The 51,392-nt window shown below is 54.2% G+C and overlaps 2 protein-coding genes across 3 annotated transcripts; both read left to right on the top strand.

The window, feature by feature from the left end:
* The first annotated feature begins 5,261 nt into the window (after positions 1-5,261).
* Palm (paralemmin) lies at positions 5,262-32,926 on the top strand. 2 transcript variants are annotated; one of them, XM_048341834.1, is made up of 9 exons: positions 5,262-5,452; positions 19,235-19,286; positions 19,647-19,727; positions 20,725-20,855; positions 22,114-22,267; positions 23,165-23,186; positions 24,718-24,777; positions 27,118-27,249; positions 30,903-32,926. In XM_048341834.1, exons 1-9 carry the CDS (start codon positions 5,448-5,450, stop codon positions 31,436-31,438), a joined length of 1,173 nt encoding a protein of 390 aa, XP_048197791.1. In that variant the 5' UTR covers positions 5,262-5,447; the 3' UTR covers positions 31,439-32,926. The 2 variants fall into 2 exon arrangements, with proteins under 2 accessions (XP_048197791.1, XP_048197792.1); XM_048341835.1 differs by lacking the exon at positions 27,118-27,249.
* Positions 32,927-32,995: 69 nt separating this feature from the next.
* On the top strand, positions 32,996-47,222 carry LOC125348536 (mitotic spindle positioning). Its single transcript, XM_048341833.1, has 5 exons — positions 32,996-33,145; positions 42,219-43,962; positions 44,846-44,976; positions 45,767-45,805; positions 46,927-47,222. Exons 2-5 carry the CDS (start codon positions 42,264-42,266, stop codon positions 47,014-47,016), a joined length of 1,959 nt encoding a protein of 652 aa, XP_048197790.1. The 5' UTR covers positions 32,996-33,145; positions 42,219-42,263; the 3' UTR covers positions 47,017-47,222.
* Positions 47,223-51,392: the final 4,170 nt, after the last annotated feature.

Here is a 51,392-nt window from a genome sequence, read left to right as displayed (position 1 = left end):
GCCTTCTCTCTTTACAAACCGGTTTATCACCCCAAATTCTCTCTACAGGTCTTGAAGATTGACACCCACCTAGGAAGAGACAAAGGCCCCGTGGTGGAATTTCCTGTGACCTCCACTCTCCCTCCAAGCTTTGCCAAAATTGTTTTAAAGGTTTTCTGTTCTTGGGCTGGGGATATGGCCTAGTGGCAAGAGTGCTTGCCTCGTATACATGAGGCCCTGGTTTCAATTCCCCAGCACCACATATACAGAGCGCTGTGGCTCAAGTGGCAGAGTGCTAGCCTTGAGTAAAAAGAAGCCAGGGACAGTGCTCAGGCCCTGAGTCCAAGGCCCAGGACTGGCCAAAAAAAAAAAAAAAAGGTTTTCTGTTCTTGTTATCAATGTTTGTGTACGCAGGGTGAGTCTAGTCTGTTCAATTCCATTTGTTGTTGGCTACATCTAAGTCTTGTATTTTGTTTGGTATTGCCTGTTTGTCTAGCATTGATCATGTGGTTCTATCATACAGTGGGCAAAAAATGTCTTTAGATATTTGCCATTGGAATTTAAAAAATATGGCCAATTTTCATTTTTTTTTTAACCCAAGTGCACCTTAAAATTTTTCTTTTCTTTTCTTTTTTTTTTTTTTTTTTTGGCCAGTCCTGGGCCTTGGACTCAGGGCCTGAGCACCATCCCTGGCTTCTTCCCGCTCAAGGCTAGCACTCTGACACCTGAGCCACAGCGCCCCTTCTGGCCGTTTTCCATATACGTGGTGCTGGGGAATCAAACTGAGAGCTTCATGTGTAGGAGGAGGCAAGCACTCTTGCCACTAGGCCATATTCCCAGCCCGACCTTAAAACTTTTCTGCATGTGAGTGTGAGTGTGTGTGTGTGAATGTGTTCAAAGTTATCTCATTGTAACACTGTCATCATGGTGTAAAAATGTAATCTTTTTCTATTATTTGGTACTGATATTTCCTGAAAGTATTTGTTCCTTGACTGCAATTGTAAATCTTTTATCAAAGGAGTTAATCCTCAAGTGTGCTGCTTGTTAAAAGGGAACATCTTTATCAAGGAAAGTAGTAAAAGGAATGAGACCCAGCTCTAGTCTTAAAGAAAACAAGTAAGGAGAAATGTAAACAAAGAGGACCGTTAGTAAAGAAAGCCTTGGAAAGGGAAACTGAGGAAACAAGAAATGGATTCCTTTGGATAAAAGAGAACTGGGAAGAATTGTCTTTTATTTATTTATTTATTTATTTATTTATTTATTTATTTATTTATTTATTTTTGCCAGTCCTGGGCCTTGGACTCAGGGCCTGAGCACTGTCCCTGCCTTCTTTTTGCTCAAGGCTAGCACTCTGCCACTTGAGTCACAGCGCCACTTCTGGCCATTTTCTGTATATGTGGTGCTGGGGAATCGAACCCAGGGCTTCAAGTATACAAGGCAAGTGCTCTTGCCACTAGGCCATATGGGAAGAATTGTCTTAAATATTTGTTACAGGGGCTGGGGATATGGCCTAGTGGCAAGAGCGCTTGCCTCTTATACATGAAGCCCTGGGTTCGATTCCCCAGTACCACATATACAGAAAATGGCCAGAAGTGGCGCTGTGACTCAAGTGGCAGAGTGCTAGCCTTGAGCAAAAAGAAGCCAGGGACAGTGCTCAGGCCCTGAGTCCAAGGCCCAGGACTGGCAAGAAAAAGAAAAAAAAAAGTTTGTTACAAAGCCCAGAAAGTTCCAGTATGTAGCAGATAGCATGGGTATGTATTAAAAGGTAGAGCTTGAGTAAAGTTGGTATGTAATTAAGTGGAGTATGATTCACACTGAAAACTAGCATCTCATTCTTTATGTCCCATCTATGAAAGTAATTGCTTGTATAAACCAAAGTTCACTTAAGTGTTTGTTTATGTCAAGGTCCTTCAAATGAACACCTTTTAGCTCAAATGCTGTTTTTCCCTGTTTAATATGTAAGCTGCCTTGGATACAGAGCTAAAAGAACACATCTTCCTTGTAATCACAAAGGCTTAGTGACACCTACAATGTCTTAACTTCAATTAAGTATCCTAAAGCATTGTAAGCAATTCAGAATAAACTATATTTCTATTTGATCTCCTTGTTGCGATAATTGGAAACTTAAAAGGGGAGGGGCAGGTTGTAGCAAAGATTGCAGTTCAAAGCCAGCCAGAGCAGAAAAATCCCTCTGAGACTCCATCTCCCAACTAACCAGCAAAAAGCCAGGCTGGACGCACGGCTCAAGAGACTCTTATATCCAATTCACCAGCCAAATGCTTCAAGTGGCACTGTGACGCAATGTGGTAGAGCACTAGCCTTGAGCAGAAGTGCTCAGGGACAGCGCCCAGGCTTTGAGTTCAAACCCCATGACTGACCAAAGAGATGCAAACTGGGACAAGTCATCCCAGCAACAAACACCTAGACCCCCGCAACCCAGCCAGTGGAGGGAACGAGGGGCCTTGAAGAGAGGAGTATGAGAAGATGGTGTTGCATCCTAAATGGAGCCACTCTACATTCGCCCTTTCAAAATCAGAGCTTGGGGCTGGGGATATGGCCTAGTGGCATGAGAGCTTGCCTCGTATACATGAGGCCCTGGGTTCGATTCCCCAGCACCACATATACAGAAAACGACCAGAAGTGGCGCTGTGGCTCAAGTGGCAGAGTGCTAGCCTTGAGCAAAAAGAAGCCAGGGACAGTGCTCAGGCCATGAGTCCAAGGCCCAGGACTGGCCAAAAAAAAAAAAAAAAAAAAAAATCAAAATCAGAGCTTGGAGAGCAAGAAAAATATTTAATAAGTGAAGGACTTACCTCTCCCTTCTAGGCCCATTCTTTCTATGTATTTAAAGATGGATATGAAGGATTGGCCCCCACCAGTTTTCCCAGGCCCATACAGGCATCAGGCAAAACCCCAGGTATGAGCTGACCTGCTTTGATATGCCGGCAGGGCAAGTCACCTCAGCCCAGCTGTAAACACTCCATTGTGGGCACAAGGAAAAGCCACCAACTTTCTAGACCTAGTGGCTTTTCAATAACCTCTACCTCTTGCTCAGACCCCATGTAATCCTGGTCCCAAATTCACCCCCGGGCACAACCTCCAAACCCATGGGAAGGTCTGTGCCCCTTGCTGTTGCTCAATACACAGTCCTCAAGGGGCTGGGAATATGGCCTAGTGGCAAGAGCACTTGCCTCCTACACATGAAGCTCTTGGTTCAATTCCTCAGCACCACATATATGGAAAACGGCCAGAAGGGGCGCTGTGGCTCAGGTGGCAGAGTGCTAGCCTTGAGCGGGAAGAAGCCAGGGACAGTGCTCAGGCCCTGAGCCCAAGGCCCAGGACTGGCAAAAAAAAAAAAAAAAAAAAACAAAAAAAAAACAGTCCTCAAACAGTCTTTGCCTGTTGATGACAGAGTCCAGCCTATTCCTTTTCCATTCTGCTCCATTTTCCTAACAAGGCAAAAAACAAAACAAAAAATAGTCCTCAAACAGTCCTTGCCTGTTGATGACGGAGTCCAGCCTATTCCTTTTCCATTCTTCTCCATTTTCCTAATAATAAGCTTGCCCATCTAATGTCCATACCTGTCTACCTTCTAACTGGACAGGAACTTTCTTTCCTTTGTTACGTGCTATTTCTGTTTCCCATCCATACTACATAGTCCCGACATCTATTGTCCAGTTCTATGGAAATTCCTCCTTCCATGTAATAGGCCATAACTGGGATTATGCTCCAAATGGAACTTTCCTGGCATGTGCCCAGGGTGTGTTTTCCTGTGTCATTCATATCAACTAGTCCTGCCACCTTGTCAGTTTTTTGCCTGATCTCACCTTTTTTAAGTTTCTTTTTAGCAGATAACAGCCCTCACTCGGGACACTACCGGAGCTGTCAAGGCACTGCCTGCACAACTGGAGGCTTCGCTTACACTGCCCTGCTCTGTCCAGCGCAGACCTGCACCCTGAAGTCCCCAGCCCCAGAGACTCCTCAACGCCCCCATGTCAGCAGGAAGTAGCCAGAAAAGACCATGATGTCCTCTGACTTTGTATACTCCTTCAGGGTTTCAAATGATGGGAATCTGCTTTGTTCTCATAACTCCATGTTGCTCCCCTCTCAGCACATTTTTTTTAATGTATCCAAAGATCCTATAGGAAGGACTGGCCTCTCCCCTTTAGGCCCATTCTTTCTATGTATCCAAAGATGAACTATGAAGGGTTGACCCCCACACTATTGCCCCAGGCGGATACAGACACCAGGCAAAACCCCAGGTATGTCCTGACCTGCTCTGGGGTGCAAGCAGGGCAAGTCCCCTAAGCCCAGCTGTAAACAGCCCATTGTGGGACCAACCAAAAAAAAGGCCCCCAACTTCCTAGACCTAAGGGCTTTTACATCAACCTCTGCCTCTTTGCTCAGACTCCATATGAGCCTGATCCCCAATTCACCCCCTTGTCACAGTCTCCAAGCCCTAGGGAAAGCTGTGTCCCTCGCAGCTCTATCTCGATAAACGGTCCTAGCCTGTGGAAGATCGAGTCCAGCCCGTTTCCTATCTTTCTCCTACATTTTCCTCGCAGCATCAATGTGGCTCTGAGTATACCCGTCCTGCGGATCTTTCTCCAAAGCAACCTCAACAGACCGACTGGGGAGTTGGGAGAGTCTCCCTCCCTGCCCCACTCCAGCCAGGCCTGGGAGTGGGGTGGCTGAGTACTTGTAAGATCCCTAGATAAGTCACAGCTGTGTCCTCCATGTCCCGGGACACAGGCCCTTGCTTCTTTCCTGCGGTGGCTCCCCAGTACTCCAAGGCAAAGCCTGAGTTCTCTCTGCTGTCTCTTTGCGCCCTCCCTCGTGGGATTGGGGGTTAGATGAAACTCCTAGGCCCAAGCCCAGCCTGCAGCAAGCGCTGCTCAGCCCCCTCCTCACCCCAGGGCCTCCGCACTTGCCAGGCCCACCAATCCATCCCTCGTCTCCCCCACTGGCTGGCCAGGGATCTCCAGGGTGGTGGCTGGGTTCCCTTTGGCGCCGGCTCCTGGGAATGGAGTCCTGTACCTCCTCGGGGCTCCCACTCCTTTCCCGGGATTTATTTATCCCTAGATGCGCCTTAGCACCTTAGCAAGGGTGACTTGGTGACAGCGGCGCGGGGCGGGGCGTCGGCCTCCGGGGGTGGGGTGGGATGGGCGCGGGGCGCGGCGCGGCGCGGCGCGGGGCGTGCGCTCCGCGGCCGGCAGGAGGCGCGCGCGGGGCGCACGGGGCGCACGGGGTGCGCGGAGCGGCGGCGGCGGCGGCGCGCGCACGAGCCCACCCGGCCGCGCCCGGACAATACAGCGGCGGGCGCGCGGGGCGATGCCCGCGCCGGTGCCGCCCCCGCGCCGTGCAGCCCGGGCCTCCAGGCCTTAGCCATCGCCTCCCCCCACCGCGCACACACCCCGCGCCCGCGTCCGAGTCCCTGCGCCCCACGCCGCCGTCGCCGGACCTCGGCGGAGATGGAGTGAGTAGGCGCGCGCGAGCCGCCGGCCGAGGCCCCGCGCGGGCCGGTGTGCGCGGGACGTTGCGACCCCCGCGGGCCCGCCGCGGGGGGGGGCGGGGAGGGGCCGCCTGGGGCGTCTGGACGCGGCCAGCTGGGACCGGGGTGGGGACCGGGCAGGGCCACGCGCCCTGCGGCCTCCCCTGGGCGGGGGCGGCCCGGGCCCCAGCTTCGGGGGCTCCTAGCACGCAGGGGAGTGGGGGCCATTGCCCGGCCGGCCGCGGCCACCTGTAGGTGGGCAGGCCCGGGGAGCCCCAGCGCCCCCTGCCCAGCTCGCAGCGGTCAGGCACGGGCCCGCCGCGCCCTCCCTGGTGCCCGGGGTACCCCCCCACCCCGGCCCCCGGGAAGCTGGCGGCCGGCCCCCGCTGCTGTCTTCAGCTCCAGCCGCTGGCGGGCTGAGGGGGGCTCCGTCTACGGCGTGGACAAGGAACCCCCAAGCCGTCCCCCAGGCCACCCCCGCCCAGAAGGAGCCCCCTCCCATGGAAGTGCCCCAAAGGTGCGCGTCTGGGGGCCCGCAGTGGGGCGCCTGGTGCGTGGGGAGCCGCGGGCGGAGCCGCCGGGGCGCTGGAGGGCTCTGGCATACAGCAGGTGCCCCGTGAGTGCGTGCGGTCACCCGGGCGCCTGTCGTCCCCTCTGCCCATGACCAGGGCGTCCTCTCCCCCGGGACCCTCACTCCCACAGGTGGCCGGAGAGGTCACGGGTTGTCTTCGGGGGGCTGGCATCTGGGGAGGGGGCACTTCCTGGAGTCACACAGTCCCCCCGCGGCTGTGACAAGCGACCAGTGCCCCGTGCTGGGCGCCCTGTCCCCTCCCCAGGACGTGGAGGGACGCGGGGTGCAGCCGGGCCAGCGCGGCTGGTGGCCGCTCCGCCCTCCCCTGCGCTTCCCGCTGGGTGTGTTTCCCCAGGGGGATTCACCAGGGTCCCCGCCACACCCTCGGCAGGGTGGGAGACACTCAGACAATGGCCTGGCGCTCCCCCACCGCGTCCCGGGAGCCCAGCCAGAGGCTCCGGGGAGCCAGGGCCCCGACTTGCCTGTTTCTCTCCCCTAGCTTGTTTATCTGCTCTGCTTGGCTGGGCCCGAGGGACTCCATCTCTGGGCCTCCAGGCAGCTGGGCCTGGGCAGGGTGTGGTCGTGAGGAGGGGGCTGCCTGGAGGGGGCAGCTCCGACCCAGGGTGTAGGCAGCTGACGGGAGGCATCTTCTCACTGGGCCCTATTATTTCTTTCCCCCACCGGGTGACCATCCTGAGGCCCAGAGAGGGAGAGCAGAGACCTTTGAGTCACACAGCACTCAGAGTTCCTCCATCCTGCTGCACAGCCCCTGTTGGTTTCTTGATCTGCACTTGGTGTGACTTGTAGGTCCTTCCGTGGATTTGTTGCTCAGACTCTGTTTTCTGGGTGCAGCTGGGGTTTGGACTCAGCTGGCTACAGAGGGAAACACCTCAGTTGCTGGTCCTCCATTGTCAGCAATACTGCTCTGTCTGAACAACAGTTGTTTTGGAGGTGGGCAGGGCAGGCTTCAGGCATGGAGGAGGCAGGGGCTTACCTGTGCAGGCCTACCTGGTTCCCTTTCTGTGGATTTCAAAGCTGGGGACTGGGAGGTGCCTGTGGCCATGGACTGGCATGAGGGTGCAACGTTTAAGAAATGTGTTAAGAGTCGGCTGCCAGTGGCTCATGCCCGTCATCCTCAGGCTGAGATCTGAGGATCACAGTTCAAAGCTAGCCCAGGCAGATAAGTCCTGAGACTTTTATCTCCAATTTAAAAAAAAAAAAAAAAAGCCACAAGTAGAGCTATGGCTCAAGTGGTAGAGTGCTAGCCTTGAGCAAAAGAAGCCAGGGACAGCTCTCAAGCCTTGAGTTCACCTCAGTACCCATGCAGCCACACACACAACTAATAATAATATTAATTTAACAAAATTTAAATTCTGTGAACTTAAGGATGAAATACATCCATTTGTGTTCATTTAAGCATATAAAGATTTTGGGCTGGGAATGTGGCTTAGTGGTCATGTGCTTGCCTTGTGTGCATGAAGCCCTGGGTTCAATTCCTCAGAGGCACCACATACACAGAAAAAGCCAGAAGTGGTGCTGTGGCTCAAGAGGGAGAGTGCTAGCCTTGAGCAAAAAGAAACCAAGGACAGTGCTCAGGCCCTGAGTTCAAGCCCCGGGGACTATAATAAAGATTAGCTAGGTGCTGGTGGCTCACACCTAAAATCTTAACTACTCAAGAGACTGAGATCTGAGAATCGTGGTTTGAAGCCAGTCCCGGCAGAAAAGTTCCTGAGACTTTTGTCTCCAATAAGCCATTCAGAAGAAGCTGGAAGTGGTGCTGTGGCTCAAGTGGTAGAGTGCTAGCCTGGAACACAAAGAGGCTCAGGGACTGTGCCCAGACCCTGAATTCAAACCCCAGATCAGGCTAAAATAAAATAATAAAGATTTAACAATTAAGGAAAAGAAAGAAATGGCTTTGCCGGCTGGGCGGAGGAGGGGACTCCACTGTGGGAGCGTTGTGTGTCTCTGCCCCTCAGGGGGACCTCGGGGTCTGCACAGCCCTTGGCCCAATGTGCTGGAACTTCCAGATTCTTCCTCCTCCCCTCCCCCTCCCTGGGGAATTTCAGAGGGACTGTCTCCATTGGGTGCAAACTGGGTCTCTGACAGCTCTTTCACACGTGCTAATCTCTCTTTTTAATGATAGGCAGAGCAGGTTGAAAGGCAGCAGTGGATCTGCTGATAATTGAATTTAATACCCCTCTTTCTCTTTGTGTCTCTTTTGCCCAGGGTATCTGCTTGGGCTGCAGCTTCTGGGTTTTCCTCCCTGTTGATTATAACAATGTAACCTTTCTCTCCCACTTGAGCATAGTTACTTTGGATTAGGAATTTGGGTGGTTTTGTTCCTGGTGGTACTGGAGTTTGAACCTGGGGCCTTACACTTGACAGACAGGCCCTCTACCACTTGAGCAGTACTCCAAGCTGGTTTGTTGTTGTTGTTGTTGTTTGGTACCCTTACTGAGGTTTGAACTCAGAGCCTCATGCTATCAACTTGGCTTTTTCCACTTAAGGTTGGTGCTCTACCACTTGAGCCACAGTTCCTCTTCTGACTTTTTGCTGGTTAACAGCAAACAGTCTCGCGGACTTTTCCAGGCTAGCTCCAAATCCTGCTCCTCAGCTCACAGCATCTGTGTACCTAGGATTACAGGTGTGAGCTGCCTTTTTCTTTTAATTATTTTTCAGGAAGGGTCTCTGGTTTTGTTTTGTGTTTCCTCCAGCGTCTTTCCACTTACAACCTCCTGTGTAGGTGGGAATGACAGGCACAAAGCACTGTACCCAACTTGTCCACTGAGATGGGGTCTGGGTAACTCCCTTCCTCTTCTCCCCTGAGCTGTGCTCAAACCTTGATCCTCCAGATTTCTGTGTAACTGGGATGAGAGGCATGAATCTTGAATCTTCACAGGCTACCAGTTGCACAGGCCAGCAGGAGGATTTGTCCCTTTTAAGTTGCGGTAGGATCTGGGTAGGATGTTTGACACCTTCCTGTGCCAGAGGGACTGTGAGGTGGGTTTTTTTTTGGGGGGGGGAGTGGAAGGGGTGTCAGTGTATCAGATAGTTCTTTCTGCTTATGGCCAGCACTCTACCACTGAGCCAGAGTTCCACTTTAGACTTTTTCTGAGTAGGTTATTAGAGATACGTGGCATGGACTTTCCTGCCCAGGCTGGCTTGGAATAACGATTCGATTTTCAGATCTCAGTCTCCTGGGTGGGATTACAGGCATTAGCCTCCCCGCCCACCCCCCCCCCCCCACCCAGCATGGTTGTTTTTTAATTTATTTATTAATTAGACAAAAAATTTTGACAAGGTGTTGTGCACAAGGGGTACAGTTACATAGTAGGGCAGTGTGTACATTTCTTGTGATATCTTATACCCTGTTTTTCTTTCCCTTCCCTAGGTCAGGTAGACATATATACAATACACAGTGTACCAAGAACATATACAGTAGCCACGTGGCCTACGCCAAAGAAAATTCGCCTAGGGCTTTAAATGTAATGTCGACAGTAGACAATATGTCAACAATAGTCTTATATGAATGTACATACATAGCTTTTGAGCTATTGTGATCCACTGAGAGGTCTATTTTTTACCTTCATATGTTGAGTAGTTGTTTGGTTGAGTAGTTGTTTAGTTAAATAATGTAGGGTCGCTGATCCAAACCTGTGGATATACCATTTGACAAGAAGTTTTTGGTTTCCTAGACCTGGTCTCTACTGTCTCCCCCTCCCCCCTCCTTAACAGTCATATATCAAGGAGATCAGCATGGTTGTTTTTTGAGATAGGGCCTTGCTCCCTGCAAGGCCAGCCTGGGCTGTGCTCATCTTATTTATGACTCTCCTCATAACCAAGACAACAGGCATGAGACACTACACCTGGCTTTTTCTGTTGAGATGGCAGCCTCAAGAAGTTTTGCCCAGGTAGGACTGGATCCTCTTGAACTCCACCTCCAGAGTAGCTGGGATTACAGGGGTGAGCCATCTACCATCCTGTTTGCTTTTGAGAGAGAGGTGACTGTGTAGCCTAGGCTGGCTAGGAACTCACGGTTCTCCTACCTCAGCCTTCCCAATGCTGGGATTACAGGTGTGTGCTACCATGCCTGATGGCCTCAGATCTTGCAGCTGGGAAATGGGTTGATGTTGATTTTTTTTTTTTTTTTTTTTGCCAGTCCTGGGCCTTGGACTCAGGGCCTGAGCACTGTCCCTGGCTTCCTTTTTCTCAAGGCTAGCACTCTGCCACTTGAGCCACAGCACCACTTCTGGCCGTTTTCTGTATATGTGGTGCTGGGGAATCGAACCCAGGGCCTCATGTATACGAGGCAAGCTCTCTTGCCACTAGGCCATATCCCCAGCCCCAATGTTGATTTTTTTTGGAAAAAAAAAAAAAAAGATATTCCTGGGCTGGGAATGTGGCTTAGTGGTGGAAGCCCTGGGTTCGATTCCTCAGTATAACTTATACAAAAAACTGGAAGAGGCGCTGTGGCTCAAGTGGTATAGCACTAGCCTTGGGCAAAAGAAGCTCAGGAACAGTGCCCAGACCCTGAGTTCAAGCCCCAGGACTGGCAAAAAAAAAAAAGATATTCATTATATCTTCTGTGGAAACTCATTCATTTAAAGACCTAAGTCTCACACAAGATCAGAGCAACTCAGGGAAGGTTTGCTAGTTATCTCACCATGGGTCTTTGCTGTGAAAGATGTTCAAGGGGATGTATGTAATGGAAAGGCAAGTACGTAATGGAAATTGGGCATGTGCAAAGGCCCAGAGGTTGCAGGGCCCCTGTGGCTCATGCCTGTAATCCTAGCTACTCAGGAGACTGAGATCTGAGGATCGTGGTTCAAAGTCAGCCTGGGCAGGAAAGTCCATGAGACTCTTATTTCCAGTTAACCACCAGGAAACCAGAAGTGGCGCTGTGGCTCAAGTGCTAGAGTGCTAGCTTTGAGCTGTAGAGCTCAGGGACAGCGCCCAGGCCCAGTGTTCAAGCCCTACAACCAAAAAGAAAAAAGTCCCAGAGGTGGTAGAAGCCTTGGAAAAAGAGAAGGCTCTTTAAGCCGGGTGCTGGTGCTCATGTCTGTACTCATAGCTACTTAGGAGGCTGAGATCTTGGTTCAAAGCCAGCTTGGGCAGGAAAGTTTATGGGACTCTTTAACCAGTCCTGGAGCTTGGACTCAGGGCCTGAGCACTGTCTCTGGCTTCTTTTTGCTCAAGGCTAGCACTCTGCTCCTTGAGCCACAGCACCACTTCTGGCTTTTTCTGTTTATGTGGTGTTGAGGAATCAAACCCAGGGCTTCATGCATGCTAGGCAAGCACTCTACCATGAAGCCACATTCCCAGGTCCCTCTGTGAGACTCTTATCTCCAATGAACTACCTACCAGAAAACCAGAAGTGGTGGCTAGCCTTGAGCAAAAGAGCTCAAGGACAGCACCCAGGCCCTGAGTTCAAGCTCTACAACTGACAGAGGGAGGGAGACACACACACACACACACACACACACACACACACACACACACACACAGCTCTTTGGCTTGTGCTCTTGAGGACCAGATTCTGCCAGAGTCAGCATCTGACCAGGAAGGGGCAAGGACTGACCAGCCACTGGGATCAAGACAGGGACTGGAGAGGGAGAAGGCAAGTTGAAGCCGGTTGGGGGTGGGGGTAGAGGGCTGCTCTGCCAGAGCCAGACAGAACAGGAACCCTGTCTGAATGGAGAAAACAATGGAGTCCAGAGCACTGAGCCATCAGAGCTGCCCATGGGGAGAAGCAAGCTGGCCCCAGCTTAGATGAAGCAGGAGAGAGCCTGCTGCCCAGGGACTTCCTGTCCTGGGAGGAAGTTGTGTCTCAGGAGCTTCAGGCCAGATGGCTGAGTCTCCCTGCCTGAGACAGAAGAGCCATGGGGGGTCAGGACCAGGCCTGGGAGCCCAGCTATGGGGGAGGCTTTGAGGGCCAGGGGTCAGGGGTCACCTTCAGATCATGTGAAGTCTCAGGGCAGCCCCCCCACCCCCACCCAGGGCCTGGAATGGCAGGCAGGATGCCAGCCCAGCTCCCATCCTTGCTAGGAAGCTTGGCCTTCTCTATATAAATGTAAATGGATATTTACAGTACATAAATAGTAATGGTTTCATTGAGATATAGTTCACATAGCTTATAATCACCTATTTAAAGAATATAATACAAGCTGGGCTCTGTGGCTCGTACCTGTTATCCTAAATTATGAAGGAGGCTGAGATCTGAGGACCCAGCCATGGGCAGGGAAGTCTGTAAGGAAAGTCTGCCTCTTCTGTCCAATCACGCACGGAAAAAAGCCAAAAGGGGAACTGTGGCTCAAGTGGTAGAGAGCCAGCTTCAAACCAAAATGCTCAGAGACTGCGCCCAGATGCTGAGTTCAAGCCCTAGAGATGGTGCACACGCACGCGTGTGCACGCACACAGACACAGACACACACACACACACACCCCCCACATGAATATAATTCAGTAGCTGCTAGTTCAGGTTAAGGAATTCTGATGAAAAGACCCAAACTTCTTTTTTTTTGGCCAAAACTAGGTTTGAACTCAGAGACTCATGATCACTTACTCTGCTTGCTTCCTTGGCTGATGCTTTACCACTTGAACAATGCCCCCAAGCCCATCTTCTAGGTGGTTTTTGTGGAGCCGGAGTCTTTCAGATTTTTCCTTCTCTGCTGGCCTCAAACCTCCATCTGCCCGATCTTGGCCTCCTGAGTAGCTAGGATTACAGGCATGAGCCACAAGCACCTGACTCAAACATTGAAAGTCTTTTTGAATGCAGATGCCACAGGTGGAAAATTCCACAGCTGTGCTTGTAGGACAGGTCACAGCAATGCACAAATACAGGCCAGAGATGTGGCTGAATGGAGAGCACTGAGCATGCCGGAGGCCCTGGTTCTGTCCCCAGCAACAAGGGAGCACCTCTGCCGCCCCTCCCCACCATCAACTCATGGTACACTTTAACATCATGGTACACTTTAAAAATGATGTAGCTCTATTAAAGACATTCTAAGCTGGGAGCCCCTGGCTCACACCTGTCATCCTAGCTACTGAGGAAGGAGACTGAGCTCGGAGGATTGTGGTTTGAAGCCAACCCAGCCAGGAAAGTCTGTGAGACTCTTATTTCCAATCAATCACACAAACACATACACAAAAAGCCAGAAGCCACTGCTATACCTCAAAGTGGTAGAGCGCTAGCCCTGAGCAAAAAGGAGCTCAAGGATAAACCAAGCCCAGAGTTTGAGCCTCAGGACCTGCAAAAAACAAAACAAAACAAAAAATGTTTGTAAATGTCTTACTCCTATCATCTTAGCTACACAGGAAGCTGAGGTCTGAGGATCGTGGTTCAAAGCCAGTTTGGACAGGAAAGTCCATGAGACTTTTATGTCCAATTAGCCACCAAAAAGCCGGAAGTGGAACTGTGGCTCAGGTGCCAGCCTTGAGCAAAACCAGATCAGGGACAGCACCCAGGCTCTTGAGTTCAAGCCCCAGGATCAGCACACACACACACACACACACACACACACACACACACGTGCAAAACACAAATGGAGTTCATGTTTCCGCTCCAGATTTTCCACAGGGGAGCTCATTTCATAGATGTAAACATTCCCAAATCCAAAATACCGATTTTCCCAAACATTCCAGACAAGGAAGTACTCAACCCGCCCTTTGATGCCACCATCACCACCACCACCACCATCACCACCACTACCTCTGTCTAGTTCCAGAACCTTCCATTTCCTGCCTCTGAAGAAAATCAGTAAAACCATGGTGTCTCCTGGAGGAGGGCTGGAGAGGCTAGGAGGTGAAAACTATAGTAGCCACAAGCAGCCCAGTGAGGAGGGGCCCACTGAGGAGGGGCTTCAGGAAGAGTTGGCCCCCGAAGGCCCATTGGAGACCTGCTCTGGGAGCATGTACCAGGCGGTTGGCACAGCAGGTGCAAAGGCCCTGGGGTGGGAGCATACCAGGAAAGCTTTGTGGAACTCAGCTGGACCAGTGAGGGGTGGGGAGGGAACCTGGGTTTGGGAGGTTGTTCTCTGCCACTGGATTCTTCTTTGGACCTGCCTCGTCAACCCTTTCCTTCCCGAGGCTGCAGGCCAGGGGCCAGCTCCTCCCCCACCCCAAGTTAATAGGCAACAGATCTGCTTCTGCCCAGAGCCTTCTGGAAGCCTTCGAAGTCCCTTGTATTCTTTACCTCATTGGTGTCTGGGAGCCTTTCTGAACCTGGGGTCAGAAGGCCCAGAGGAAAAAGGTTTCTCCCCACGCTTGGAGGCCCCAGAGGGCATCTAGGGGGTTGGCTGTGCCCAGCTGAGCTCCAGAGAGGAACTGGCCACCTGGGCTGAAGGATAAAGAAACAGCCCTGCACCTGTGCTCACGACTGTAATTAGCAACTCAGGAGGCTGAGATCTGAAGATCACAGCTGTGAGCCAGCCTGGGCAGGAAAAGACCATGAGACTCTTTTTTTGTTTTGGTTTTTTGCCAGTCCTGGGGCTTGAACTCAGGGCCTGAGCACTGTCCCTGGCTTCTTTTTGCTCAAGGCTAGCACTCTGCCACTTGAGCCTCAGCGCCCCTTCTGGTTTTTTTTCTATATATGTGGTGCTGAGGAATCGAACCTAGGACGTCATGTATATGAGGCAAGAACTTTGCTACTAAGCCATATTCCCAGCTTATTGAGACTTAATCTCCAGTTCACCACCAAAAAGCTGGGAAAACTGTGGCTCAAGTGGTAGAGCTCCAACCTTGAGCACACACACACAAAAAAAATCTCAGGGACATCACCTGAGTCCTGAGTTCAAGCCCCAGGACCTACCCAAAAAAAAAAAAAGATAAGGCAGAAGGGGTGAGACACAAGAGCCTTGTGCAGTAGCTGACAGCCACCCCCAGGTTGGGGTGCAGGGCTGGGCAGGAATGAATCAGGAGGGGGACAAAAGCTGCTAGGGTTCAGAGGGGCTGTCCAGGGGGCCAGCCTCAGCAGGGCTGACCGGGCCACTCCCCAGTGGGGGCCGCGCCCCCGGGCTCCTGGCGGCCAATCAATCCCAAGGCCTCGCTCAGTGCTTTCCTTTCACTGGGCAGCAGGAATGTTCCTGGCGCTGGGCGCTGCGCCTGCCCGGCTGGGAGCTGCCCTCCCCCCCCCACCCCCCCACCCCCCCGCCATCCCTGTCTACCAGGAGAAGATCTCGTGTGACACCCCACCCCCATCCCGCACACCCACCAGTGCCTGCCAGGGCCCTCCCTGCCCGCTGGGTGACCTTGGGTTTGTTGCATAACTTCTCTGGACCGTTCAGGAAAATAAAGAGCCTGCAAAGCGCGGCGCGAGCGAGCGGAGGCCTCTTTGGGCTGCGTCTGCCTCTGGGCTTGGGTCCCATTAGCTCATCTGCTGCTCGGGCGGGCGAGGATTATCTCACGCGCTCGCAGTCGACGCCCCACGCGGGTCCCGAGCCGCCCACACCGCAGCACCCGAGCCCAGATTGTGCTCCGGAGTATTGTAAAAATAATCGCGCGCTCGGGGCCGGGACGCCTGCACTGCGCTGCGCTGCGCTGCGGGTGGGTGGGTGGGCGGCCCGGCGCGGGCGGTGCCCACCTCTCCCGGGTGGCAGCGACTTGAGGCCACACGCCCAGCCAAACACCTCGCCGTCCGCACCCGGGAGTGGCTCCTTGGCTTGCTTGCCTTTATCGCTGTTGTAAAGGTGAGGGAGGGCGCGCCTTTCTCCTTGGACGGCGTCGCCCCTTCCCTCGCTCTCCCCCAGTCCCCCCTCCCACCCCACCCCCCGCCCTCGAGATGTTACAGTTCATTTTCGACATAGTGTGTTGTTTTTCTTTTTTGTAAGGTGTGCCCCTACTGGGGCTTGAACTCGGGATCTGGGCGCTATCCCTGAGTTCTTTTGTTTTTTGCTCAAGGTTGGCACCCTGCCACCTGAGCCACAGATCCCCTTCCAGCTTTTTGGTAGTTAATTGGAAATAAAGAGTCCCACAGCCTTTCCTTCCTTGGCTGGCTTTGAACCGGGCTCCTCCCATGTCAGTGTCCTAAGCCACCCGCACCAACTGGGCCTGAGAGTTTGGTGATGAGGCCTCCGGTTGCTTCCGCTCGGCCTGTGCAGGCACCCCCACCCGCCCCCGGGAGGGTGAGGCTGGATAGGACCGGGGAGCATCATTCCCCGCGCTCCCGGCCGGTGCCCCGTCGACGGAGTGCTGATGGACGCCGACCTCGGATCGGCCTCCTCGCCGTGTGCTTGGTGCTGGCCCTGTCTGCGCCGCGAGGCGGAGTCACGAAAGCCGAGCATCCTCCCGGCCTCGGCTGCTGCTTCCCGCGGAGATGCCCGGGCAGCCCCGGAGCGAGCTCTCACCCCGGCCCCGGGGAAGCAAGGCCGGGTCCCGCACACCCGGGCCCCGAAGCCAGCCTTGCGCCCGGCGCCGGCCCCGTCTGGGGGTGGGAGACGCCGCGCGCAGGCCCCACCCCTGTGTGGGCCTCGCGTTGCCATGGGGACGGCGCGGTTGCCAGGGCGACCGACTCCCGCGGGCTGCCATCCATCAGGCGGTGGCGGCGGGGGGGCGGGGCGGCGACACTGGCTCCCCGCCTCCCTCCGCCCCCCACCCCCGCCCGGGGTGGGGGCCCAGCCTGCACCCCTCCATCTGCGACCCGCACGGTGGGGACGGGCCTCCTCCCGAGCCGCTGCTCGCCTGACCTGCCCCTGCCCGGGGACAGGCTGTCCAAGTGGACACTGCTGCCCTCTCTCCAGGCGCGAGCTGGCCGCACAGACATCCCTGTGTCCCTGTGTCTGGCCTGAATAGTCACCTGACCACTGGGGTAGGAACAGGGCCACTGGGCAGCTAGCCCAGCCATGGTCCTCCATACCCCGAGGTCCTGGCTGCTGTGTGGGGCCTCCAACTCAGCTTTGCCAACATCCTGGGTGGGTCTCCAAGTGGATCCCATCTGAATCCCAGCTGAATCCAGCTCTACCATGTTCCCAGTCTTGTCCTCTGTGGACTTAGTGACCAGCCCTGGGAAAAACAAACCTACTAGGGAAACAGCAAGTGCAAAGAGGCCGGGGTAGGAGAGAACTGGCTATCTAGACATAGATCCTGGTGGTTAGAGCACCTGCCAAGAGGAGATCAGGGCTGGTATTCTGGCCTTATGGTTTCTTCCGAGGTATGACGTGAGCCAGACAAGCGTTAGAGTAGACAGAGTCAGGATATGATTCTTATTTTGAGAAGCTGAGGTTGTGAGGTAGAGAGAGAGAGAGAGGGCCGCCAGGGGTCAGGGAAGGTGGCTGAGGATTTCAAGGTTCGAGCTGGGAAATGGGAAGCCAGCCGGGATGGAGGGTGGCCTCTGTGGGAGCAGACCCAGAACTCCCAGTTGAGCTGGGAGTCCTAGTGGAAGGGCCCGGAGCCAGAAAGCTGGATCAAGCCTCTCCTGAGCCCCACCCAGCAGAACCCCCCCTTTGCTCTGGAGGGTGCGGTCCTGTGAGGGGGTGGGGCCCTGGGAGGCACCCAGATCTGTACCGGTGCTGTGCAGCCAGCCAGGAAGGGAGGGACTGCTGGGGGTCACCTGCAGGGCGTGGGAGTGCAGCGACTCCACGGGTCTCAGTGGGGCCAGGAACCTGAACCTGTGGGCTCAGAGCAACCTCCCAGGCTGGGAGCCTCTATCCCCCCAGGAATTGTGTGACAGAAAACTGGGGGTGCTTGAGGCCCCTCCACTTACAGATGGGGAAACGAAGACCCAGAGAGGTGTAAGGGGCCTTTCTGAGAACCCTGGGTGACTCTAGGCCCGATAACAAGGACAAGGGGTGTTAGGGTGGTGAGAGAAGTAAAGGACAGTCTGTAATTTCAGTCTCCTCTAAGATAAGGGGCTGGGGGGAGGGGGAGGGGGAAAGGACAGTGTGGGCTGGGGGAGGGGAAGCTGGCAGAGTGGAGGCTGGGGAGGGAGGTTAAAGGAGGAGAGGCAGACCTCGTCGGGGCCATCACATCAGGCCCTGCCCCCTGCGCTCGGGCCTCCTGCCCATGGGCACTGCCCCTGGGCGCTGCCTGGAGCAGCCAGCTGGCCTGGAATCATTTGGGATTTGGGGCAGAGGATTGGAAACTACCCCCCAACACATACGCTCAGAACCACCCCACGCTTCCCCCCACCCCCCGCCCCCCGTGTCCTAGGAACACACCCCAGTTCCAGGCCCAGCCTTTTACTCCTGCTCACAGCCGCTTTGGAACCCTTGACAAGTCCCAGGGCTGGGAGGGAGGGAGGGGAAGGGAGGAAAGGAGGGAGGGAGGGACCACGTCACTAGCTCCGCCCACTGGGTTGAGGGGGGCAGGGGTGGAGTGGAAAGCAGATCACAGGCACTGGATGCATAGTTCTCAGTGAGGCGGCAGGAGCGCCTGGGAGAGGGTGGGCGATTCCCCGCTGCTTGATTAATTAAGCCCCTACTGGGTACCAGTCAGTCCTTGGACTAAGGCTCCAGCCTCACTGGGTAGCCCAGCATAGGTGGATCACACCTGTAATCCTAGCTACCCCAGGAAGCTAAGATCTGAGGACTGAGGTCCAAAGCCAGCCCCAGAGTACAAATCCAAGAGACCGCCCCCTCCAATTAACCAGCAAAAAAGTGCAACTGGGGGCATGGCTCAAGTGGTAGAGTGCTAGCCGTGAGCACCTGAATTCAAGCCTCAGCACCGATACAGACACACACATACACACACACACACACACCACCTCACTGGGCAAGCTGGGAAAAGACAATCCTTCGAAGTTCACACCCTCTCTGGGCCCTTTGGGTTGCTGGGACATGGTGGGGGGCAGGGAGGCTACTGAGGAAAGTGCTAGAAGTGCTAGGATGGGGTCCATTTGACAATGGAAGCACAGTTGGATGGAATCTGGTGGGTGGGAGTGAGTGGAGGGGCCCCTGGAACCGCTGAGCTCCTATGCATCCTCCAGGCCCGACCTTAATTACCACCCCCTTCCCAAACGCGGGTGTCTGGGCAGAGCCTCCTCCTCCGGCCCGGCTCCCTCGGCTGTGCCTCCCTTGCCTCCGTGCCATGTGGGCTGCAGGAGGTTTTGCTGAGTGAGTGAATAAATAAATAAGGGTGTGGGAGATTAACCGTGGCCCGGGGTCAACCAGATGGGAAGGGGCCCGCTGGGACTCGAGGGGGGCTGGGGGGTGTCTGGCTGGAAGCTGGGATGGTGGATGAGGGTGCCCTTGGCCTCCTGTCCCCAGGGTGCTGGCGGCAGACACTGCATCCCAGCAGGAGCGGCTCCAGGCCATCGCAGTGAGTCTCCCCTGCCCAGTGGACGGGAGGGTCTGGGGGCTAGAGGTTGTGGGGGGAGGGGGCAGCTGGCTTCCTCCAGTCCAGCCTGGGGTGCAAACCAGGGCGTGGCCATTCCCCACAAGGTGAAAATAGAGACCTCTTTCACGCTCCCTCCACATGGTGTGCCGGTGGGGAAACTGAGGTGGGTGGAAGCTGGAGACCCCTGGCCCAGGAAACGCGCGGCCCGCTGACCCGAGGCCACCTGGAAGCTGGGGCGCGCTCAGGGGACGCGCGGGTCTTCGGGGAAGAGGGGTCAAGCTCGGGCGGGCATGGCGGGCTGGAGACCCCCACCCCAGTCCTGACGCCGCTCGCGCCCCCCAGGAGAAGCGGAGGAGACAGGCGGAGATTGAGAGCCGGCGGCGGCAGCTGGAGGATGACAGGCGGCAGCTGCAGCACCTGAAGGTAGGGGCGTGGCCGTCCCGAGCGGGCGTGTCTGGGGCGGGGCTGCAAGGCAGGTTCTTATGGGCGTGGTCTCTGTGTGGGGTGGGGCCTGGGCAGGTGGCTTGTACAGGCTGGCTCTTGTGGGCGTGGCCCCTGTGTGGGCGTGGCCTGCAGGGGCAGGTTCTTGTGATTGGAGCCTGCCTGGAGTGGGTCGGGACTTGAATGGGTAGTGTCTTGGGGGCGTGGCCTGAAGGGGGCGTGGTCGGCGTGGCATGGTCATGTGGGCATGGCCGGCGTGGGTAGGGCCTAGTGGGCGTGGCCTTGGTGGAGGCAGGTGGTATCTGTGAGGGCGGGGTCTGCCTGGGCAGTCTCCAGAGACCACGAGGAACTGGGGGATAAGGTGACCAGCACCCTAATTCTGTTCCCAACCCTGAACCTAACTCCAGTGTTGATCCTGATTCCATCCATGACAGCTTTGCCCCTCATCCTGCTTGACCGCGACCATGATGGGGTTAGCAATCCTGATCCAATTCAGGACCTTGACTCCATCCTGGACCCTGATTCTGATCCTAGTGCCACAGGCTTCTAGGCCATGATGATGTTGAGACTGATCCTGACCTCAGCCCTACATCCATTCATAATCCTGGCTTGGATCAAGGTCCTAGCCCAGCCTGGTGCCTGTGGCTCATTCCTGTAATCCTAGCTACTGGGCGGGCTGAGATCTGAGGGTCATAGTTCAAAACCAGCTGGGACAGGGAAGTCCATGAGACTCTTAGAACCAATTAACCACCAAAAATAAAGCCATGGAAGTGGAAGCATGGCTCAAGTGGTAGAGCATTAGCCTTGAGCAAAAAAACTCAGGGATAATGCCCCTCCCCCAAACCCCTGGCCACAGAATGAGCCACACTCTGACCTTTTACCCAAACCATCATTTTTGAGTCCGACCACTATCAGGAGCCTGGCCTTGATTCTCATACGGACTATAACTTGAGTCTGAGCCCCATGTCTGCCTCCTCAGTCCAAGGCACTGCGGGAACGCTGGCTGCTGGAAGGGACACCGTCCTCAGCCTCGGAAGGCGATGAGGATATGAAGAGGCAGATGCAGGAGGATGAGCAGAAGGCCCGGCTCCTGGAGGAGTCCATCTCCAGGTGAGCTCATGGAGAAATCTGGGTAGGCTCACTCACAGAGGAGGTTCTTCCATAGAAGAGCCCTGGCTGGATGGACCAAGGTCCTTCAGGGTTGAGGATGTGCATACTGGACTCCAGGGCATGGTGGCTGGCTCAGGTGTGGCCCCCAGATAGATTGCTTTGGCGAGGGACTCACAGGTGGGGGCTGGGCTGTGGGCAGAGGCTGCCTCGCTGTCTCCGAGCCCTCTCAGTATTGTTAGAACAGGTGTAAGAGTCATTCCCAGTCAGGGAAGATCTAGGCTCCTGAAGGATGGGAGTTGCCGCCATTGGCCTCCCGGGGGAAGGGGGCGCTTCCTGGCGCCAGCCCAGCTGGCCAGTCCTCGCCATGGTGCTAGCAGGGGCCACGGTGGCAGCCAGGCCTGCAGGAAGCAGGGGAAGGGGCAGGATGGGGAAAGCAGGATGGAGGCTGGGACAAAACGCCAGAGTTTCCAGTGGAGAGAGGCCAGGGGCCAGCTGGGAGCGGCAGGGTCAGGACGGAGGGAAATGACCAGAATTCCAAGTGTCTGCTCAAGCCAAGGAAGGGGCCCAGAGCATGGGGACTGAGAGGTGACGCCAGGAAGAGGTGAGAGGTCACAGAAGGTTCTAGATGGGGTGGGAGGAGGGTGGGATCCCTGCTTTGCCTGTGGAAGCTGGACTTCACCCCACCCCTGGACACATGTTCAAACTGAGCAGATGTGGGGTGGGGGTTCCCTGCAGGTTTACCTGCTCGGAGCCTCTGCCCAATCACTCGGCCAGCTCCCCGCTGTCTCCACGCTGTCTGTCCTGGGCTGGGGCTAAACTGCCTGGAGTCCCTCCAGCCCAGCGCTCTTTGTTTTCCTGGATTTCTGTGTGCCTTTTTTGTGTGTGGGGTGGGGGGGCAATACTGAGGCCTGAGCTTAGAGCTTTCCACTTTTTCTAGCTCTTGAGCCATGCCTCCAGTTACCTTCTGTAACTGGGAAAGTAACCCTCCCACCCCCCCCCCCATGGTCCCCAGAGAGAAAACATTTCCTGTGAAAAGGAAATGAATTGGAGGGGGAAACAGCAGAGCTCCTTTGGAATAAATGATGGCAGGATGGAGCAGAGTCAGTGGTGGTACTGGCCCTGCTCGCTGGCTGGATGAAAGATCGTGCCTCAGTTTCCCCACTTGTAAAGCCATGGGAGAAGACCAAGCAGGCTCCTTAGGGAAAGTACGATCCACAGGGTAGAAAGTGGCCTGTGTCTCATACCTGCCTCTCCCCAGGTTGGAGAAGGAGATAGACATGCTGGAAAATGGGGTGTCAGCCCCTGCTGCTCCCCAAGAGAATGCCACAGCCCCCAGCCCAGCCCGGACTCCCACCTCAGCCCCAAGCCCAGCCCGAGACAATAAAACAGAAGTGGTGATGAACTCACAGCAGGTAAGGAAAGGGGTGCCCAGAGCAGGCTGAGACCCCAGTGATGTGGGAAGCACTTTGACCTAGAGAGAGACAGGAAGCTTTGGTTCCAAATAGAGGGGAACGCCCTCCCCCTGCACACAGGGCGGTGCACTGAGGCAGGACTAGGTTAGACAAGAGCAAGAAGCTGCTGCACTAACCTGGCAGGGGCACTGGGGTGACAGCTCTGACCACGGAGGAGAGATGGAGGATCTGGACTGGGAGTACCTGAAGGCCTTGCCAATCAGCAGCAAGATCTGAATCCCAAAAGAGGATGGCCCAATGCCTGTGTCTCACACCTGTAAGCCTAGCTACCCAGGAATGAGAGCTGAAGATCACAGTTTGAAGCCAGCCCAGGCAGGAAAGTCAGTGAGACTCTTATCTCCAGTTAACCACCAGAAAAACAGAAGTGGACTTGTGGTCAAGCTAAATAAATAAATAAATAAATAAATAAGGGGCTGGGGATATGGCCTAGTGGCAAGAGTGCCTGCCTCATATACATGAGGCCCTGGGTTCGATTCCCCAGCACCACATATACAGAAAATGGCCAGAAGTGGCGCTGTGGCTCAAGTGGCAGAGTGCTAGCCTTGAGCAAAAAGAAGCCAGGGACAGTGCTCAGGCCCTGAGTCCAAGCCCCAGGACTGGCAAAAAAAAAAATAATAATAATAATAATGGAGCTGGGTGCTGGTGGCTCACACCTGTAAATCCTAGCTACTCAGGAGGCTGAGATCTGTGGATCACTGGGCAGAAAAGTCCCCATGAGACTCAGTTCCAGAAAACCAGAAGTGGCGCTGTGGCTCAAAGGTGGTAGAGCTCTAGCCTTGAGCTGAAGGAGGTCAATTGAGTTCCCAGCACCACTGACCCCTCTGTTTTTTCTTGCAGACTCCAGTGGGCACGCCCAAAGGTAAGGCTTCTTGGGAAATGGCGGGCTCCAGTGCCCTCTGGTGGTGAGAGTTGGGATTTCATGGGGGCGGAAGCCTGTAAGCAGTTATTGTTGGTAAATAGAACAGCAGCAGCAGACCATGCCTGACTAATTCTGTTATTCTACTGGAGCCCTAATTTGGGCCCACAGTATCCTGATTTCTGTGTTGCATTTTCACAAGATCCCTGGGGTGGAGTTGCCAGATGAGACAAGGCTGGGGAAAAAAAATTTAAAAAGGACACGTGCCCATTGCTAATGCCGGTAATTCTAGCTACTCAGGAGGCTGAGATCTACAGATCACGGTTTGAAGCCAGCGTGAACAGGAAAGGCTGTGAGACTCTTATCTGTAATTATAAACACCTAAAAAAAGGAAGTGGCACTGTGGCTCAAAGTGGTAGAGTTCTAGCCTTGAGGAAAAGAGCTCAGGGACAGCGCCCAGACCCTGAGTTCAAGCCCCACAACAGACAAAAAAATAAATAAATCAAAACCAAAAACTAAGCTTCACTAATGTGACGTCTTGAGTTCAAGTCCTAGTACCTGCACCAAAAAAAGAAACACATATATAAATATAAATACATATAATTAGATACACACACACACACACACACACACGAGTCTGTAGAGACGTTGAACGCGAGCCCAGCACTGGTGTAAACTCTGTATGTGTGCTGAGCAGTCCCCAGCTGGAGCTTGGGAGAACATGCTCTCACTGTAGCCTGCAGCATCTGCAGCCTGATTTGCTGTGTTAATTATTCATAAGGTGAGTGTCTCCTTGTCTTACTGTAGAATAAAAAAATTAATAATTAAACAAATCCACACAGGTCTCTCAGGGATTTTGTGAAAATCACTTGGGCTGAAAACTGAACCTCAGAGTGTGGGATAGAAAGTGTTTGTTTTGTGGGAGGGGGCTGTGTCTTGGCGTTTGGGGGGGGCAGTCTAGGAGCATGAGAGCTGCAGTTTAGGGGTGCGGGCCCAAGGCCTTAGCTCTTGCTGGGTGCCAAAAGCTCATGGCCTTAACATGAGCTAATCAGGAGGCTGAGACTTGAGGATTGTGATTTGAAACCAGTCTGGGCAGATAAATTCAAGAGACTCTTACCTTCAGTTTACCTGAAAAACCCCAGAAATGTAGGCCTGGTAGAGCGCCAACCTTAAATGGAAAAGTCAAGCAAGAGTATAAGACCCTGTGTGCAATCCCTGGTACACAAAAACAAATAGATGGGAAAGCTGGTGGCTCAAGCCTGTAATCCCAGCTACTCAGGAGGCTGAGATCTGAGAATCACAGTCTCAAAGCCAGCCTGGGCAGGAAAAGTCCTTGAGACTTTGATCTCCAATGAACCACCAAATAGCTGCAAGTGGAGCTGTGACTCAAGTGATAGAGCGCCAGTCTTGAGCAAAATGCTCAAGGACGGTGCCCAGGCCCTGGGTTCAAGCCCCAGAACTGGCTACAAAAAAAGAAACAACAACCAAAAGCCAGGCCTTCTTCCTAACCCCTTCTCTTCCCTCTCCCCAGCAGGACAGCAAGCTTCCAACACCCCTGTAAGGATGGCCAGTGGTTCCCCCATGATGAAGGCAGGTGGGTCAGGCCCCGGGCCGCGGTGCTGGGTCTAGCCGCCCTCTGTGACCTGGAGGAGTTGGAGGGGGCAGAGACGCAGGCCTGCTGCTCCTGGCACAGCCTGGTGGGCACCGTGGTGCTGAGGTGGTGGTTGTACTGGGGTGCCGTCCTCTGGCTGGGGTGGTCCCGGCACATTTCTGCTTCGCAGCCTTGTCACACATCACTGGCCCAAGCTTCCCCCGAGAAGACGGGCCCAGCATGGCAGTTTTAACCCAGGCCATCGCCTATGGCTTCCGTTCCCCCTAACATGGCGGCTCCCCCTGGGGCCTGGGGTGCCACGCTCTTCCAGCCTCCTCACGCTTGTGTGGCTCCTGCCCGCCTTTGGGCACAAGCGCTGGGCTGCCACCCCCGGCAGGGCAGCCGTGTCACACGCTAGAAAGCAGAAGGTCCGCTCACGCTCAAGCATGCATGAGGGCCAGCCCCAAGTCCTTGTCTTGACATGTGAACCCTGACACCTCAGGCGTCCCCAAAACCAGAAGGGCGAGGCTACATGGACCCCACACAGGGCCCGGCAGCAAGCAGACCCCATGGTGCCTGTGAGGCCTGAGAAATGACAGATTGCTGCTTGAATTGAGCAAGCACAGAAACAAGGAAGAAAGGGGAGGATGGAGCCTAACCAGCATGCGTCCGTGGCTAGGGGTAGCAAGGGCTGTCGGTAGGGGAGGCCTGGGGTCTTCTGCAGGGTGGCAGGGGGTTGAGGGGGAACATTATGCAAAGTGGAGGATGCCTACGGAGCCTCTGTGCCAGTTTGTTCCGGCCCTGGCTGGCCCCTAGGCCTCCCGCCTCCGGGGAGGAGGAGGGGGAGAGGGAGGGCCGGTGTTGCTCAGTGCACACAGCCCGCACAACTGTCTGGACAGCCGTGGACATAGGTGTCTAGGAACAAGAAGGATATGGGATTAAATCAAAGGGATGAGGTCAGTTAGTCACCAAAGACTTCCTGAGTGCTTGCCACATGCTAGGCTTGAAGGACAGGAGCCCGGGGCAGCTGCTATTCTGCTGGGGTGACTGGCAATTCACAGCGCCAAAGCAGACAGCATGTGGAGTTTGGGGAAAGAAACCATTTTCAAGCCACAGGGAGGACTTGGGCTCTGACCAGCGGGCAGTGGGAACAGTGGAGGGCTGGTGGGGCGGGGCCTGGCGGGGCGGGGCGGGTGGGACTGGGCGGGGAGGGGTGGGGCCTGTATGGGCGGGGCTTGGCGAGGTGGGCGTGGCAGGGCAGGGTCTGGCCGGGCGGGGCCGGGTAGGGCGGGGCAGGCCCCTCCTGACCGTGTGCCCGCCCGCCCTCTGGTGGCCACAGGGAGCACAGCGGGGGCCGGGAGCGTTGCAAAGGCTGGGCTGGATGCTGGGACTGGAGGGGGGGCCGGGGAGAAGAGGGGGGGAGGTCCTGGGGTAGAGATGCTGGAGGTGGGAACCATGGTGGGTGCTGAGAGACACCAGCGGTGCACACAGTTCCGGGGCTGAAGGAGGCTGCAGGCTGTGCAGGTGGAACAGAACGAGGTGTTGAACCGGGAGAGTTTGGAAGTGTGTGTGTGTGTGTGTGTTTATACTGCTCCTTGGACTTGAACTCAGAGCCTGGGTGCTGTCCCTGGGCTTCTTTCACTCAAGGATGGTGCTCTACCACTTGAGTCACAACTCCACTTCTGGCTTTATGTATGTGTGTGGTGGTGGTGGTGGTGTTTGGTGGTTAATTGGAGCTAGAAGTCTCCACAGACTCTCCTACCTGGGCTGGATTGGAACCGTGGTCCTCAGATCCCAGCTGGTGGGAGAGACGTGGGCAGATCTGAACTTGTTTGGGGCGAGGTCTTAATGGAGGACACTGGGCATTGTTTGAAGAGATCAAATCCGGGGCTTGAAGGAAGTCTGGGGGAACCAGGTGACTAGGAAGGCCAGGTAACCAAGTGAGGCCAGGGTTATTGGTGTCCTGGAAGGGGGCTAAGCCAGTGGGGTGCACCGCAGGCTGCCAATGGGTCCTGGTCAAGGCGAGAGGGGGTCACTGCGGTCATTTGGCCTCTTCTCTGGCTCTCTGAGGAGTCCTGGGTTCGAGCCTGTGCCTGATGGCTAGATTAGCATCCCGGCCTGGTTGGTCATGATCCTTCCGGAGCTCGGGAGCTGTGGGAGGTTGTGGAGCTGGGGAGGACCAGGTTACCGGCTGCTTCACCTCTGCTTGGCTCCATGCTGCTGTCCCCTCCCACCCACCCACATCTTCCCCCCCTGGCTTGGCCGCTGCCTAGCGGGGGTGGGGGGTCGTCGTGTCGGGGATGGGGGGCAGGCTTCGGGTTAACCCCGTGCCTCTTGTGTTAGCCATGTACTCGGTGGAGATCACAGTGGAGAAGGACAAGGTGACAGGGGAGACGAAGGTGCTATCCAGCACCACGCTGCTCCCCCGGGAGCCCCTCCCACAGGGCATCAAGGTCTACGAGGACGAGACCAAAGGTATGAGCCGCCCCCCTCCCCTGGGTGGGGGTCTCCACCAGCCCTCACAGGGCCCGAGCTCAAGCCAGAAATCCTGTGGTCACCACCCAGGCTCAGGCTGGAATTTGTGTGGTCACTTCATGCAGGGGCTCCGGCATCGATGGCAGATGGCCCATCTAGAACCCCGGTTCAAGTTTCTAGCTGTGGTTTTGTCTGTTCTTGATTTGTTCTACCCACACACGGGCCTTGCATATCTGCTTCTCTTATGAGCATGGTGGCCTCTGGGTCCCTCTGGGTCAGAGAGTGGGTCACCACCTCCTCCTGTTCCTGGCTGCATGATACTCTGGTGTGGCTGGACCCCACATTGCCTGGCTGGACTTCACCTGTCCATTCATTCAGGACAGTGGGCAGGGCCCACTTTCTGGCGGTGGAGCACTGGGTAGATTTCTGTGTGATCTGGGGTGCAGTCTGGAGTGGGACTGTGGGTTCACACGATGACTGTTTATGTGGAGACTTTACCACCTCGCGCTCTTGGTGCTCAAGGGCCCCAATTGCTCCATAGCCTCACTCCTGGCTCCCGGTCACCCACTCGCCTGGTATTCCTGCCTCACAGTGGGGTGCATGTCGTTCTCATAGCTACCGCCGCCGGTGCATTTAGGGTGCCATTAAAGAGGAATGCCCAACCCCGGTCCGGGTGGCTCACACCTGTAATCCTCGTGACTTGGGAGGTGGAGATCTGAGGATCACTGCTCAAAGCCAACCCCGGGCAGACAATTCCAAGAAACACTCACCTCCAAGGAACGGCCAAAAGAGCTTGAAAGTGGAGGTGTGGCCCAAGAGGTAGAGTGCCAGCCTAGAACAACAACAGCAACCACAACAAAAAGCCAAGGGACAGCTCCTGGGTCCTGAGTTCAAGCCTGAGTACAGGCACAAGAAAAGAAAAGTGTCTGTTCCCGTTCCACCCCCTCCCCCAGCCCAGTCATATGACCTGAGGCAAGAATGACCACGCCCATGTCTTCATCCCTGCCCCCTCCACTTGCCCCCCCACTGCCCTACTCCCCCCCCCACACACACACCAGTCCCTGGGGACTCAGGACCTGCCAGACTGGATTCTGGCTGCTTAGCAACAGCAAGGGATGGTTTCCATGGCAGCCGAGGGCTTGGATTCCTATCTGGGGGCAGTGGCTAGTGAGAACTAAGCCTGGTCTCAGGACCTGGGTGTCACCAGAAGGCCTGGAGGCAGGGACACCCCTCCCTGGGGCTGGGACACCGGAGCAGGGAACACTTTCTAGCTGAGCTACATCCGGGAGGGGAGCCCTGACCCTTGGCCAGGAGGAGGTGGCTAGTCCCTGAGGCTGCCCCGTCTCCTCCCCAAGTATGCTGGTCTTCTTGAAGGATCTTCCAGGGCTGCCTTGGACTGTGGCTGGGCGTTGCTCCGGGTGCTGAGACTGGATTGTTAGTGAGTTCAACATGGCTCTGGAGGTGACAGAGGCACTGGGGCACACACATAGGCTCTGGGCATAGGTTAGGGAGAAAACCAACATCGAGAAGACAATAGCAACCAGTAGCTCTGGGTAAAATCAAAATGTCCTCAATATCTACCAAAGAAACCCCAAGGATGTCTACTGGTCAGAGCCCTTAGGACTCCTGATCTTGGGTCCCTGGCTTGGGGAGGGGTCCCCCTTTGTGTGAGTTCTAGACTTGAAAGGAGCAAGGTCCAGCACTGCCCAGCTGTGTGAATCTGGGCTACTTACTTCCTGTCTCTGAAGTTTTGTGATTGTCTCTTTTATACTGGAAGGAAAACAAATACAACCTCAGGTAGTGGGCCAGGATTCAGGTGGCTGGAAATGTCTCAAAATATAGGATAAGGGGCTGGGAATATGGCCTAGTGGTAAAGTGCTCATCTTGCATACATAAAGCCCTGGGTTCGATTCCTTAGCCCCACATATGTAGAAAACGGCTAGAAGTGGCGCCGTGGCTCAAGTGGCAGAGTGCTAGCCTTGAGCAAAAAGAAGCCTATAGTACTCAGGCCCTGAGTTCAAGGCCCAGGACTGGCCGGGGGGTGGGGGGAACCAAGAAAAAACAACAACAAGATAATAAAATCCCAATCCACTTTCCTCTCTCCCCTGCAAGTCTTCCTTGGTTCCTCATAAATTATTTTACATGCCAGGTGCCAGTGGCTCACACCTAGCTAGCTACTCAGGAGACTTAGATCTGAGGATCACAGTTCAAAGCTAGCCTGGGCAAGAAAGACCATGAGACTCTTATCTCCACTTAACCAGCAAAATGCTGTAAGTGGAGGCGCGGCTCAAGTAATAAGGTGTCAACCTGATAGAAAAAGGCCAAGCAAGAGTGACAGGCCCTGTGTTCAAGCCCTGGTAGTAGTACATGCAAAATAAATAAATAAATACAATGCCTTTACAGCTCTACATTTTCCTTTGTACACCATTGTGGCACACCTAGAGAGCTTTAGTAATTATCCATCAGGGTTTTTGTTTTGTTTTATTTTGTCTGTTGTGGGCTTGAACTCAAGGCCTGGGTACTGTCCCTGAGCTCTTTTGCTCAAGGCTAGCGCTCTACCACTTTGAGCCACAGTACCGGTTCCAGTTTTCTGGTGGTTAATTGGAGATAAGAGTCTAACAGACTTTTCTTCCTGAGTTGGCTTTGAACCGTTATCCTCAGATCTCAGCCTCCCGAGTAGCCAGGATTACAGGTGTGCACCATCAGCACCTGGTTTGTCTTTTGTTTGTTTCATGGCTTTTTTTTAAAATTTTTTATTGGTAAACTGATGTACAGAGAGGTTATAGCTTCATACATTAGGCATTGGATACGTTTCTTGTACTGTTTGTTACCTCCTCCCTCATTCCCCCCTCCCTCCTCCCCCTTTCTTGGGTTTTTGTTTGCTGCTGTTTTGATGGTACTGGGGACTGAATTTAGGTCCTAGATCTGAGGTCCATTCCCAGTCCTTTTGCTCTTAGCTTCGTTTTCAGATGGGCCTCACCCATTTCCCCCCAGCTCAGCCTCAGACTGTGATCCTCTTATTTCCAACTTTTTTTTTTTTTTTGGCCAGTCCTGGGCTTGGACTCAGGGCCTGAGCACTGTCCCTGGCTTCTTTTTGCTCAAGGCTAGCACTCTGCCACTTGAGCCACAGCGCCACTTCTGGCCATTTTCTATATATGTGGTGCTGGGGAATTGAACCCAGGGCCTCATGTATACGAGGCAAGCACTCTTGCCACTAGGCCATATCCCCAGCCCCCAACTTTTTTTTTAAGGTCTTGGAGCTTGAACTCAGGGCCTGGGCGCTGTCTCTGAGCTCTTTAGCTCTAGGCTAGTGCTCGAGCACTTTGAGCCACAGCACCACTTCCAGTGTTTGAGTGGTAAAAATTGGAGATCAGAGCCTCTTGGGGACTTTGGCGCCTGGGCTGGCTTCAAACTGTGACCCTCAGATCTCAGTCCCCAGAGTAGCTAGGATGACAGGCGTGAGCCCCTGGTGCCGGCTTATTTCCAACTTTTGAGTGGCTGGGATCACTGGAGGTCAGCAACCACATCTGGCTATCAGTGTTGATATCCTGCTAAGCCTCCAGGCTGACAAGTCTGATCTGGAAGCCAGGCTCACTCTCTCTCTCTCTCTCTCTCTCTCTCTCTCTCTCTCTCTCCCCTCCCCACCCCCCCAGTGGTCCATGCGGTGGACGGTACAGCTGAGAACGGCATTCACCCCTTGAGCTCCTCTGAGGTGGATGAGCTCATTCATAAAGCCGATGAGGTGACGCTGAGCGAGGCTGGATCCTCAGCAGGACCGGCAGAGCCCCGGAGGTCCTCAGAGGAAGCTGTCCGGACCACACCTTCCCGACGAGAGATTACTGGGGTGCAAACCCAGCCTGGAGAAGCCACGTCAGGGCCCCCAGGCATTCAGCCCGGCCAGGAGCCGCCAGTCACCATGATCTTCATGGGTTACCAAAACGTGGAGGACGAGGCGGAGAGCAAGAAGGTGCTGGGGCTGCAGGACACCATCAAGGCAGAGCTGGTGGTGATCGGGGATGCCGCCGAGCCCAAGGAGCCCGCCCCACCCAATGGCAGCGCAGCCGAGCCCCCCGCCACCACCACCGAGGGCTCCCCAGAGGAGAACCAGGCGGGGCCCAAGGCCAGCACCACCGACCCCCAGGAACTTGACATGAAGAAACAGCGCTGTAAATGTTGCTCCATCATGTGACCTGGCCTGGCCTCTTCCCTGAACCCCCTTTCCTTCCCCACCCCTGCCCTGTGCTCCACAGACACCCCACCAGCCCGGTCCTTCCTGGAGTCTGCCCACCTTCCACTCACTACTTCACAGCCCCCCGCCCCCCCCACCAACACCTGGGACACGCATGAGTTCTCCGTGTCCCATGCGTTTTTCTTCTGCTGGAAAAGAGAGGGGACAGGGGCCCTGCTGATCACACCCGACATGCACCCCGAATCACCGAGCCATGCACCCCCCAGGTGAGGGAGAGATGGGCTGACATGACCTTCCAGGCATAAGGGACCCCCCCCCAGGCCCCACACCCCAAAATATTGTGGCAGCTCCACAGATACGGCTCACGCCCCCCGTGGTCCTGGCTGGTGTGAACTCCATGCCGCCCCGGGCCGGGCTCGCCTGTGCCTTTCTGTCACTTCCAGAAGATTCTCCAAGGGGACTGGGAGCTGAGGGGCTTCTGAGGCTTCCCAGGCCTGGAAGTGGGGCTTCCTAGCTGAGGCACTGCCCCCCCCCCCAAGTCACAGGCAATTGGGCCAGTCACAGGCAGTTGGGGTAGGGCCACACTTCTTTGGGAGTGGAGACCCCTCATCTGCTGTGCCCCTCCCCAGTGTAGCCAGTGGATAACAGAGCTGGGGGGGGCTGGGGACACCCCGCACTGGGGAAGGGCCTGTCACCCCTAGGCTGGCTTCTAGACAGGGCAGGTTGAGGGTCTTCAAACAGCCCCCCCCATACACAAGGCAGGGGGCTTCCTTTCCTAAGCATTCCCTTTCTCCCCATTGGGCCCTCCTCCCTCCTGGTGCTAATTTGGGGACCCCTTGGGAGTGACCTTTGGCCTCTTCAGCCTGCTTGGATTGGGGTTTTGGGGTCCCCCCTACCATACCCTGGAGATCATACCCTGCTTACCAACTCTGCAGAGAGGATCTGCACAAGGAGGCCCAGCCTGGGGCGGGGAGGTTGGCCACGGGTTGGAGCAGGAGATCCTTCCCCCCCTCCATTTTCTACCCAGTCCCTTAACCCCTGGCCCCATCACTGGAAGTGGCAAAGCTCCCCCATACACACACACTGGGGTCCAGCCACACTCATCCCGAGAGGCACATTCGTGCCCACGCACGCAGACGCCCTCTCCTCGCAAGCTGGCTTTGGGCCACCAGGCTCCATCTCGACCCGTCTCCCGGGGCCTCCAGCCTGGCGCCTAGTGCTCAGACCATTTCTTGGTCCCATCAGCACCCAGAGCCACAAGGAGGGTACAAGAGCCACCCCAGATGGGAGCTTGGCTCCAGTCTCTGTCGTGCCCACTTTGGAGGGCCAGGGGGGTCCTGCCCTGGGATCCCCCCAGCCACCCAGCCCCGAGGCTGCCCTGGAGCTGGGAGCCTTTGCTGAAGTGCCCCGGCTTAGTCCTGCTTTCGACGTGTGACCAGGCCCCTTGATTTTTCCCAGAGAAGCAAATAAACAGCGTGGAAAGCCCCAGTTCCCGGACTTCTTGAGTTTCATCCTGGGCAGGGAGGGGACAGGGGTGCGGCTTGCGGGGGCGGGGCGGGGCGGGGCTGCCAGGTAGGGGAGCCATAAAAAGGGAGGACAAGCCAGCCCTGGCTGAAGCTGGCCGGTGTCACCTACCCACTGCTACCACCACCCTTGCTGAGGAGACGGCCGTTGTGGGCTCTACCTTGCTTCTCAGCACCTGGCCAGGTAAGGCCGTTGGCAGGGAGGGCGACTGCAGGTGACACACCGGTTTCCTGCTTCCTGCAGGGGCCCAGGGCTATGGAGGTGCCACACCCTGTTCCTGAGCTTCAGGGCAGCTTTGGCTGGCCTTACGGCCTCCAGGGGACAGCAGGGTATGACCAGGGTCCCCACAGCAGAGGGACAAGACTGGGGGGGGAGCTGGGGGCTAGGGAGGGACATATACACACACACACACACACACACACACACACACACACACACACACACACACACACACACCCTGCTCAGCAATCCTGACTCTCTCAGACCCTGTTGTCTTGCTGTAGCAGTTAGAGATGGTTCTGGCCCTCTGGGCCTCAGCTTCCCTGCCCGCGAAAATTAAGGGTTTAGGAACTCTGAATGGAAGGCCAGCTCTAGCCAGAGAGAGGAAGGGCAGGAAAATTGGGGCCTGTGTGTCCCCCACCCCCACCCCAGAACATGGTGTGTTCTGGTTCCTGTCCCTCTAGGCCTCAGTTTCCCCCCAGGAATGGTCATGGAGTACCTAAGATAGGCGAGTTCAAACCCCAGCTGGACCATTAGAGATGAATCTCGGCTTACAGATCTGCCAATCTGGGATCAAGAGGCCTGAAGGGGCCACGGGAGGAGGCGTGAGGCTGAGCCCCATTCTCTGGGTTGGTATTCTCTCTACAGCGGCTCTTCAGCACCCCCACCTCCACGTTTGGGAGGGTTTACTACTTTTTGTGCCAGTACTTGGGTTTGAACTCAGGGTCTGCACCCTGCCCTGTAGGTTTTTTGCCCCAGGCTGGCTGGCGCTCTGCCACTTTGAGCCACAGCTCCACTTCCGGCTTTCCTAGTGGTTCATTGGAAATGAGAGTCTCACAGACTTTCCTCCCCAGATTGGCTTTGAACTACCATCCTCAGACCCCAGCCTCCTGATTATCTGGGATTCCAGGGGTGAGCCACCTTCCCGTGGCCCTGTGAGCTTGCCTAGAAGGAGGGTTGGGGGCTCAGAGGCTCCTCTGTGGGGCAGGGCTGGCAGAACCCCGGCCCTAGGGGACAGACAGCACTGGGGTGAGCTGTCCAGGCCCCACAGGGGCTCTGAGTCTCCACCCTGATGCAGCCTGGGCCTTGTCCTCCGAGCCAATGTTTTGAGGTCTCTCAAGGCCCCCATGTCTCATGTGGACATGGCTGGGGGGTAATTCTCTGCATGGCCCAGGGGAGTCAAAAACCACAGTGTCACTGTTTCCTGGATGGAAGCATGAGGCTGAGAGGCTGGACTTAGGATTGTGTCCGCAGCCTCCACAGGAGGACAGCCAGCCCCCAGACCCCTAGGCACTGGTGCCCACAGAAGCGGGAAGGGCCGTGGCAGGCGGTGGTCACTGAATGGCCTTTGGGCTGAGTTCAAGCTGCATGGGCCCAGCCCACCCCAGCCCACCCCACCCCTGTCCCCCAGCTCCCTGCCCCCACCCTCCACCCCCCATCTCCAGTGGGCACTGGGCTGCCCACCCTCCTCCTGGTGTCATCTTTCTCCCAGCGACTCTGGACTTTGTTTCCAGAGCCTGGGTGGGGCAGGGTGGAGGGGCCCTGCGCCCCAGGTGGGGCCTCCGTCTCCAGGCAACCTGGTGAGCCGCCAGGTGTGGGGAGTGGAAGGCCAGAGCTCTGGGGGTGACCAGGAGGGTCCCAGAGTTGGTGGCTGAGGCTGAAACCAGTGTGAGGGGGTCCCACATGGGGTAGGAACTGGGCGAGGCTGTCTCTGGAGCCCAGGGCAGCATCACATGCCCTTGGCGTGGTCAGCTTATTTGTGGGGCCCTCACAGCACAAGGACCCCCTCAGCATGGGGACCCCCCTCACCCCGAGCCCTACCCCATACCCTCTTCTCCAGCTGGATCTCAAGCTGGCCTTTGCATCTTAGCTCTGAGATTTCTGGGATTTCAGTTTGCACCCCAAATCCTAAAAGCCTGAACCTCTGGAATTCCAAAGGAAGGAGGAGACCCACCACGACCCTATAGCCCAAAGCCATGAGGCAATAAATCACACTGGGGGGGTCTCAGAGGCTGGGACTGGGAACGCCACTTGGTCAAGGAGGCCCCAAAGTCTGTGGTCAGGGTCAGCCGGGAAATGGGACACTGCAGAGGGCTCAGGTTGGAATTCCCCAGGGGCCTCACCCCCTGGGAGGGCCTGGGAAGGCCAGGAGCCCCTCCCTGTGGATGACCTGGCGGCCCCAGCGGCCTTTGCCCCTTGGGCAGGTGGCCAGAGGAGGCAGGTACACCGCAAAGCAAGGGAGCCATAAACCAAGTTTCAGTCTAGATCCCAGTTCGTTTCGGGGTGGGGGTAGGCAGAGCAGAGGGGAGCAACCCACCCACGGGGCTTCCTGAAAGAGGAAGCCAGACAGTTGGGTGGGGAGGGAGCTCAGCAGTGGGAAGTAGCAACATCTCCTCCTCAGCCTCCCTGGAGGAGCACTGAAGGAAACCTGGAACAAAATGACCCTCATGAGGACTGCATACTCCCGGAGGCCCTGGGGAGGGGACGGGGGATTTGGGGGGCAGAGTTTCCCCCCTAGAGCCTCTGTGTATGCTGGTCCCTCTTCCCCTTCATCAGGGCCCCCTCAGGGGCACCTACCCTGTCATCAATCGGTGATCCAGGGGTTCAGAAATAAAGTCTAGCCCAGGGCTGGTGGCTCACGCCTGTAATCCTAGTTATTCAGAAGGCTAGATCTAAGGATTGAGGTTCGAAGTCAGCTCAGGCAGGAAAAATCTATAAGACTCCTCTGTCCAATTAACCAGGGGGAAAAAGCTGGCAATGGAGTGTGGCTCAAGTGGTAGAGCACCAGCCTTGAGAAAGAAAGAAAAAAAAAAAGCTCAGGGACAGCACCTAGGCCCTGAGTTCAAGCCCTAATATGGGCATAGAAATAATAAATAAGGTCTACAACCACTGTGAGAACATCTATTGTGCACCTACGACTTGCCAAGCTCAGAGTGCTACCCTAAACAGCACCAGTGGCTCACGCCGTTATCCTAGCCAGTCCTGGGCAGGAAAATCCCTGAGTCTCTTATCTCCTACTAGTCACCAGAAAACTGGAAGTGGCGCTGTGGCTCAGGGTGGTAGAACACTAGCTTCTAGCAGAAGAGCTCAGGGACAGCACCCAGGCCAAGAGTTCAAGCCCCACAATGGACAAAAATGGATGGATGGATAGATCTAGATAGATAGATGTATAGATAGATAATAGCATATTGGCTGGGGTTCCAGGTAAAGACAAAAAAAAAAAAAAAAAAAAGCAAAAGGTAGAGTGACCTGCCCCACCCATAGCCTTGAACTCCAGACTCAGGACCCCACCCACTGGCCTCACAGGTGAAGGAGGCAGAAGTGGGGAGCGAGGGGGGACCCCTATCTTTACCCCACCAGAGGGGAGATAGACACTCAAGGTCTGGCCAGAAGACCCCTTCAGATCCCCCACAAGGACTACGAATCTGATGAAGACAGGTGTGTGCCTGCCCCAAGTGTGGGACAGCATGACCTTGGGCTGTCCTTCAGGGCCAGCGCAAGGCTGACAGGAAGGACGGAGGCTGGAGGAGCAGCTGTGTCTGCAGACCTGTGTCAGCTCTTGGCGCACATGGTGCTGGCAAAGCTGTTCTTGGCAACACTGGAGAATGAATTCAAAGCTTCTTAGGCAAGTGCTTTATCACTTGAGCTATGCTTCTAGCTCCTTTTTGTCTTATTTATTTGGAGGTAGAATCTCACTTTATGTGTGGGTCAGCCTGGCTGTGATCCTACTTTTCACTTTTTCCATTAGCTGAGATAACAGATGTGCCCCGCCACAGTCAGCCCTGTTGATTGAGATGGAGTCTCACAAACTTTACGTCCTCAAACCACAGTGCTCCTGATCTCTGCCTCCTAACTGCTAGGCTCACCAGCCAGAGTCCTCACATCTGGGCTTCAGTCTTGTTTGTTTTGTTTTTGTTGCTAGTCCTGGGGCTTGGACTCAGGGCCTGAGCACTGTCCCTGGCTTCTTTTTGCTGGAGGCTAGCACTCTACCTCTTGACCCACAACACCACTTCTGGCTTTTTCTGTTTAATGTGGTGCTGAGGAATCAAACCAAGGGCTTTGTGCATGCTAGGCAAGCACTCTACCTCTAAGTCACATTCCCAGCCCCTTGGCTTCAGTCTTTATGAAGCGCCTGCTGTATGCAGGGTAGAGGAGATCTTGAGCAATGTTTTCAGGCCAAGGCTGACACACCTTTCTGTTTGTTTGTTTGTTTGTTTGTTTTTGTTGCCAGTCTTGGGGCGTGGACTCAGGGCCTGAGCACTGTCCCTAGCTTCTTTTTGCTCAAGGCTAGCACCCTACCTCTTGAGCCACAGTGGCACTTCTTGGTTTTTTGCTATATATGTGGTGCTGAGGAATCGAACCCAGGGCTTCATGTATACAAGGCGAGCACAACCTTTGAGTGAAACATTCCCTGTTTCAAGAGGGGAAATCTGAGCCAGGAGCTGGTGGCTACACCTGTAATCCTGTAGTTACTCAGGAGGCTGAGATCTAAGGATTGAGGTTCAGAGCCAGCCTGGGCAGGAAAGTCCATGAGACTCTAATCTCCAATTGACTTTGAGCTGTGGCTCAAAGTTGTAGAGTGAGTGCTAGCCTGGAGCAAAAGAGCTCAGGGCCAGTACCTAGGCTCCGGTTCATGACCTACAACCAATAACAACAACAAAAATTAAAAAGAAGGGAAAGCTGGGATGTGCACTGCAGGCTGACCACCTTTCAAGTCCAAGGCTCATTCTGTCTGGCTGGAGTTTAGTAACAAAGCTTCCTAATTACAGATTTTATTTTTCTTTATTTGGTGCTGCTATTGGGGCTTGAGCTCAGGGCCTTGCACCCTTGCTCAGTTTTTTAAAATCTTTTTTTTTGCTTATGACACGTGCTCTACCAATTGACCATGCCTCTACTGCAGCTTTTTGCTGGTTAATTGGAGAAAAGAGTCTTGTGTATTTTTTCTGGCTAGGTTTTTCTGCCTAAGGTTCTTTGAACCTTAATCCTCCACATCTCAGTCGTGGGACTAGCTAGGATTACAGGCAAGAGCTACCAGTTCTGGCCATAATATCTGATATATGCAAATGGATGTACCACCAGCAGGTTATGGCAGTAATAATATCACATAATCTATTGCCCACTGCTGACTCATCCCACCTTGCTTGATGTGTGTCCCCTTTGGGGGCAAACTCAGAGCTCCTTTTCATTACATATATATTTTTAATTGTTTTTTGCCAGTTCTGGGGCTCAAGCTCAGGGCCTGAGCACTGTTCTTGGCTTCTTTTTTTTTTTGCCAGTCCTGGAGCTTGAACTCAGGGCCTGAGCACTGTCCCTGGCTTCTTTTTGCTCAAGGCTAGCTACTCTGCCACTTGAACCACAGTGCCACTTCTGGCCTTTTCTATATATGTGGTGCTGAGGATTCGAACCCAGGGTTTCATGTATATGAAGCAAGCACTCTTGCCACTAGGCTATATTCCTAGCCCCTGTTCTTGGCTTGTTTTTGCTCAAAGCTAGCACTCTACCACTTGAGTCACAGCACCACTTCGGGCCTTTTCTGTGTATGTGGTGCTGAGGAATAAAACCCAGGTCTTCATACATGCTAGGCAAGCACTCTACCACTAAGGCACATTCCCAGCCCCTCAGAACTCCTTTTCAGAGCTATATTTCACTGTAGCAGCCAGTTAGCCCAAAGACTGTGCATGGCACCATTGGCTCTCCTGGGCCCTGACATAGCAGACTGAAACATGGATTAGTCCCAGACCTAGTCCTAGTCTGGACCTTCAGGAGCCTCCTTTTCCTCACTGTGTCTAGGAGGTGCTTAGTGCTCTGTGCCCTAGCACAGAGACATTAGAGATACACTCCAGTGATGGCCTCAAGGGGCCTTCATGGAGGAGGTGTGTGGTGGGCTGGGGACCCAGGTGGCTACAGGTAGAACAGGCCGGGCTGACAGTCTGGAGGGCTGGGCTAAGGTTGCAGGGTGACCCTGAGCACCAAGCCTGTAGACATCAAGAGATATACTACTAAAAGCTGGGGTGCCACCTTATCAAGGATACTCGAGATCAGGGGCCCCAGGACACTGGATTAGGGTGTTACCCTGATTCTGTGGCCCCTCCCGGGCCCAGGTGTTGGAGCCCAAGGTCCAAGGTGTTGAAGCCCATCCTGACTTTATGGGGCTGAGGATGGTGCAGTGGAGGCATAGGCAGAGGCAGAGGTGGAGGCAGGGGACAGGGGATGAGGGAGTGAGATGCCCCACTGGGTGGGGCTGGGGCAGAACAGGATGTGGAAACCAAGAATCCAGTTGCTCTCTGTCTGCCCAAGGCCTGAGGCAGGATGGATAGACGAACTGACAAGGCTTGGATGGCTCACGTCTGTAATCCTAATTACTCAGGTGGCTGAGATCTGAGGATCACTACTCATAGCCATCCCAGACAGGAAAGTCCCCAGGGATTCTTATCTCCAATGAACAGCTCAAAAACCAGAAGCGGTGCTGTGGCTCAAGTGGTAGAGAGCTAACCCTGAGTACAGAGAGGCTGGGGAGAGCACCTAGGCCCTGAGTTTAAGCCCTTGAACCAACCCCCCCCACACACACAATATTAGCTGAGGGCCAGTGGCTCATGTCTACAATCCTGGCTACTCAAGAGGCTGAGAATTATAGTTCAGAACCAGTCTGGGCAAACAAATTTGTGAGACTCTGAAGTAGCTTTATTTATTTACATATTTATTTTTTGCTAGTTAACTGAAGATAGGAATCTCCCAGACTTTCCTACCTGAGCTTGTTTCTAATATCCATCTCCAGGTCTCATCCTCATGAGAAGCTTGGATTATAGGCATGAGCCACTGGCACCCAAATCACTTCCAGCTTTTTGCTGCTTAATTAGAGATAGAATCTTTTTTTAAAAATAATTTATTTATTAATTAAACAAATTTTTGACAAGGTGTTGTGCAAAAGGGGTACAGTTACATAATAGGGCAGTGTGTACATTTCTTGTGATATCTTACACCCTGTTTTTCTTTCCCTTCCCTAGATCAGGTAGACATATATACATTACACAGTGTACCAAAAACATATACAGTAGCCACATGGCCTACGCCAAAGGAAATTCACCTAGGACTTTAAATGTAATGTCAGCAATAGTTTGCTTATCCTTGTCTTATATGAATGTACATACATAGCTTTTGAGCTGTTGTGATCCACTGAGAGGTCTATTTTTGGCCTTTATATGTTGAGTAGTTGTTTGGTTTTAGTTACATAATGTAGGGTCGCTGACCCAGACCTGTGAGAAATACCATTTGACAAGAAGTTTTTGGTTTTGCAGACCTGATCTCTACTGTCTCCCCCTCCCCCTACCTTAATAGTTATATATCCGAGATCATGCCCCTTTGTTTTCTGTGTTCTAGGCTTGTCTCGCTCAACATTATTTGTTCAAGTTCTGACCATTTCCCTGCGAATACCAATATTTCACCATTTCTAATCACTATGTAGTATTCCATTGTGTATAGGTACCATATTTTTTGGATCCATTCATCTGTGGAGGGGCATCTGGGTTGTGTCCATATTTTGGCTGTTGTGAATTGTGCAGCAATAAACATGGAAGTGCAGATGTCTTTTTGATATCTTGGGACCTATTGTTCAGGATAGATGCCTAGGAGTGGTATGGCTGGGTCATAGGGTAGGTCTATGTTGAGCTTTTTGATGAACCTCCATACTGTTCTCCAAAGTGGTTGTACTAATTTGCACTCCCACCAACAATGGAGAAGGATTCTAGAGATAGAATCTTGAAGACTATTCTGCCCAGGCTGGCTTTGAACCTTGATCTAAATAGAAAGAACATTGAAGGGCCTATCTGGCGAAGGAAAGTCTTGTAACTAACCACAGTCTCTGAGTTTGAGGAAACTTTGATTGAATCTCCAAATTTTGTGGGTTTTTTTTTTTTTTTTTTTTGCCAGTCCTGGCCCTTGAACTCAGGGCCTGAGCATTGTCCCTGGCTTCTTTTTGCTCAAGGCTAGCACTCTGCCGCTTGAGCCACAGCGCCACTTCTGGCCGTTTTCTATATAAGTGGTGCTTGGGAATCAAACCCAGGGCTTCATGTATATGAGGCAAGCACTCTTGCCACTAGGCCATATTCCCAGCCCCCAAGTATTTTTAATAATAAAGAACACCTGCGGGGCTGGGAATATGGCCTAGTGGCAAGAGTGCTTGCCTCATATACATGAAGCCCTAGGTTCGATTCCTCAATACCACATATATAGAAAACAGCCAGAAGTGGCGCTGTGGTTCAAGCGGCAGAGTGCTAGCCTTGAGCAAAAGGAAGCCAGGGACAGTGCTCAGGCCCTGAGTTCAAGGCCCAGGACTGGCAAAAAAAAAAAAAAAGAACACCTGTAACAAGCCCTTTGTCACATATGATTAGGAGTATAGCTCCCCAGCTCAGAAAGTATAGAGAGATTGCCAGGTGCCAGTGGCTCATGACTATAATCCTTTCTACTCAGGAGGCTGAGATCATCTGATGATTATGGTTCAAAGCCAGCCTGGAGGAGGAAATTCCTTAAGACTCTTATCTCCAATGAACCACTAAAAAGCCAGAAGTGAAGCTGGGGCTCAATCAGTAGAATGTTAGCTTTGAGTGAAAAATCCAAGAGAGAGCATGAGGCCCTGAGTTCAAGCTCCAGCACCAGCACATAGAAAAATAAACTAAATAAAATCAGGATAAAGACTCACTTCATGTTATTTATTGGCCTAGTTGGGTCAGGGTCACTTACCTATCTCTGAACCAATCACAGAGGGTAGAGGGCAGCATGCTATTAGTTGGCCAAATGAGATCAGAGTGAAGAATGCTCTGATTGGCCAGCCTGAATAACTTCCTATTTTTTTCAACCAATCACAGAAGCCAAAGAGCAGAATGCTGTGATTGGCCAGATTGAGAGGGTCAATTACCCATTATATTATTCACCTTTCAGCCAATCTCAGAAGCCCTTTGGTTGGTATATGCCCTGTAAAGGACTAGAAATTGTCCCTCCTCAAACCCAGTGAAGTCATCTTTTTTTTCTTCTCCTCCCTTAGTGAGCCCAGAGGTCTCCACTCAAGGAGTCAGGTCTCCACAAGGAGATGGACCGAGTGACCAGGTACCCCATTTTCAGCAAATCCCACTCAACACGTATCACTGGCCTGGCCCTCGAGGGAGACAACAGCTATGCCATTGAACTCGTGGGGGTGGGGCATGAGGCCAACGATTGGAGCCTGAATGCACCCCAGGTGTGGGACACGGACTATGGGGCCCAGTTAAACATGGGGAGGACAGGGGCACCCTGCAGCAGGCTGGTCTCCTCCAGCCATATATCCCCTCGGCCACTCCACCTGGAGGAAGACGACAACGACGATGAGGAAATGAAGACTTACTACTTAGATGCCAGTGACGCAGTCCCCAGACTGCCCCAGGACCTGGAGTGGGAGCGCTGGGCGGTCATCCAAGGCCAAGCGGTCAAGAAGGGGGGCAGGGTGGCGACCCTCAGGGGCACCTCTGACCACAGGGACTGTGGGCGCCCCAGTCAACCTCAGCCTGTACCCCTGGAGGAGAATTTGGTAGACAGTGAGCAGATCGATTTCCTCTCAGCCAGACAGCAGTTCCTGAGCCTGGAGCAGGCGGCGCTGAACCCTACGCCCCCGACCCCCCTAGCCAGGGCAACTCCCCCACGCACCACACTGGGGCACAGCCAGGCCCCCAAGGCCTTGAATGGGCCGTGCCTGGCCAATGGGTATGTGGTACCAGCCACACCCCAGATGAAGGAGGGGGCCAGGGAGAAGAGGAGCCGTGGCTTGCCTGGTGAGCCAAGCCTGCCAGGCCTGGGCAGCCCTAGCCCACAAAACCGGGCTCCATCTCCAGAATTTCCCAAGGAGACCCCCATCGAGCGGGAGATCCGACTGGCCCAGGAGAGGGAGGCCGATCTGCGGGAGCAGAGGGGCCTCCAGCGAGCAACCAGCCACCAAGAGCTGGTGCTGATCCCCACCAGGCCGGTGCTGAGCAAGGTGAGCCTGACGGAGCCCCCACGCAGGGACCGGGGGCGCCCATCCCTCTACGTGCAGCGGGACATGGTGCAGGAGACACAGCGCGAGGAAGACCACCGGAGAGAGGGGCTGCAAGTGGGGCGAGCCTCGACCCCCGACTGGGTCTCTGAGGGTCCCCAACTTGGTCTCAGGAGAAGCTTCAGCTCAGACTCCATCCTCGACACCCCTGTCCCGGATGCCCGGGCGGCCGATCAAGCTCCAGAAGTGAGAAAGGTCAATCGAATCCCACTTGATGCCTACCAGCCCTACCTGGGAGCTGGGACACCCCAACAAGAATTCTCAGCCTTCCGAGTGTACAGCAAGTCCGAAGGCCTCCCCACCGAGAAGACCCAAGCTGTGGCCTCGCTGAAGGCTACAGGAGCTCCAAGGCACCACTCAGAGTCTTCTGTAAAACCCTCCAGCTCAAAGCCAGCGCCTTCCAAGCCCCCGCGGGGATCCCTGAAAGCCAACAGGGGTGTGGTGCGAAGGGAGTACTTCCTCCTGCGTCCCCTGAGGTTCCGGGTCCCAGATGTCCCCCAGCAGGTTGAGGCACCCCACGTCTGGGGATGGGAGGTGGAGGGGGCCCCAGTATTGAGATTGCAGAGATCCCAGTCCTCAGATCTGCTGGAGAAGGAGGTGGAGAATGTTCTGCGCCGGGAGCGGGAGGTGGCGGAGGAGCGCAGGAACGCCTTCTTCCCCGACGTCTTCTCAACAACGGATGAAGACTTGGAACAAGACTCCCGGAGCTCGTCGCGGGCATCTGGTAAGGAAGGGACCGGGGAAGGGAATGACCATTCTGCTGGGAGTCTTCGAGGTGGAATGAGGAGGATAGAGAGGTGAAGCTTGGGGATGACCGCCTCCACCAGCCAGCAACTTTAGCAGATTTGGGAAGGAAATGTCAACTTGGATTCCAGGTCTTCGCTTTATGGACTTGGAGGTTTTGTTATTAGGTGCGTAGTGTTCCACAGATGTTAACGCTTTGGGTTGGTTAATTTTTTCTTTTTTTGGATGCCAGTCATGGGGCTTGAATTCAAGGCCTGGGTGCTGTCCCTCAGCTTTTTTTGCTCAAGGCTAGTGCTCTGCCACTTGAGCCACAGCGCCAATTCTGGCTTTTTAAATTAATTGGAGATAAGAGTCTCAGGGAATGTGACATAGCAGTAGAGTGCTTGCCTAGCATGCATGAAGCCCTGGGTTCGATTCCTCAGTAACACATACACAGAAAAGGCCGGAAGTGGCACTGTGGTTCAAGTAATAGACTGCTAGACTTGAGCAAAAGAAGCTCAAGAACAGTGCCAAGGACTAGCAAAAAAAAAAAAAATCTCACAAACTTTCCTCCCCAGGCTGGCTTTGAACCGTGATCCTCAGATCTCAGCCTCCTGAGTAGCTAGGATGACAGGCGTGAGCCACCAGTGCCAGGCCTTGGTTGGTCTTCTTGGTCAAGGCAAAATATTCCCCATGAGGCTTTGCGCCTTTTTTTTAACCTTGGCATGGTTGGCCTATCCAGTAATTCCTGACTTGACATTTTGATCACTCTGTCACCATCTTCTTCGTAGCTCCAGCCTCTTGGGCAGAGCCTGGAGTCTCCACGTTAAGGTTTGGCAAGCGTTCCATGCCCTCTAATCCTTTGCTCCACTCGTCCCTCGCAGGCATCACAGGCAGCTACTCGGTGTCAGAGTCTCCCTTGTTCACCCCCATCCACCTGCACTCCGGCCTGGTGTGGACTGCTCAGGCCTCCCCCACAGACAGTGCTCCTGGGCAGAAGAAGAAGGAGTTGTGGGTGAGTCCCAGGGGCCCAGGCCGTGCCGTCCGGCAGCCTCCCCTCCCTGGGTCATGGGAAAGGAAGGCTGTCCTAGGTCCAGGTGAAATGTCCCTCACCGGGCCTGAGGGTTGTGCTCCAAAACTGGCCCAGGTGGACAAATAGGAGCAATGCATCTCCCCAGCTGGGAGCTGGTGGTGGCTCACACCTGCCATCCTGGATACTCAGGAGGCTGAGATCTGAGGGTCGTGGTTCAAAGCCAGCTCAAGCAGGAACATCTGGGAGACTCTTACTGCCAATCGACCAGCAAAAAAAATTGGGAGTGGCACTTTGGCTCAAGTGGTAAAGTACTGGCCTTGAGAAAAGAAAGCTCATGGATAGTGCCCAGGTCCTGAGTTTAAGCCCCAGAACCATCACGCACATGTATGCATGCATACACAGACACAGACACAGACACAGACACAGACACACACACACACACACACACACACACACACACACACACACCACACCATGATGGTAATAGCCAGCCCCAAGCTTCCACATGAACACCGAAAGTGTATCACTTATCTCTCGCCGCCTGGTGCAGGGAGCTAAATCATGGCAAATGTTAGAAGAGGCTACAGTGTGGGCTACAGCAGTGGGACACAACATGTAGATGGCTTTGAGTTTGGGGGTAACCCTGGAACCTGGGGGGCCACTCCCTAGGGAGGAAAGACCTTCCCTTCTGCCCCATATGTGAACTTGAACTTGAAGGCAGGCACCAGGGCAAGGAAGGAAGGACCTGGGCTCACTCTCGTTCCTCTTCCAGTATGCAGGCATCAACCCCTCGGATCAAGTCAACTTGGAGGTAAGTACTCTCCAGGGACTCGTGTCCTTCCCTCTCCATCGCCCACCCCTCCTCATAATCTGGACTTTTGAAGGTCTTTCTTCTCCCTGTGGGATGGTACTAGGCATCTGTTCCACTGGTAATATCTGGGGAGATTGATTTTGATTTTGCATCTACTGCTGATGTCTGCCCTGGACAGCAAAGGATATATATATATATATATATATATATATATATATATATATATATATATATCCTGCCTCTTTACCTGAGCAGGGGCATTTCTTTTTCTTTTTTCTTTTTTTGTGCCAGTCCTGGGGCTTGAACTCAGGGCCTGGGGGCTATCCTTTAGCATTTTTGCTCAAGGCTAAGCACTCTACCATTTGAGCTACAACTCTATGTCTGGGGTTTTGGTAGTTCATTGGAGTTGAATCTCACAGACTTTCCTGCCTGGCCTGGCTTGGAACCATGACCCTCAGAATTCAGCCTCCTGAGTAACTAGGATGACAGGTGTGAGCCACGGGTGCCCAGCAAGGGTATTTCTTGTTTGTTTTGAAATGGGTTTTGTTGGGCTGGGGATATGGCCTAGTGGCAAGAGTGCCTGCCTCTTATACATGAGGCCCCGGGTTCAATTCCCCAGCACCACATATACAGAAAACGGCCAGAAGTGGCACTGTGGCTCAAGTGGCAGAGTGCTAGCCTTGAGCAAAAAGAAGCCAGGGACGGTGCTCAGGCCCTGAGTCCAAGCCCCAGGACTGGCCAAAAAAAAAAAAAAAATGAAATGGGTTTTGTTATGTTGCCCAGACTACAACACAAACTCCTAGGCTGAAACAGCCCTCCTGCTCCAGCCTCCCAAGCTAGGACCATAGGTGCTTGTCCCTATGATGGGCAAGGAGAGGTGGGAAAGCCCAGCTACTTCCAGTGATAAGCAACATGTAGCTTTTCTATTTCTCCTCAAGCAGCCATTCAGCATGAACTAGCAGGGGGGAGGACAAAGGGGAGGCAGAGTCGGAAATAGAGGAAAGGTTGTTCCTACTATGCCCCTGTGGATTTTCCTGTACATTGGCAGTAGAGAGTCTGCCTGGGGAGGTGAGGTGGAGGTTCAGGACCCAATGGGACCCCCAGGCCCCCTTGTGTGGCAGGTGCTGGGAGCCACGCGGGTGACACGTCACAAGAACGCCATGGCGGAGCGCTGGGAAGCCCGTATCTATGGCAGCGAGGATGAGGACTGAGCCTGGGGACGGGGCGCTCACCCCATGCCCTGCCTGCACCCCGTGGGATAACTGCCATGACAGCACCGCGCCCCTCCACTGGAAACAGGACCTGAGGAAAATTCCCTTGCTGCTGCTTTTAGATGGGAGACTCTTCTTTTCTTTCATTTCCTTTTTTTTCCTTTCCTATCTCCCTCTCCCTCCCCCCCCCCCTTTCTTCCTTTCTTCCTTCCTTTCATTTGGGCCCATTCTGTGGTTTGAACTCTCAGGGCCTGGGTGCTGTCCCTGAGCTTTCTTTTTTTTTAAACTCAGGCTAGCACTCTACCACTTGAACCACAGCTCCACTTCCATCTTTTTACTGGTTAACTGGAGATAAGAGTTTCACGGACTTTCCTGCCTGGATTGGCTTAGAACCCTGATCCTCAGATCTCAGCCTCTTGAGTAGCTGGTATTACAGGCGGGAGCCACTGGCACCTAAGTCCTCCTTCCACTTCTGAGATTTTGCCAAACCCTCCAGGATCCAAGGAGGGAGACCAGTTTTCCTGCCATCAGACCTGATTGCTCTGCCAGTCTGAGGGTGGAGTGAGTGACCCGCCAAAAAGAGAGAGGCCCAGGCCCTGGGTCTGAGGGAGGAGACCTAGGCCCCATGCCGAGCTCTTCTGCTGCCCAATCCACCTCCCCCAACTTGTCCCTCAACCATGAAATAAAGATGCATGGAGCCACCTGCTGGGCCCCATCTGGTGTGGATCATTGCCCTGAGGCTCCTCCCTCCGTCTGGACCGCTTGAACTTGGTGACAAGCCGCACATGCGCACAGTGGCCATCAAGCCCTGTCTCATCCCTCCCTGTCAGCAGCAGTGCATCTTCGGTGCTTGCTGAGTCCTAGCACAACCCCTGTCACACGGGGAGGGGACTCCGAGGGTGTACCCAGCTGGGATCTTCAGGAAGGATGGATCCCATGGGCCAGAGATGAGGATCCTGGACATAAAACTTAGCTCTGATGCCACCCCACTGTGAGATTGTGGGCTTGATCGCCCTGCCTCAGTTTCCCTGCAGGTGCAGAGATGAGGGCATAGGAGCAGGCTCCGGTGACCAGGCAGACTCAGGTGTGAAGCAGCCCAGCAGGTAGGGTGTGGCTTCAGACAAGACAGGGGCTAGGATGTGGCCTGGGGCCCCCAACACACACAGTTCTCACTGGGCCTCCTCCCAGGCCCTCTGAGCAGCCCTCGTGGGCCCAGCCAGAGGAGCGGGCGAGCCAGCAGGGGCTATTTTGAGAAACCCATGTTTAAGGCACCCACTCAAGACAGCATCAGATGTGAGCCTGAAATACCCGGGTGGGGGTGCAGACTGAGGGAGGAGCCCTCTGCACCTAGAAAACCAGCAGGGTCAGGGTCCTTGGAGACAAACTGGTACCTGCCCAGCTCTTCCCACCTGGGCAATTCTTTTTTTTTTTTTTTTTTTTTTTTTTTTTGCCAGTCCTGGGCCTTGAACTCAGGGCCTGAGCACCGTCCCTGACTTCTTTTTGCTCAAGGCTAGCACTCTGCCACCTGAGCCACAGCGCCACTTCTGGCCATTTTCTGTATATGTGGTGCTGGGGAATTGAACCCAGGGATTCATGTATATGAGGCAAGCACTCTTGCCACTAGGCCATATCCCCAGCCTGCAATTCTTTTTTTTTTCCTGTTCTTTGGTTGTTTGTTTTGCTGGTCCCAGGACTTGAACTCAGAGCCTGGGCACTGTCCCTGAGCTTTTTTTTGTGCAAGGCTAGTACTCTATCACTTGAGCCACAGCTTTGCTTCCGGCTTTTTGGTGGTTCATTGGAGAGAGAGTGTCACAGACTTTCCTGCCTGAGGTGGCTTTGATCCTCAGATCTCAGCCTCCTGAGTCATTAGGATAACATCGTGAGCCACCAGCACCAGGCTTTGTCCCTTCTGCTGTGGGAGGTCACGTAATCACCAGCTTTGAGTTTAGGGTACCTGTTTCATCCACTGCAGAAAGTCCCAAGGACTCCTCTTTGTCACCTCTGCTCAAGGCTGCCAGGGATCCTTTTGTTGTTGTTGGCAATGACACTTGAACTCAGAGCCCGGGTGCTGTCCCTGAGTTCTTTTGCTTGGCTAGCACTCTACCACTTTGAACCACAGTGTCACTCCAAGTTTTCTGGTGGTTCATGGAGATGTGTCTCACAGACATTCCTGCCTGAGCTGGCTTTGAACCATGATCCTCGAATCTCAGTCCCCTAAGTAGCTGGGATGACAAGGTGTGAGCACCGGCACTGGACTTCCAGGGCCTCTTGCACAGGTTGTGACCTGCACAAGGCCCCGGCTCTCCTCTCCAGCACCCAGATGGGACACAAAGGCACTGTCACCCAGGGGCATCTCATTTGCAAGGCCAGCCCGCTTCCAGGGAACCGGCACCCCAGGCCTTCACTCTGTCTCCCAACACCACAGCACCCCAAGAACCCCAGGCCATGGAGTTTCCCAAAAATCCACACTGTGAGTGTCCAGTCCAAGTGGGAGGTGACACATCCCAGGCTCGGCCCAACACCACGGGACTGGCCCCAATGCTGGTTGACCTGTCCATTCCACCCTTGTCTCCTTTCTCCCTGCTCCTGACTTCTTCCTCCATATCTTTATCTCTGTCTCTCTGTCTCTCTCTGTTCTCTTTGTCTTCTCTCTCCTCTCTGTCTTCTTTCTCTGACCATTTTCTCTTTCTCTCTCTGACTGTATCTTCTCTATCTTCATTCTTTCCTCTGTTTCAAGCTCTTTCTCTGTCTTCCCTTTCTCTCTGTCCTCTGGTCTCTCTGTCCCTGTCTTTTTCTCTGACCTCTAACTTCTCTGTCTCTCTCTCCTCCCTCTTTCTGTCCTTTTTCTCTGACCTCTCTCTATCATCTTTTTTCTGTCTTCTCTTTCTCTCTCTGACCTCTCTCTTTTTCTTTTTCTGACCTCTCTTGCTTTTTCTTTCTTTCTCTGTCTCTCTCTGTGTGTCTATCTCTCTGTCTCTCTCTTCCTCTGCCCGAGTATCCTATGCCTGGGACGGATCCACAGCTCCTGATGAAGCCTAACAGGTTGGGATGAGGTCCCGCTACCCAGAGCCCTGTGCATCGAGGGGCACAGGAGCCTGTGGAGCTGCAGGAACAGCTCTAGCCAGCCCTGCTCCCAGATGGGGAGACATGCAACCTAACCTACACACCCAGGTTCAAGGGCTCAGACCTTCTACAGCTTCAAGCTTCCTCGGTGCTTCTGCTCTCAAGGACCCAGGACTCATCCACCTGGTCGAGATCTGAGTGGGAACACACAAATTCTAAGTGTGAGCACATAGCTCAAAAGTCAGGGTGCTAGGCTTGGATGTGGCTTAGCTGTAGAGAGCTTGCCTAGCATGCATGAAGCCCAGCATTCAATTCCTCAGCACCACGTACACAGAAAAAGCCAGAAGTGGCTCAAGTGGTAGAGTGCTAGCCTTGAGCAAAAGAAGCCAGGGACAGTGCTCAGGCCCTGAGTTCAAGCCCCAGGACAGGCAAAAAAAAAAAAATCAGGGTGCTGATTCTGCCATCAGGTGACAGCTGGGATCTCAGGGATGTTGGTGGAAATGCTCCCTGAGATCCACCTTTCAAGAAAGTAGTTTGGTTTTTTTGTTTTTGTAATTTTGTTTCTCTTGAGATAAAAATAAAATACACACACTATAAAACTACCCATCCTATAAAGTTATAGACTTTGAAAGTGTACATTTCTTTGGTTTAAAAACATTCACAGAAGTCAGGTGACAGTGGCTCATGCCTGTAATTCTAGCTACTCAGGAGGTGGAGATCTGACGATCCTGGTTCAAAGCCAGCCCAGGCAGGAAAGTCTGTGAGACTTTTATCTCCAATAAACCACCAAAAAGCGGGAAGTGGAACTGTGGCTCCAAGTGATAAAGTGTTAGCCTTGAGCACAAAAGCTTAGGAAGAGTGCCTAGACCCTGAATTTGAGCCCCAGGATGGGCACAGAAACAAAAAACTAAAATATTCACAGAACCAAGCAAGAGTGATGCACACCTGTAGTCCTAGCGTCTTTGGAAGATGAGATCTGAGGATCATGGTTCAAAGTCGGCCTGGGCAGGAAAGTCTATGAGATTCTCCAACTAAACACCAAAAGGCCAAAAGTGGCTCTGTCACTCAAGTGATAGAGTGCTAGCATTGAACAAAAAAAGCTCAGGGACAGAGCCCAAGCCCTGAGTGCAAACCTAGGTCTGGCAAAAATAAAAATAAAAATAAAAGGGGCTGGGGATATGGCCTAGTGGCAAGAGAGCTTGCCTTGTATACATGAGGCCCTAGGTTCGATTCCCCAGCACCACATATACAGAAAATGGCCAGAAGTGGCGCTGTGGCTCAAGTGGCAGAGTGCTAGCCTTGAGCAAAAAGGA

The sequence above is a fragment of the Perognathus longimembris genome, chromosome 3 (assembly GCF_023159225.1).
Source record: "Perognathus longimembris pacificus isolate PPM17 chromosome 3, ASM2315922v1, whole genome shotgun sequence".
NCBI classification, from domain to species: domain Eukaryota; kingdom Metazoa; phylum Chordata; class Mammalia; order Rodentia; family Heteromyidae; genus Perognathus; species Perognathus longimembris.
This window is presented reverse-complemented; position numbering and strand designations above follow the sequence as displayed.

Excerpts from the sequence above, each read along its gene's own strand:
- LOC125348536 (XM_048341833.1), top strand. The coding sequence starts at position 42,264 with ATGGACCGAGTGACCAGGTACCCCATTTTCAGCAAATCCCACTCAACA. Across the intron at positions 44,977-45,766 it reads AGAAGAAGAAGGAGTTGTGG|TATGCAGGCATCAACCCCTC; the intron begins GTGAGTCCCAGG and ends TTCCTCTTCCAG. Across the intron at positions 45,806-46,926 it reads CGGATCAAGTCAACTTGGAG|GTGCTGGGAGCCACGCGGGT; the intron begins GTAAGTACTCTC and ends CTTGTGTGGCAG.
- Palm (XM_048341834.1), top strand. Across the intron at positions 24,778-27,117 it reads TTCCCCCATGATGAAGGCAG|CCATGTACTCGGTGGAGATC; the intron begins GTGGGTCAGGCC and ends CTCTTGTGTTAG. Across the intron at positions 27,250-30,902 it reads CTACGAGGACGAGACCAAAG|TGGTCCATGCGGTGGACGGT; the intron begins GTATGAGCCGCC and ends CCACCCCCCCAG.